Raw genomic sequence first — 72,089 nt, 5'->3', positions numbered from 1 at the left:
ATCTTTGTTCTGTAACATGCCCTTGTTCTCTATGTAGGACAGTATTTTGATTCCCTCAAGCTAAGAGAATGATTGGTTTGTAAATTTTAGTACAGCCTCAGGTAACAGGTAAAGGGGAATTACTCACTTGGAATGACTGACCTGGAGGTGAGATAACCTGACTAATCAGACCAGGCACCAAACTGGGCTAACTGGACTAGACACCAAGGCTGACCAGTGCTGCAGAGGAAAAAGTAAAATTCCTGTATCTGGGGCACACAGCATACCATAAATACTTCAGAGTGTTCAGAGAACATGAGTCTGTTATGAAAAAGAAAGCTGTTTTTTAAATTTATTTATTTGGTCATGAATAGAGGGTCTGACTGTTTCTGTCAGCCAGATATTCTAGTTAAGAACAGAGAGTTAGTACAATTGCTCAGAGTTCCTTTAAGGATCTAACACGGGCTCCTTCATAGCAGTTAGTCAACGCATAGTTCCTCCAAAAAGTCTTCCAGTTTTGTGCTCTTGTCACTCAAGTCAGACGTGATAGCATACAACAGATTGTTGCAAGATCTGTTGTGTAATCCATATAGCTAAACACACATGCGATTCCCCTAAGAGTTGGTTGTGCACTGAACCCACCCCCTTTTTTTTCCTCCTAATTAAATATTTTTTTTCTGCATAGAGTATCTGAACTGATGAAGAATTGTAAAATTTGCTGGAGGCTGGATATGCTATGTTTGCAAATACATTTATTTTTGTCTACCATTTGTTTCCATTGCATCCATTTTTTCTAGCCAGGACTTTGTCGCACCTTTCCTCACTCGTTCACGTGTGTCTGTGTGTGTGTGCGCTGGACGGATTCGGATGGGTGGGGTGGGGTTGCTGACAAGCGATCAATAACTTTATTAATAAGAAATCATAGGAACGGATGGCCTGGGGAAATGGGTGTTCGTTTAACGGCTGGGTGATAAAAAAGCACTCCCCATAGAGCCTGATCACAGAAATCTTTTTTTTTTTTTTTCAGGGGGGCGGGGGGGGGGGCATTTTGTATTTGTGCTTTAATGAACAAGTTTCTGCAAAGCTAGCTGTGTGGACGGGCTCAGCTGAAGGGCATTGCTTTTAGCTTGTGACTCTTTGTGGTTGATCCACAATTTTTGGTGTGAATAGCTGTGGGACTGTTCATACTTAGTTTGTGTTTTTTTGTTTTTTGTGTTTTTTTTTTTGTTTGGTTCTTTGTTTTTTGTTCTTTGTTGTGAATGTCCATTTTTTTTGTACTCAAAAAACTGAGCAAGTTGACTCACCCAGATGGTGCAGAGGATGGCAATATGCGTCATAACTACATTTATTCATTTGATTTGTTGGTATGCCTTACATCAGTAAGGGGGATAAAATCATTTTCATAAGTCAAATGCTCCCCCGACAGGCAGTAATCTTGGGAAATCTTTCACATAGCAGGAACGTGGGCTGTGTCTGGGAAAGGGATGGGGAGATTTGGTGCCGAGCTTTTTTATCTACTAACTGTGTCGACAATAACAGCAGCCTCAGCATCAGAAACGCAGGGGGCCAAAAAAAAAAAAAGCCACTGTTTTTTTTTTTTCTTTATCTCCTAATGATTTGGATGTGAATTCTTAAAGGAAAGAAGAACGAAAGAGAGAAAAAACCTGAATCAAAAATATTTTGGGTTTAATATTAAATTCAACTCATGCACTGGTGGTGGTTTTATGGTCTTACAGTATTTTAGAAATGGCAATGACTGGTATTATCTCTCTGAGAGACCAAATGTGATTCTGGTTGTAGAAGTTTCCGTGGTGATGAGTATTTCACATTGCCCGTTCACCTCAGCTACGGTCGCTTGAAATCGAAGGACAGGCTACCGACAAGACTATCTGATAGAGGAATAAACATCATTTCCCAGTGGCGTGGTAAATGTGTCCTAAGACAGAGCCGTCTTTGTCAGTATTAACTTCTCATTTATGGAGCAACTTTCCTCTTGAGTCAATTGACAGCGGATCTCTGAGCACGGAAATATCATGTCTGATTGATAAGCCATCGCAATTAGTCTCTTTTGTAATGCTTCAAGAGTTCTTTTTAGACTTTCTTTAGAGAAGGCCAGCTGCTGTGTTTGGTATAGACAGAGAACAGTGGGAGTGAGTGGGTGAGTGGGTGTGTGAAATATAGTTTACTGAACAGCCTTTTCTATATGTTATCATACCCTGCAGGGCACTGGTATGGATTCATGCAGCTAGGAAAATTGACAAGCTCGTTGGTATGGAATTGACTATAGATCTGCTGTGAGCTGAGCTAAAGCTGTTGCTGTTGTATGTAGTGGTGGAGAGTCGAAACCCCGGTAGTTCTTAGAGACAATCAGACAAAGACAATACAGCTCTATAGAACCAATCGTGTGCCACTCACATGCTGCCATCGTCATTTTGATAAGACTGCTCTACAGGCAGTGGTTACTCAGCCCTGCAGCACAGCTAGTCTAGCATTTTGATGTTATTGGCAATCAAAGGTCACCCTAATGTACTGTTTGCAATGCAAGAACCGTCCAGCCCTTTTTTTTCCTTTTTTTTTTAAACTTCCAACTCTTTCTCTGACCTATCCAGTCAGTTTGCAAGCTGATGCTGTGATAGGTTTTGTGATTAGGAACACACCATATTGTGCCCTGAAGACTTTTTGTTTTATTTTTTTATTTATTTTTTTATCGTTTATTTATTTATTTATTCTTTTTGGCGTGTGACAAAAGAGGAGTATGTGTATGTGTTTGTGTGATCAGTCAGGCTTTGATGGCTATGCTCTTCTAGTTTATGAGTGGAGGCTTCTGTTTACCAGCGCTGGAAAAATCAACAACAACAACAGCAACAACAACAACAACTGTTTGTTCTTGTCATGAGACAGGCCTCCTCAGGCAAAGTCTGGCTAGCCTCACACTAACTGTGACCCCTCTTTTCTTCTTATCAGTGAAGCACACATGCTCGTTCCACACATGATCAGTCCTGTGAATGTTTAGCATTGTTACTGATTGATTACCTCCGAGTTTACTTTCACTTTTTACCATAGTATAACCCTGTGTCGGGATGAAAAAATATATATTATTATTATATAATTGCAGGATGCAGTAACAGTCATATAAAGAGCAGTTGCCAAAGAATGGTAATGTAATTAGTTCATTCTCATTTATTTTCTAAGCCGCTTATCCTAATTAGGGTTGCAGGGAGAGGTGGGGGGAGTGGGGGGGGCTGGAGCCTATCCCAGCACTCATTGGGCGAAAGGCGGGGAGACACCCTGGACAGTACGCCAGTCCATCGGCAATGCAATTCATGTCATGAATTTGAACTGCCTAAACAAGTTCAAATGACAAAAACTAGTTAAATGGGTTTTGGATTTCAGAACTGGCACAACAAGGTCTTTTGTAACTCTGCATTGTAACAAGCTGATTTTTTTTTCTTGTGCTGTCTTTTTTTTTGTATTCTTTTTTGGGCTAAATTGTTACTGCAGTCCAGACAGGAGTTGTGACAATAATAATAATTATAGATAGTATCCCGTGCTCCCCTGCATACAGATGCTATTTGAGACATCTCGTGTCTGGTCATTCCAGGCAAGTCACTCTCGGCTGGAAACTCTGTTCACTTTTAGCGTATAGCCATAAGTGCACCTGTCTTGGTGCCTGTGTGTTAAAAATAAGTGACCTCCTGTCCTCATAGACCAACTACAAATAATGATCATGATTGTCTAATTGCTACTGTAATTACTTGTGTTTGAACAGAATGCTATAGTTTGAATGTCAACAACAACAACAAAAAAAATTAAATGATAGTGTTTCGCAAAATAAACAAAAATTGTGAGGACAATACATAAGATGTATTGCTTTTTTAGAAATGACAAGCTGGCAATTGTTTTGACAAGCCAGAATGAAATGTGTGATGTTTAAACTATAATATATAACCACAAATAATCTTCTCTCTTTTTATGGAAATGCAATGAAGCTAAGGACTAGCTCAATCTTTTTCTCAGGTCCACCAAAGTAAATAACCAACAAACAAACAAATCCCCAAATTTATTTGTACAGTATATGAATTGATAGAAAGTGGGTAATAAATTAACTTGTGGGTCTGCTGTCCTTTTGTTCAGAACAAGGAGAAATGCGTTTGTCATGTCTCTTTGTGATTCAGGCTTTTGTTCAGTTTTGGTCTTTTTTTGACTTTATTGTTCTGGTGCTTTTAGTTTCATCTGTCTGTGTATGTGAGAAAGGGAGAGAAAAGTGTGTTATTTTCACAGGACTCATCCTATGATTCAAATAAGAGTCACTCTGAAACTGACAAAGGGGCTACATCACGGGATGATTGGTCTCCCATACAGATCTCTATGTTACATGACATGGTAGTTTTTGTAGCTTTGTTGTAGGTGCAATTGCAATCCTAACACAGAGACACCAAAAGATGTAGGTGTGGTAGGATCTATAAATCAGTCTCATAAATCAGTCTCATAAAATTTATTAACCATTAATTTCAATGTTCAATATTTTATTAATTAAACAACTAAGATTAATGGGATAAGCTAGCTGTAACACTGTGCTACAGTCTTAGAGAGTATTGCAGTACTAATGTATTGCAATTACACTACTAAACCCATAACACTCATGAACAACCAGGTTGAAGGTAATTGGGAGTGCTTTGATGGCAGAGGTTGGCATTCAGTAGATACTGCGGCAGAAACAGACAGGACAACAGTTTATTTCAATGATACTATTTATTAACATAATCAATACTACTTGGCAAACCAATACTGATATGGTACAATCAATAATCAGCAGCAAATAGAATGATCAAAGGGTAACAAAATGGTGATGAGTCTATGTACAGGCATTCAGTGTAGAACTGAATGAGTGTTAGACCAGAGATGAGTGAGTGTGTGTGTGTGTGTGTGTGAGAGAGAGAGCGAGAGAGAGAGAGCGCGTGCGTGTATGTGGGCGTGTGCCCAGCTGCGCACTGAAGAGAGAGGGAGGAGTTCTTTGGAGAGAGGCTCTGCGCAGGCGCACAGAAGAGAGGAGGAGGAGCGAGGGAGAGAGGCTGTGCGCATGTGTACAGCAAGAGGTATGCGTGGTATGAGGATTTCGTGCGCAAGCGTGTGTGCTAGCACCAACTAGAGTGGGGGTGGCAACGAGAATCGCATGTGTGCGAGAGACCAAAGAATGTCTAACTTGAGAGCTAGTCTCAAGTAAGTAGGCCCTAAACTCAACAACTCTACCCAACCCTTAAGTCACGCTGCAATCCCAATGTTGGAGGTGTGCAATCAGAAAAAGGGAGTTAGAGAGAGAGAGAACGCATGCCAGATCTATCCTTCACAAGAAAATAATAAACGGCTAAAAAACGCATCGTACATGAAATACAGCGTGTACATTAAAATCATAAAAGAATTCAAATGATAACACTTTCTTCACGTTAACTGCGTATGATCTTAATACTAAAGTATGCCCAGATGCCAGCCTTACTTTGAATAGCTCATTGCGTGGCGACCGAAGGTGCGTCTTTGGTAGTCTGATGAGCAGTGCGATTCGCAGGTCCAGAGAGAAGTTCCTTTCCTTGTCACTTGAAGATCTTCGGGGCTCCGTTACTCGTCCGATGATCTTTAAGGGTTCTTGATTTAGTTCGTCGACATTTAAAGAAGTAGAAAGGGATCCGGTCGCCTTTTCTTCCGTCGATTACTGTGTGCGTTACAGTGTAACTAGCCGGTAGAAGTTAAAGTTGCAACTGCGCGAGAGAAAGTAAATTAAACTTTGGTTGTACAAATATCTCGCTTCTTTGTTACGCTGTCCTTTTCTTCGGCGGAGAAAAGAGACACCCGTTGCTAGCGAGCTGCTACTAGAGCGAGCCGCTGCTAGGGAGTTGCAGAATTGAAGCTGGAAAGGAGCTGGAAAAGAGCTAAAAGAGGGGAAAAAGTTTGGAATTTTCCGCGGTTTTATGGCGAAAATTGCGTCATCACTGTATTCGGTATCTGCTCCAATACCGTTACAGTGAAACCTGAGAAGATGGGTACAGATTACCCATGCGGTCAAACAGGGAATTATGGGTAATATTGTTTACGGACCTGACGACCCCTACAATCCCCCCTTTGGTCTCAGGACTGGGATTTTATCATAGTCCTTGAGAGCAACAGAAGACGGTGTCCAAGTGTCCGTAGTCCATTAGAGTCTATCAGTCCTGATAACATAAACAGTTCATAAAGGCTTTGGCATCTGGACAAACATAAAGGCTTTGAGCATCTGGGCAGATGACATCTCTACTCTTGTGTAAACTAAGCAATGGTTAAAGAAACATTCGAACATTTCAAAATTTCACATTTTCAAGTATACATTTTAACACATTTCAAACGCATTTCAAGTATACATGGAAAGGGAAGAAAGGGTGTTAGTCATATGGTTAACAAGCCTATTCTTTGGAAAGGTAAGTGGCAGTATGTGGTGTAAGAGTACGGCAGAGAGTACAGCACTTGAAACTGTCAGGAACGTTGACTATAGAGTCAAGTTTGGTTTGTCGTGTTTGTATGTGTTGTACAGCATGTATGCAATGTCTGCCATGATGATCCAGTCACTGAAGAGGAGTCTCAAGTGACCAGACTGATGGAGTGTCCTAAATCAAATAACTGCCTGCCTACCGATGTCATTATTGTTACAAAGACTAAGTCTAAACAACAGAATGGCATAATGCAAGCAGCATCAAACAAAAATACCAGTGGGTGTTTATACTTCCAGGTTATGTTAATAAGCCAAATAAACACAATGTCAGATTGTAAGGTTAGACAGTGAGAACCGCTATTCTGTTCCTAGCAACGTGAAAAACGACCCCTGTAGCTCTTAGGCTGAAAGTTTTTCTTTACTCTTGGCTCAGGAAGGTGGTCAGAGATGCTGTCATCATCTGACGAGGCCGTTGAGTAGACACTGTGAGTGTCTGAGAAGTGGCACTGGTTATGGACATAACGGTCACGTTCTGTGTCCCTGTAGGGCAAATTACCATCCCCCTTTGTTCTGTTGTGAGGGCAGTCTTTTAAAACTTGCAAACTACTGGTTCGAGCGGTGTGGCTTTGCATGCTTTCAGGCTTTGGCCTGACAACAGTTTCCCAAGTCACTTGTGTCATTTTACGGATTTCTTGCATAGATGGGTTACGCTGACGGGTCATGAGTGCCACATGAGTGCGTATACATGGATGCAGATTGTGCAAGAATAAGGACTTGAACTTTGGGTCTTCCTCTAAGCCTGGTGCATTCTTGCCCTGAAAATAAGCTTGCCTCAAGCGATTGTAAAACTCTCTGGGATGTTCTAATCGATGATGTTTAACCTGGAGAGCTGCAATCATTGCAGATGTATGATCAACAAAAAGAGAATACTCTTCGGTCAGTTCTTGACAAAGCCGAGCAAAGTTGTCTCTTATACTGGGAGGCTGTGATTGTATGAATCTGCGGACAGACCTTGAGGTAGTCTTCCAAATCAGCTTAATTTTCTCCCGCTGGGTAGCATGGGGCAAGTCAGAGAGACTGAGTTCTATCTGTCTCAGATAATTATCAATGTTACGATCGCAGTTGTCTGGATCAAAATGTTCAATGTCGTTGGCCATCAGCTCTAGCTCTTTAAGGCGAAGACCTTTTGGAGTCTTCTCAGGAGAAGGCGAGACTAAGCCAGAATTGACGTGAGCCTGTTCACCACGTCGCCTTTGTTGTCCTCTCTCTGGTTGAGAGGCTGAAACTGAATAAGATTCATCACTCTCCTGATGGTAAGGGAATGAGTCTAAATATTCAGAAGGCGTTCTAGTCCCCCCTTTGGAGGGATGAGCAGGGATGAAGGTTTCATGTCCCTGTTGCCTAAAAGAAGGGCTGGTACATGTATTAGAGGGATCATTGCAGACTTGTTCACTTCTATGTCCCCTGGTGAAGTACTCTGACCTATCTGAATAATCTTGAGAATCTATGGCTGAACCAGTATATGAGGGTGGATCACAGTAACCAGAATCAGGGCTGGACCCCCCTTTCCCATTTTTGAGGGGAGAATGAGGCATGCCAAGGAAAGACTGAACAGGTGGCACAAGATCAAACGGGGTTCCTGATCTATGACTAGGTGAGGCTTTCCTCTTAACCTGATCATCAGCGTTTTCTTGTGCTAATGGAACATGTTCATCAAGGATGTCAGTCTGCTGAAGCAATGATGAAGCCTTAAACAACTGTGGCTGGGTGAGTTGATTGCTTCTTAGCTGGAATAGCTCCTCCTTGTAGGAGCAGAGATCAGATTCTGCAGAATGCAGATCTTCTAAGTAGCGCATTGCTTTTCTATTTGCAGTCTTGACCTCATGGATGAGACTAGCATTCTGCGCTCTAAGCATTCTTATTTCCTCCATCTGAGCTGAATTGCTCTGGGTGGCAAGGCTAGTTTGCCTGTGGAGGTTCAGAAGTAATTTGGACACGGTGTGTACATCAGACTTCTCTGTAAATAAGGAGTTTATTTCTTCCCTACACTCACTGAAGTTCAAGTTATTAATAAACTCCAGGTAACCAGGCGTTAGGCTTTGTGCTACAGTAGAGATAAACTGTTCTACCATAAGGCTCTCCATTGTTGTGGTACAATTTGAGCGCAATGTAGCTTAAAGGTTTCTCAGTGAGAAAACTACCAGGGTTGGCTATGGTGTTGCAGTGGCAAGCACCTTGCAGTGTAGCTGGGTCAGTACACTAGCCTAACCAAAACAGAGTGGCTTGTTCACACTCTTTGAAGTACAGGGTAGCTACAGCATTACCTTGTGGCCTTAGTTACAACAGTGTTGGTGGTTGTCCACCAAGAATAACGCAAGCTTAACAGTGGGAACAACAACAACTTTGCGGCACATATAGCTTACAAGATCCTGCCACAAGCTAGACTACGTAGTAGAGCTTATAGCTTGGCAGTACACAACTTCTTGGGTTAACGCGAGCTGAAACACAGGGCAGTAACAGCTAAGCGGTACAATGCTTTTCAATTCATTCATTCACTCACTCAAGCTGGAACACGTGGAAGTACCGGCTTGGGGTGCAAAACTCTTCAATGTACTCATTCACTCAAGCTGGAACACATGGAAGAAACAGCTTTGGGTACAAAACTCTATGGCTTCAGTTAGCTTCACAGGGCCGTCAGCACGCTGTGGCTAAGTTAAAGAAGCAGTTGAATTAAGGCGGTTAATTCTAACGGCTAAACTAGTACTGAATATTGTAGTATTCAAGTACTGGACAGAAACTCTTCCAGTTTCTGTAGAGAGGGCTTCTCTGGACTGGCTGACAGCAATAGCAAGCGCTGGATGGCAACACTATCGAGGCTTAATGGGCATTAGTACAAGAGTGATGGTTATCACTAAGTTCTCTCTTAACATGTAAGCTTAACTAGTTGAAATTACTCAAACCACAATCACCAAAATGTACTTGTTTGTAAGCACAACTGGAACGCTACTCCTGTGACAGGCTTTAGGTTATCAAGCGTCAAAACCTAGGGGCAGGTCTAAGAATTTATAAATTCTTTTAATTTCAGAATTGACCAGAAATGTTACCTGGTAGACCTAGGATTGCTAAGCAACTAAATTCTTGTCTGTTATTGCAACAATATCACAGAAGCCAACAATACCATTCCTCACACGGGGCACCAAAAGATGTAGGTGCAATTGCAATCCTAACACAGAGACACCAAAAGATGTAGGTGTGGTAGGATCTATAAATCAGTCTCATAAATCAGTCTCATAAAATTTATTAACCATTAATTTCAATGTTCAATATTTTATTAATTAAACAACTAAGATTAATGGGATAAGCTAGCTGTAACACTGTGCTACAGTCTTAGAGAGTATTGCAGTACTAATGTATTGCAATTACACTACTAAACCCATAACACTCATGAACAACCAGGTTGAAGGTAATTGGGAGTGCTTTGATGGCAGAGGTTGGCATTCAGTAGATACTGCGGCAGAAACAGACAGGACAACAGTTTATTTCAATGATACTATTTATTAACATAATCAATACTACTTGGCAAACCAATACTGATATGGTACAATCAATAATCAGCAGCAAATAGAATGATCAAAGGGTAACAAAATGGTGATGAGTCTATGTACAGGCATTCAGTGTAGAACTGAATGAGTGTTAGACCAGAGATGAGTGAGTGTGTGTGTGTGTGTGTGTGAGAGAGAGAGCGAGAGAGAGAGAGCGCGTGCGTGTATGTGGGCGTGTGCCCAGCTGCGCACTGAAGAGAGAGGGAGGAGTTCTTTGGAGAGAGGCTCTGCGCAGGCGCACAGAAGAGAGGAGGAGGAGCGAGGGAGAGAGGCTGTGCGCATGTGTACAGCAAGAGGTATGCGTGGTATGAGGATTTCGTGCGCAAGCGTGTGTGCTAGCACCAACTAGAGTGGGGGTGGCAACGAGAATCGCATGTGTGCGAGAGACCAAAGAATGTCTAACTTGAGAGCTAGTCTCAAGTAAGTAGGCCCTAAACTCAACAACTCTACCCAACCCTTAAGTCACGCTGCAATCCCAATGTTGGAGGTGTGCAATCAGAAAAAGGGAGTTAGAGAGAGAGAGAACGCATGCCAGATCTATCCTTCACAAGAAAATAATAAACGGCTAAAAAACGCATCGTACATGAAATACAGCGTGTACATTAAAATCATAAAAGAATTCAAATGATAACACTTTCTTCACGTTAACTGCGTATGATCTTAATACTAAAGTATGCCCAGATGCCAGCCTTACTTTGAATAGCTCATTGCGTGGCGACCGAAGGTGCGTCTTTGGTAGTCTGATGAGCAGTGCGATTCGCAGGTCCAGAGAGAAGTTCCTTTCCTTGTCACTTGAAGATCTTCGGGGCTCCGTTACTCGTCCGATGATCTTTAAGGGTTCTTGATTTAGTTCGTCGACATTTAAAGAAGTAGAAAGGGATCCGGTCGCCTTTTCTTCCGTCGATTACTGTGTGCGTTACAGTGTAACTAGCCGGTAGAAGTTAAAGTTGCAACTGCGCGAGAGAAAGTAAATTAAACTTTGGTTGTACAAATATCTCGCTTCTTTGTTACGCTGTCCTTTTCTTCGGCGGAGAAAAGAGACACCCGTTGCTAGCGAGCTGCTACTAGAGCGAGCCGCTGCTAGGGAGTTGCAGAATTGAAGCTGGAAAGGAGCTGGAAAAGAGCTAAAAGAGGGGAAAAAGTTTGGAATTTTCCGCGGTTTTATGGCGAAAATTGCGTCATCACTGTATTCGGTATCTGCTCCAATACCGTTACAGTGAAACCTGAGAAGATGGGTACAGATTACCCATGCGGTCAAACAGGGAATTATGGGTAATATTGTTTACGGACCTGACGACCCCTACATTGTCATAGAAATGAATACTTGAAACACAACATTACTGGCAAGTGTTTAAAACTGTGAAAATGCACAATGTGAATTAAAAAATGTCAGTGAGACATTTTTCTTTTTTTTTTCCATGGAGAAATAAAAACGTGCAAAGCTGAATTGATTTTCTGGCACTGATTCAGAGACAAAGGAGGCCAAATGTACTTTTAAGCACAGAGATTTCGATTGGCTTATTGTATTTACGGAGTACAGAAAAAGAAATTGGCATTCTAATCCCGTAACTTTTAACTGCAATGATCTGATATGTAAGGGTAATATTATAGATAGTATTAATTAACATATCAGAAGAATATCACATTGCTGACTGTTTATGATTGCTGTAACTCCCAATTTGGACAGTGAGGTCAGTGTTTAAGTGTTCAAGGAAAGAATGGAAGAATTGGACTAAGAATGGCATGCTTTCAGACACTGGCGGCAAAGCTAAGACTTTGAGCAGAGACTTAGACTTTTTTATATTGTAGCATACCTTTTAGTTAAACAATTAACCCATTTGAAGAAAATCTAAGCAAAGTGAGATGTGTGGAGGAAGGCCACACTGTTTTCTTGTCACTTATTATAAAGATGGCACATCTCAAGTATCTGGGTTCAAAACATTGAGAGCCATGCTTCCAAAGAAGTTTTTGTTTGTTTTTTTTTGGTCATATTCTTCGGCTTCACTGATATCTTTTTCACTCTGAAAGCATTATACAAGACAAAATGGTCTGAGGGAACTGTCTTAGGGCTCTTATAAGGACAAGCTATCAGTCCACTTTGAGCTGCATCCTTCAGTGCGGTATGTGCAAGGACGACAAGATATACTCATCAACCTGGCCTTCACTGCTGGGTGCGATAACATCTATACAGACAGAGAAAGATAGACTATGGAAATAGAGATAGGAGAAAACAAAGGAGAGAGAGAGAGAGAGTGCGTGAGAGAGAAAGAGAAAGAGAGAGTGTGTGTGTGTGTGTGTGTGTGTGTGTGTGTGTGTGTGTATGAGAGAGAGTGAGAGTGTGTGTGAGAGAGAGAGAGAGAGAGAGAGAGAGTGTCTATGTGTGTGTGTGTGTGTTGGGTGAGGGATATTAAGACGCCCCCTCCACCTCACATCACAAGTGCATGACAGATTATTAATGATGGTGCTTGTGAATTCAGCGTGGTAAGCTTGCTCCTCTCTGCCATGAGGGACCAGTGAATCAATAGCCTACTGTACATGCTTTGAGCAGCAGGTCTCTGGAACATTCTTTTCCTCACCGATAAAGATACAAATCGGGTCCTTTTTTTCTTTTTCTTTCTTTCTTCCTCGCTTTTTTTTTTTTTAGGACTGCCAAGAGGTATCTACTGCTACGCTGACATACTTTTGACATCAGCATCGGGACAAAACTGAAAAGACGCACATAGGCAATCAAGGAAAAACTCCCATTAACGATTTCTGGCATTGCTTTCCAGAGTCTAGGGCGGAACAAAAGAGACATATTCATTTTTTGCATCATTCAAGAACCCTCAAGCAGATAGTTAAAGGATCATTATGTTTGAGGGGGAAAAAGGCAAAATATTTTTGGGAACAGCAGGTTGCTGAAAACAGCGGGTTGCTGACTTGGAAAGGAGATTTAGAAGAAATACACCATTTAGCAGACATAAAAATGATCTTTTATTTCATATTTTGCTCTTGTGTAAGTGATGGGCCAACAGCTGAAGTATCAGGAGAGCACAGGGAGACATGAGTTAAGCCTCAAATACTTGCTTTAGGCAATAGAATGTATACAGTTTTCACAAGGAAACTCCAGGAACTGTAGTTACCCCGTATTCCGAAAATAAATAAATGAATTGATTAATAAAATATAAAAATGAGTTTAGCCTCTGAAGATTGTTTATAAATCAAAATTGTGATCATTAGATTGCTCTGTCTTCACACAGACTGGAGTTTAGATTCCCTTAGATTCCTGCTTTCCCACTGATGATCAAAATGGTAAACACCAAAATAAAACACAACATGAATTCATTTATAGTTCATGCTGTTCGCTTCAAATACACAGAGCAGAGAATAATTATTAGAAAGTGAGATTTGTGAAGATGAAAAATAAATTTTTGTAGTGTATAATGAGAGAAACTATATCATTAGGCACTAACGTATAGTACTATACTTTATGTTAAATTATCTGTGACTCTTTGAAATTTGTTTCTGACTACATAAACTGCCAGGGAAAAATCTTTTGGGAATTTGGAGTGATACAGAAATATCCATTCTTGAATTTTCAGACTCATTGTCAGTCAAAATTCTGAATAATTTGTCTTCTTTTTTTCTTTTCTTATTTTCTTTTAATAAAGAAGTCGCTTGTATTCCCATTATGTGTGTGATACTTCATGGTTCTGGTCCTGGATGTAGATCGATTCAACATCTCTATTCATGAGGTATTCATGAGATATTGTGACTGAAGTTGTGCTGTGTTCTGTATGATTGCCTGTTGATAAGTTACTTAGTCCTTGGCTGAATGGTATCTTTTCTGATCACCATGGAGACATGTCATGTAAGAGCTGACATTTTTGATTGGATTATAATGGATGAGTGCATGGATAAAGTGTTTTCAGAAGCACTTAATAACCTACAAGAAGTTTTTATAAAAAATGACCTGTCAAGTTCACAGTGTTTGAAATCAGCTTTGACCTTTATTCCAGCATGACTGTAGATCAATGGTCTAAATGAAGTTTGGAAAGTTTGGTCAAATTGGCAGGTGCCATTCTTCACAGCTGAAGACCAATATATTTTGACAGCAGTGCAATGAAAAACAAAATTATAAAAACAAACAGTACTGTTTCACCGACTGTTGCAATAGAAAGTCCATTAGCATTGATTTACAATCAGTTATGAAAAAAGCAACAACAACAACAAAAAAAACCATAATGCCTTTTTCATTACACCATTTTTTCAGTAAGATTTACTAACTCTCTGGGGGTTCTTATGCAATGGCAAAGTCAGAGTGTGCTAATGAGCTAATACCTAAACATTTCAGCCTGATTCTCTCTGACAGGAATTCTGGTACTGGTGCGTTAGGCACACCTTGATATCAATCAAGAAGGTTAATTCATCTAAGTAATTGTTTTCTACAGGCTTCATTCTCCAGACCTGAGCTTCACGGTTGATTTGGGAAGGACAGACTTCAGCCAAGATCTAAAATGAATTAAAACTGATGGTTAATTCCATCTCAATTTGGGGAATTGAACTAGAATGAACCAGTGCAGTTGAAGTTGAAGCTGGAACTGCTATGATGCTGAATAATTGCTGCTGGACTGAAATTTCAGAAACCAATACCACCATATGCACCCCCCCCCCCCAAAAAAAAAAAAAAATCGAAGCTCTGATCACTGCATAGAAGAAACTGAGGGAGTGCATCATGTATCAACAATAATTTTCAAAAGCACTGGCTCATGTAGCCAGAAGGATTCATCAACCTACCATGTTTAATACACAACTGCCCCCAGCTGCAGAATCTGTGATTATTACCTTTAAATTTAAGTCTCATCTGCCTCATCAATGGCCAGAGTATGAAAGTCCTCTTACACTTGTCATAAGAATCTCTCAGAGACACCCCAAATCACATGTGAGATAGATCAAGGGCCTTTGTGAAAAGAGAAGAAGAAAAGCAAGGTGAGAGAAAAGTATCTTTTTCCTTTGTGGCTTCTTTGAAGGTCTTTCACCTTTTTGGCAGAGGACAGACAACACACTGTCATTTTTCTGCCAGCACCATTCAGTCTGAGTAGTCGCTCGGAACGTGGCACGCTGTGTGTGTCAATCAAGGCCATTCCACACTTCCCATGGGCTGTATGGGCAGTGGGATGGAACAGGCCTCGAGGGACAGCCAATGAAATTGTGTTTCCCAAAGAGTAATCAGACCCTCTCACTTTAAGTGTTAAAATACAAACAATGTTTCCCACAAATAGCAAAACAGACAGGAATAAACAGTTGTATTACGCTTACACTTACGCTTAAACTTACCCTTACATGCACCTTACACATACAAACACACACACACACAAACAAATTTGCTATGAACAAAGTGGCATGAAACTGAAAAACTGACATAGTTTTTTGTTTGTTTGTGCGTTTGCTCAAGGTCCGCAAGTGGTTTCAAACAAAAGACAAGAATGAGAAACGGTGGCATTTGAGCAGTTCTTCAGGTTAAGTCCTCAGAAGCATTAACCGTAACACTTATCAGTATTTACCCTCAGAGAGCTCAGCAATCAGACTTACTCTGTGCAGAGTCTTTCACAGAACCACATCCTGTTTAATGCCATTGATCAGGGCGCATGTCATTGTATTATGCATGGGTGCAGAAGAGGCTTTACCAAAGTTTCCCAAGAGTCTGGTTTGGGAGTTTGTGGCACTTGTTTACTGTTCTCTATACTTTTGAAAATCAAAAAATGGATATTTTGCAGCTTTATCCTCATGACGTTTTTTAAGCCATCATCGAGCCATCTTTGATCTCATTATACAGCGACAAAAAACTTCCAGTGATTATACCTCACTAGGCCACAGAACTCAAACAGGGCTGTTCTTACAACAGTGACTGTAATATTTCTGATTCAGCCATTCAGTACTGCTGGGCAAGATACCAGAGCACATCAGGTTGGACCTCCAGATTGGAAGATGAAGTCAGAGTTAGGGTTAGAAAATGAAATGAAATCAACCATATTGAACCAAAGTACACTTGCCAAGGAGTCTATAAGAGACAATATAACAGCTTTGAGAACTTGTTACTACTTCACTCATTTTGAACACCTTTGCACTGATTCGTAACCAATAGGTAGTCCACGAAAATTGTTTCTTCTTTCAAAGCTTATCCCATTAGTCATAAATGTCACTGACTTCACAGTTTCTATTGTATTCATTCCTTCTTTCACTGTATTTATTTATTTAATTTTCTAAAATGGTATTCTCCCAAGCAGGTAACCATGTATGTTTACACAGACCAAATGCCTCTGGCCCCAGTAACATTCCAGAGCAGCATGCTCAGAGCTATATTTGCATAGAGCTCTTGTACTTTGGTGTTACTGCTCTGCCTAGCCAGCAAGAACAGCAGCGGGACACCTGTCCCCTTGTCTCATTGTGCCTGCTCATGTCCCCATAGACCACCACTATTAATATCAGCATGCGCTAGTATTACACTGTAAATAGCAGACGGAAGACCGTCTAATCCCAGAACAAAACCGTAAGGCATCCAGAGCTTTATGGTCAAATCCTGGTTTAGAAGTTGCCTGAAATTTAGCATCTGCTCAGGTTTAAAATGCAAGGCAGATGTAATAAAAGTGGTATTTTGAAATGCAGTTTTAAAAAAATAAAAATCAGCTGTTGAATATGAGTGACAAGCAAATACTAATTAGCTGCTGCTGAAACATCTCTGAATGTAAACTACAAATTTCTTGGTCGAAAGCACAAAAAACAAGTTTTAATTGAGACCCTCTGAGGACATCCACAGTAAGAGGTCATGACTGCAATGCCTGTGTGGAGCTCAGAGAATCTCATTTTTAGCTGAAATATTGGAGTTTTGTTTGTTTGTTTGTTTATTTGTTTTTGTTGTTCTTTGGTTTTTTAACTGTCTGACATACAGGTCAAAACTACAATGGTGAAAAAACATTTGTAGAGTGTTAAAATGCAGTCTTCCATTTTTTCTGCATTTCAGACTTTTACCTCTGTATGACGGACTTTATGTGTAAGCTCCGACTGAAAACGCATCCCAAGAAGACCTTTAAAAATGTTGATAGAAACATCCTGCACAGAGAAACACCTTACTTTTGCAATTCACAGTTCAAAATCCAGCCGTGCTGCACCTTCCCCTTGGGAGTCCTTAAGAACAGAACTAGACACACAGCCACAGGCGGGTAAAACAGCATGGGTGTCTTTCCTTGCTAGAAGCTATCAATGTCAATGTATAACTTTATTAGGGGAATCAGGGAATAGGGCACTCTTTGAAGTTCTTTTTATCACTAGACAAAACTATGTGTTTCACTGCGTGAAAAGAATGCTGATTGATGTTAGGGGACAAAAGCATTGGCGTCTGCTCTATAAGATTGACGTGGGCTCTGTGCAAGAGAGAGGCACTAGCAGACGGGCATTAAGCCGTGACATATTGGGCAAATGGGGAAAAATGGGAAAGATTATTCCTGTGAAGACTTAAATTAAGTTTTTTTTTTGTTTTTTTTTTTGGAGGAGTTTTGTTTTTTTGTTGTTGTTTTTTTTTTTGGTTGGTTGGAGGTTACCTTTAAACTGTGAGTATGTGAACACAGCATGTGTTGAATCTGATGTTGAATCTCCACGGATTGATTCAAGAACGCCAGACTAAGGAAAGGGTGAAAGTGCTTACAGACAGAGACTGTGCTTACAGACAGAAATTGATAACAGGCTGGACCTTTAGGCTGGGAGTTGAAGATAATGACATGAAATTAACTAGAAGGCAACAAAGCACACAAACAAAGCAAAACCGCCTGAAAGAGATGACAAAAGTAGCTTTAAGAACTTCAATTTTTTTCGTTGTTGTTTGAGCAACCGGGCATTGATAAACCAGTGGGTAAACTACTTAAAAAGGGCTCCTCTTTCATAGCTTGTGCTTTAGAGATGTAAGCTAATGACTAAAACAGATGATGCTGCCTGTGGCCAGGGAAGACACAACTTGTTTTTGTTACTCTTCGATGTTTGTAGGCTACTCATCAAAAAATGACTAATTCATCTTTCAAACCACATTCCTTATGCGCTCTAAGGAAGTAAAATATGCTTTCAGAATCATTTTAAAAATCTATGAGGCTTTTTTTTTTTTTTTTTGACCCAGAGGCCATGATGTTCCTTTCCTATTAAGCTAGCTCCTGTCAGGAACAATTCAAAACATTTCGAAATGCCTGTGAGGGTATGCGGATTCACAACAACAAAGATAGCGGGAAAAAAACCCCCAAAAAAACAAATGCAGAAAATGCTTTCTTTTCCACACACATGCTTGTTGCTGCAGCGTATTTTCATATTTTCATTTTCATATTTTATATGCTCCACTAGTAGTAGTTTGCTCCCAGTGATGTATCTAACTTTATGTCAGTTGTTTATGAAAAAAAAAAGACTGAGAGGTAATCCTGGATTACAGGATGTGTACTGAGAGAAACTGATAAGTAGCTTAATCACTAAAGCAGCTTTGAAAGATACTGATCTCCACCCAGTACTGCTCTTTGAGTTAATCAAACATCGCTTAAAGACACCACAAGTTACTGAAATGTTACTCCCTATTTCTGTTTACTGTAAACTTTTTTGTTACTGAACCCAATGCAGTCACTGAAATTCTTTCTACATCTATCCACCGTATCCACTGTTAGTCACTTTCTTGTGTGTACACCAAACATAGTCAGACATAGTCAGAAATATTTTAGGTTCAATCCCAAACCTGTAACATTAAGTTGAGACAGAGAAACCGAAGACAGACCCAGGTATGCGTAATCATTTTAATTAAAAATGGGAATGAGCATAGAATGAATGCCCCTATGATGAATTACAGTCATTCTGAGGCTGATTTTCTTCCAGTCGGTCTGAGATCCATTAATAGCATGACACCATAAGACCCGCTTTGGAGAAATGTTACACTAGACTGTGTGGCACACGTTAAAAAACACTTACTCCCCAATGAGCACATACCAGCACTGACAGTACCACAATACCACCCCCCTAATCCCCCCGCCACCTTATTCCACTTCACAGCTAATCTCTGATAAGATGCTGGAGACTGTAAGATGCCTGGAAAACGAGATTGAGCAGTTTTCATGTTTTATTAATGACAGGGAAGGCAGACGGGGTCAGATAGAATCTCTAAATGACGGCACCGGCCTGATGCAGGCCTGTGCACGGTCGTCAATAACACTAGCTGTAAAATTGCTCAGAACTGAAATAAAACTGGTGTAGGCTGTGTTCCCAGCCCAAAGAAATCCACCCCTAAACTAACATTCAGATAAACCCTTGTTGTCCCAGAATTTCCCAGAACCTCCTTTGTTTGAATGACTCAACGGCAAATGCACAACGGCAGAAAAGGAAGGTTTGCACTGAAAAACCAGCTATCTTTTGGTTCCAGCTGGGAACCAACTTTTCAGGTTCTGAACCAATTTATTTTTGGTCGAAATGCTCTGAATGGTTCAAAATTTGGTGCGCAAGCCAGAAGGGAACCTGTTCGCCATTGGTGGAGAAGGGGTATCTGTGGAACTTGAAGGGGTTTCAAAGTCTTTGGCACATGTCATAGACATACATTCCTGATCTTTGAAGCTCTCCTAGAGGATGGCCCTAATTTTTTTTCTTTATTTCTAATTGCTATATCAAATGTCCTGAAAGAAAGACTTTGAATGGTATTGTTGTTTTATTTATCAGTGTATCCTGATCTAACTGCTCTGCACTTTATACCATTATTACATTTTTGGATGTATTTAATTACAAAATGTTCTGTGAAAGGCCAAAAAAAAAGTTCTTTTACATTTGAATGACATCTGTCCACTGAGGTGAAGCACCTTCTGCAGCTTAATGTTGTATGACATCCAAAAGCCCAATTTATGGTCTCACTGAAATATTTTCAATGTTTCCCATTGCAAAGAGCAAGAAAAAGGTCCATATTTCACCCACAGCCTGACTGTTGATTTTAATTACATTAATTACTCATGCAAATTTCACACAAGAGGCCATAGTTAAGAGTGTGAACAGGTTGTTTACTAAATGATTTTACCCTACCTAGACATACCTCCTCTGTCTCCTTCTTATGGTTCTGATAGTGTAGTCTGTGTGTGGAGGGCAAGACACTCTAATGGTACACTTATACCATCAGTAGCTGGGTCAGCCCCCTCCACCCGAATTGTGCTAGTCTAAGCAATGACTGGGATCAAACAACTGATTCTAGATCAATAATGATGACACAGAGCATTCAGTCTCTAGAACAGATGTCTTTTCAACCAGAACATTGCATTCTGTCTGTGCTATACAAATCACATGGCGCACAATCTATTTATCTATGGCTATCAGTCTGTTAGCAAACACAAACACATCAAAGACCACATAATCTCTATGTCACAGATATAGGGTTCTGATAAATTCTGAAAGGAAACAGAAAACCTACAAGTGTCAGATACTAAACACTTACACATATTCACTTGCATATGAGAACAATGTTTTTTAAGACATGCACACCATGATAAGATTCCTCTCCCTCTAGCTGGCACTGTCATATCAGATCCTGAGTTGGGACACAGTCGATAAATCTGAACACAACAATTAAATTAGAACACTACTCATCCACCAACATATCACACCGTAGTGACTCACTGTGGAGATGATTACATCTGAGTTCTGATCCTACAAACACTCTGCTGACAGCTGGCATGTCATATATTATTAGCTGGCTGAAAATGATTCGCTTCCTGTCATTAAATCGTATTGTTACCACAGTCATCATAAGCACTCACCTAACTGTGGTACCAGTACACAGCAGAGAGACTCACTACTCAGGAAACAGACTTGCCTTAAATATATTTTTCATAATCACCTCAACATTTCTTGGGTTAAACACAAATGGCATTAAAGCAAAAACTAATGAGAGATTTTTTTTTATGTGGAGAAGAAGGTATGCGAGGAGCGAGTGAGACCTCAGAAGCTGAGAATGTGACCGGACCATGTCGGGTAGGAGACGTGGCCGCTTCTTTTCTGGAATGTGGAGGTTTCTGGTCACGCGGTGTAACCCGAACGTTTCCATCACCCCTGCCGGCTGACATTCGTCACTCTCGTCTGCAGTGAGCGTCAGATAAGAGAAACCAGGCGACGCTGACATTCTCCATCCGTACAGGCGATGGCATTTGGGAAAAACACGCCGTGTCACACAGATGCCAGTGCTCAAAGCCCCCGTACCAAATTTGACCTTAACAGTGTCTAGTACTGAGTGTTTGGAAGTTTCAAGCAAACACCATCCAGTTGCAAAGGTCCATGTCAGTATCTTAACCATTATGGACCATTAATTACTGTATAACCCAAAAAAACAGAAACTAGACCTTCTCAGTACAATGAATCAAATTCCCAAGTGTCATTCACAAGATTATTAGAGGAAAAAAAATTCTCAAAACATGAATGAAGAGACCACAGAAGTGTGTTTACTATAGAAGACTTTATTTTCCATGTCTATGTTTAAAATATATTGCTTCAATATCAATTCTTCAGAAGGATATTTAAAAAAAATAGAACACAACACATTTTTTAAAAACAATCATAACTTTAAATGAAAAGATGTTTTCTCTCATGATATAACTGGTATGTTCAGTGTGCAGGAATTAGGCTGTTTTCAATAGGAACTTCTTTTCACCACCAATCTTCAGATTAGACAAAAGATCCTCACAGATTCATCCTCCACATCTGTGAAGGTCACATAGTCCTCAAGTGTAAGCATAAATCTAGAGCAATCCTAATGGAACACTCTGTAGTCTTTCTTGCATATAATTCAGTTGACACACACAACAAGCCAAAAGTAACTAAGTTTATCTGTAAACAAGTGTCATGCTTTCTGGAGCTGTCAGCAGATCACATAATAGCTGAGGCACACGGTAAAACCCCACAGAAAAGAAACTATTTCATGTTTTATAAAGCGATCATTCAAAGGAAAATACCTAACACATAAGATGAAAACTGGGTTAAAAACAAACAAAACAACTTGGCTTGTTTTGGTTTTTCAGTGAGATAACTATGTATTTTTTTTTTTGTATGTCAGCATTAAAAATGACCATTCAGCTTCAGAACTGCCCTGTTGCTTTATTTCCTTTTTTTTGTTCTTTTAAAAGAAACAGACAGTTTGGGAGGTATTGTAAAGTTTGTGTTAATTAGATGATCTGTTGAAAAATAAACCAAACTGAATTCACGTTAATGTGTCCATTCTTGGCCTCATTCTCCTCTGATCATCCCAGTTGACCACAAAGGCAAGGCTCAAAGCGTGATTCCTGGTCTCAGGATGAGCTGGGCTTTGCCTCTTACAAACGTGTTGATGAGAAATGTTACCACCGTCAGTCCGTTGGTCAGTGAAACACTAAATAAACTCTTTTGCTTTCCATCCAAACCCCATCCTTTCTTTCAGCTGGGCATGTCAGAGGTATCTTCCATAATTAGCTTCTCCACCCACCAAAATTTGAGGAATTTCTAGATAAAACAAAGAACACGCACACAAAAGGAGTCAAACCAAACATTCACCTTCTGCTGAAAAGCAGAGTGAAGCCCTTGCATATCTAATTCTGATGCTAATGTGGGGATGATGGAGACTTAAAGGTTGATAATTAAATCAGAACAGCGTCTATAATGCTGCTCAGAAATTCAGGTAAGTTACAGAACATGTGCCAAACTCTCACCAGTACAGTAGTAGAGGTTTTCTGCATATGCCACAGAAAACACCTGGATTTACACTGGTTTTATTAGCATGCCGAGCATTATCTGGGATTTCACTCTCATTATCATGACTGGGTTTCACTTCTGCTACTTAGCCAGCAATCCTTAAACTCTGAAAACACTGCTCGAAGAGCAAAAGGGAAAGAAAAACCTGGGACCAATGAAAATTAAGCCCAGTGGATTTTTCAAACTTGTTATCCACTGGAGCTTGAAATTATCGTTACAGCTTGGCCGTCTGGTAGAGAAAAACCTTATCGATGATCAAAAAGCTAGTGAGATTAAACCATGTCAGATCTGGTCGGGACAGGAACGCTTCTGAATCTGACTAGCTTTTTGTTTCATATAAGAGGCATACGCAAAATTAGAGGCTGAGTTCTGTGCAGTCAGATGTTTGGGAGAAAGACTAAAGAGAGGGAAACTCTGGGAGTTAATCAAAGTGAAGAGAGAAGTGGCAGTGATGTGTTTGCAGGGTGGACATGCAGGGCGGAGACAAAGGTGTTATCATGTGGACTGACAGAACCACAGAGCTCAGTCCTCTTGAGTCTCCGAGCCTCCGTGGAACACATTCCAGAACAGTCACGGGAGTGGAGTGGAGGCGGGTGGAGCTGAGTGGAGTGGAGTGGGTGTGGAGTGAGGGAGGTAGTGAGTGCGGCTATGCGCTGTGCCGTAGATGCAGACTGCACTCAGACTGTCTGATGTGAGTCAAGGTCACAGATTTCTCTTCCTCTCTTCAGAAGTGACTGACAGTTTAAGGCTTGTTACGCCAGCCACACACACACACACCACACACACACACACACACACACACACAGGCACAGACACAGGGACAGGGACAGGGACAGAGAGTGAGAAAAGACAAGATAAATACTTACTGATTGGTATTCCCAAAGCCACCGGAGAAAGCTTGAGGGGGAACAAAACAAAAGAAGAAGAGGAAGAAAACAAGATTTAAAACAGGGTATTTTCTCCTAATGTAAACTGATAATGCAGCTGCTGATCTCATTTGAAAGCGTGTAGGGGTTAAAGAGACGCTCTGGCTGGGTTTTATTTCTGTCACAGCAGGGGTTTCTAGAGCGTGTCGTTTCAAGAATGGTAAGATAATTAATTACAGTACACACAGTAAAAATCACCACTCTTGTTCCACTTTTTTACGATGATTTAACAGCAGTCGACACGTGTGGTAACATCTCCCCTGGCGACGGAGGGAGGGGGGAGGGACAGAAAGGAAGAGTGAAACATACTTAAAGAAAAAACAAGTGAGAAAGAGAGAGAAAGAAAGAACGAGAGCAAGTTGTTCATGTATGAGAAAGGAACAGATCTCTATTATGTAAATACTGATAGTGCAGTAGGAAGCTACACAGCTCCACACTGATGTGTGGTTTTCTTTGTCTAGTGATCCGCAGCAGACTTAAGTGTGCCGAGCTGGTTTATTCCAGGAGACTGCAGCTTGCCGACAGCAGCAGGCCAGTACAAAATGTGGGTTAACGAGTAAGGTACTGCTGGGATTCCACTGTCCCTGCAGTAGACGCGCCACCTCAAATCTACAGCCGCGGCCATAGACAAGACAGCAGAGGAGTTGTCTGTCTTTCCTCCTCCTTAATACTGGGACACGTGAAGTTTGACCTGATGCTCTAAGTTGTTGTCCTGGCAGGCCATCAAAGCGGGCATTGCCGCTTGGTAATTTTCCTCATTAGACACAATCTGGGGCCAAACTGGGATCAATATTTTCTCTATTATAAATTGTTTGCTGTATAAAGGTGCTGTCTGCCAGTAGATGCATCAACCTAGAGTCTGCTATCAGTGGGAGATCTTCATAGTCAGTTTCAGTAGTTATTCATCTTAACAATGTAGTTCTTCAACAACCATACTATTGATTATCATACTAATAAAAAAAAAGTAAATTTCATGTAGCCTTCCAGAATTGCAAGGTTTATATTGAAAGTTCATCTTCACTTTTTTGAATTTCACTGCTTCAGCGCTCAGATTTTTTTCCTTTTTAGCAGTGGCAAAAGTTCGTAGCTTTTAAACAGTCCTTGTTCTGATTTAAATCGTGTTATAAACTTCCTTCTGGCCCAGTGATTAAACACAAGGAACCCACCGGCTGGGACATTATCATATGTAATACTATATCAGGTCACACACTGTAAAATTCACTGTTATTTTCCCTTTGGTTTTATGGTCTAAGTGATCCATACGACACTTCAGTTTTTTGATTTTGCAATTTTCTTGTTCTCTCGTCATCTAAAGAACAGAGGGACTGCCAGTTGTGTTTGAATGGCTTGCTAACCTCAGAAAAGAAAACACTTTTATGAATTTGTAAACCATTTGCAACAATAAAATAATTTTTAACCTGCACAAGACAAATCCTTGCATGTGTTATTGTGCTCATCAACTCTGAAGTATCTGACATCCCAACCTCCCCCCTTCCCTATGGTCTGTTTTCAGGAGCAGCACAGAGAGTTGTGAGTAACTGAGTGGTCACTTGTGAGTGTCAGGTATGTGGCGTGTTGATGGGAACTCACCAGAAGAGGTGCCAAAGCCAGAGAAACCACTGTTCTGGGCCCCAAATCCTGTCGGCTGCTGGGCAGGGTTCCCAAAACTTGGCGTGGCGCTCTGATTGGCTATGCTGCCAAAACTGGGCACGTTAGAAGCAGAGGAAAATCTGAAATGAAGGATCAAATAAAAGATCGATCTAGAGATTCTAGTTAGAAACATTTTAGCAGGGACATAATAGAAAAATAAATCAGCAACGATAGTTTAATACCGACATATTTATATATACCCATCAAAACAATTCTCTTGGTTTGGCAAAGCCATCAACTAACAGTAAACACAAGTAACAGTGTCCTTTTTTTGTTATCTGTTTGTTACTTCAAAGAGAGCTGTGGATGGAACTGAAAATGAGGTGTGATGCTCCACCCAAAGAAATGTTCACTACATGAAGGAGTGAAGAGTAACAGAGCTCAGTACTGCATGGTTTTAATGGTGTAAACTCAACCACTTGTCTTTGCAACATTTGGGCATAACTCTACATTTGTCTTATTCAGTGTGACAAACAAAAGCACTCAAATTCAGACGCCAACAGATAAAACCAGCGCTAGTCGGACAAACGACATTTCTGAGCATTCCCAGAGGGTCTCTCCCAATCCTAAAGTTAGGTTATCTGGTCTGGTAAAACAAAAAAGGGACAAAAATATGGAGATAAAAAAATGAAAGAGCCTTGAAGACAAACATTTGTGTCCTAATATAAGTGATTGGTAATTAAATAAATATTAATAAATAGCAAAATGGATTGTAGTTGCATGCAAGACAATATCTACAGCATACAAATATCTGTCAATCCCCCCCATACACACACACACACAAACAAGTGTCAGACTAAAAGAGTCAAAAACGCTAAGCTCACAGGCCTGGTGCCATTTGACAGGCTCTTCACTGGATTAAACTCTTAAGCATAAAACACAGGAAAACAGAGACGAACAGAGGGGTATGAAGAGTGTACAAAATCAGTCAGGGTGGGGAATGTGAGGAAGCAGAGGGAGTCCTAATTTAACCCCGTTCACACCAGTCTTCAGGCCTGAGGTAATAATCCCATTCTGGAGCCTAGAGAGAGGTAGACCTCTAAAGCTGAAAGGGCTCAGGGACCAGCGTAATCTGATGGATGGGAAGCACATGACCTCAGGATAATCTCTACATAATCTAGCACACAATCACTGCATCATTTTTGATTCGGCAGAGGCTGTTCTAAATGCCTTTACGTGGCCTGGGTTTAAAGAGAGAAGATAAAAATGGGAATACGAACACACACATAAAAAGTAATTATAACCCAAAGCTTTAATATCTCAGGTTGGAGGGTCCTCCTGAGGTCAGACTGACAATCAGTCCTAACTAAACACAGAGGCAGCAATAATATTGGTATACTGGAGGAATTTCTGTGGAAATTTTGTAATAATCAAATAAAGACTATATCAATTAAATTTACTTTAAGGGCATCTAGACTGCTTACTTATTTAGCTACTTTTTTCTGTATTTCTTTCTGTTCCTTATTTGGGCAAACACACACACAAATACACACAACAGACATTCACTCTACGATGAAGCACATTAAGTCATCTTCAGCTGAAATCGTTTCTTTTTTTGGAGGCGGGGGGGTTCAGGGGATCATAATCATCCATCATTTTCACAGAGAAAACATTTGTCCTTAGAGGGAACGGTAACCTCACTGGTCGGGAATCCCTCAGAACAGAAATTTTTTAATATGGTATTAGGCTGGGACAAAATACCCTGAGTATGGATTATGTACAAACACGACAGAAACGAAATCACAAACAAATGAGATTGTGTTGAATGCTTGTAAGACAAACATAACCCTGTGTCAAACTACTTTAATGTGAGGTTCTGTATGAATAAATTTCCTACCCGAATCCCCCGACGTTGGCTGCTGCTGTCCCCTCCCCAAAGACCTTCCCCCCAGAGGATCCCATGGGGTTACTGAAAGACGGGGAAGAGCCAAAAAAAGCAGTCCCTCCAAAAGCTGGGGAACCCCCAAAGGCAGGTGGACTTCCAAAGACCGGAGCACTCCCAAAACCACCTGTGGGAAACCAAGAATGAGAGAAATAAACAAACTAACAAACTAATGAATGGAAAGAGAATGTGAACATGCTTACATTAAGATTTGAGAATCCAGCGCTCTCCTCTAATTTCTCTCAGACTGCACTGTGTGTATTAGCTGTACCAATTAAATAATAATCTGTGGGATGAAAATTAGACTGAAAATTGTATTCTGAATGACGAACAGGTTACGTGGTCTTCTGACCTGAGGAGCACGTGTTGTCTTGGCTTCTTCCTAATTTAAGACTCCTGTGGAGGCTTGGGCATGCAGCTATAGCCCAGTGTTTTTTTACACACTGTTGTTTTGTTACTTCAATTCTTAAATAAACTCCAACACAAGGTCTCTGACCTCAGACAAAACAGAGGGAGCCTGGTTCACATGTAACACAGCTATACACATTATGAGTATAAAAGTAATCAAAGCTAACGAATACCAGGGCTCTTATGTGATCACGGCACGCACACTACATGTACTCTTCATGATACAAACAAACAAACAAATAAATAAACAAACAGCCATGTAGGGCCTGCTGCATGACCAAATGCTGCCCTTCACACAGCAGTCTTGGTCTGCTCACACACACCCTCACGGACCCACACACACACACAAACACACACACACAGAAGATTGGTTAATGCTGTTCACACTGATGGGGGGAAGGTGCCCCCGCTGCAGCTGTGCACTGACGGCAAACCATCCTCATTCTCTCAGGCTAGTAGAGAGAGCAGATTACAGAGTGGCCTCTGAAATTACAGCCAGACTCAGTGTACACCCTGGTGAATAATTGATTGCGCTAATGTAATTGGATTAGATTCCCCTGGATCTGTGCCATTAATGGGTGCATGCTCATTCAGAGGGACTCGGTGAAACAGTCACTTTAGGAAAATATGAATTTTATAGTGCAATGCACAAAAGGAAAACAGATCGATTCATCTGAGGATTCAAACATAATGGTATGTCACAAGCGAACAGGTATCACTGTGGTTAAACATCAATGACATCTATGCAACTGAAAATTAAATGAAAAGGTATGGAATGACAACATACAGCTAAATAATATCTAATAAAAATCAGAGTTGGGGCCAGAGTTGGTTTTCAGCTGAACGAAATTTGGGATTTGAATACAAATTCTATAACAGAGCTCTGGAGTAGTTCAGCTCCATGGAGCTCTAAAGGAGTTAAGCTGGTGAAGAGAGTAATGGTATGAACCTATGGAGGAGAGATGAGGAGCTGTGTAAGGCACAGGGGAGAACAGCACAAAGGCAGAGAGGAAGCTGCAGTGAGCTGAGCTCTGTTGATCTCCATAGAGACAGTGCCACTAGGGTCAGCTGAGCTGGGGGAACTGAGGCATGTGCAGATGCTTCATTGATCGTTAGCAGACCCTCCGACATCAGTGGGATACCTTCAGCACCCAGAATCCACTGGAGGAAACTTCAAAGCAACACTGCAGTAAACCTGCATGACCTGCTTCCAGGTAAAGGTATTGATAGTGTCGTTTGTTAAGATCTTCACAATGATCGTATGTATAAGTTGTGTTTAAGTCAAGCTTTATTTTCACAGGGGCTACAGCTTCAACTCAACATAATGGTCTGGTTTCCAAAACGGACTTTCTTATTTTCTACATTCAGAATTTGTTTTTTGTTGTTGTTCTTGTTGTTTTCCTCTTTTTCCTCCTCAGATCTCAGTTCAGTTATTGATTAAATGTACTGAAGTTACACAAGAGAGAAAAACTCAGGCTTGCAACTGAAAGTAAACAAGGCATTACTAAGCACACATTCAATAGCACTGTGGGATTTTTGTGGCAGACACCAATACACACACTCTGGCTAACTGTATTCCTGACAACTAATTAACAGACTATCATCTGTCAACTAGAGAAGGGGCTCAAAAACATAATACTGAAAAAGCATTTTACAGTATAAACGAACATTATAGCCTGGAAGCAAACACAGAAAACACTGTTTCTTTGGAACAGGTCCAGTTTTGTGAGAATGGTATTTACCTGTTTTGACTGGTGTGGAGAAGGATCCAAAGCCTTGTGCTGCAACGCTGCCTCCTCCACTGCTGAAGGTTCCGGATGGCTTCTGCTCCACAAACGAAGGGCCCCCGAACCCAAAAGTCTTGGCACCCCGGCTGTTCCCAAAAAGGGTGGAGGACCCTGTTCCAACAGATATATGCCAGTGAAAGAGATGTCATTTGGATTTATGTTCAGAGAATTTTCACATGTGTGTGTTTCTCAGGGTGTTAAATTATGTTAACTGCAATTCATACAATAGCAGTGCTTGGTGACGTTCTCCAGGGCATCACATAGACTGCTTTGAAAAACTAAAGCTGATTCTCTGGAAGCAATAACATTACAATAATCAGTTAAACAGCCTTTGCTTTGACATGGCTCAGTCTGTAATCTGAAAGCAGCTTACCGAATGGCTCCTCTAATCGGAGGAATATCATGTTTACAATCAAAGGAGAAAAATAAGGGTCAGAAGTCAGTCATCGTGGCTCTCACTCACTCCTGTACTGTTTAAAATGCTTTCCACGCGTTAACAAGGATGCAAATACATTTCTTATGGGGAAACAGCTTATGGCCAAGACCACAGAGAGTAAGGGAAGACATCTGTTCTCTGTTCGATTTATGAGACGATGCCGTGGGAAGTACGAATATTTAATAATCTGTCAAGGGCCAGTGTTGTCGGAATCTATTGTTGAGTACGGCTCAAGAGACTCCTGACATTTTGTTCAAGAACCCTCTTCTCCTTTACTGGGTGCTATCAGAGCACTGGAGCCTCTCCAGCATTCACTCGATTTTATTTTATGTTGGGTTGAAAGATGCAGAAATTACTTTGGCATTCTACAGAGTAGTGCTACAGGGTCAGGGTCAGTTCTGAATTTATCTGTGAATGCATGCTTGACAGAAATTCAGCTCTGAAAAGCTGAACAGGGGTTGGAGTTGACACCTTTGGGAAGCAGACTTGGAACTGAATCGGAATTACATTGGAATCAATGGGAGGGATCAAACTGATGTAGTTCTATAAAATATCACAACCAAGAGATGTTATGTTACAAACATTTAAAGTCTTTAAAATAAAAATGATTTAATTTCAATTTATTTCATTACTTCCAAATATTACTTTATTGCTCAAACATTCAATATACGCAGAATTGTGTTAAAAATGTGGTATCACTTCCTGTAGAGAGGAATTACGCTTTATTTCTTGAAATGCAACTCCTCGCAATTCCAATACAGCTCCATTCCCCAAATGTTTTTCCGATTCAAATTCAAATTTGTCCACTGAATTGGAAGCTCATTTCCCCACTGACATAAATGAAGCATTACTATCATTCTGTATATCCACTCTCCAAAGCGCTGTTTGTTCAGTTATGCAGAAAGCAGGTCTTTCCCACTGTAAGACTACTCTGTGGTTTCACAGCCTACACTATTTGCACATTCATAATTTTCACAACCATGATTATATAGTTGCACTCTTGGGCTTTGTGATCTAAAATGAAGTTTAAATGCAATTGTATCATTTTAAAAGTAGATTATGAACAGTGGAAAAACAAAACGAAAAAAAAAAATTCTGAAGTCCATTTTCAGCTGAGCTGGTTTTTATAAATAAGGTCTTATCAAAGCCCTCTCTTTTGTTTGTGTGTGAGCATTCAGCAGTGACAGCACAGAGCCAGATCAAATTTCACTGACACAGAACAAGAGCCCTGTTATGAATTTTGACGTCTAAATCTCTGTATTTCACATCATTTTGTGTGTGTGAACTATCAGTATGACTGTCTAAGAACTGGAGACTCCAGTGTCTCTTCCATGAAGGGGTCTCCATAGCGTGGTTATGCTTACACGGCTCTCTTTACGAAGAAAGACGATAAACTCTGAGAGTTGAATGCAAATCATGTTTTTTTTCTGTCACCAAGTCACTGGCATTAGACATCTTTTTCTTGCTTGCTCCTTTCTTTTCCTTTCCTCCTACTCTTTCTCCCCACTAAGAAAAACGATGGTGCTGTTAATTGTGGGTCGTCTAGAAAACAACAGGAGATTAGGAAGAAAAATATACCAATAGACTGAACGCTACAGTGAGTTCATCTCCAAGTGCTGGCAGTGCTGTCAGGCTCAGGAGTTCAAGAGTGTCACAAAGTACTAACTAAAACTTGGTTATGGGTTCTATTTAAAGTAATGGAACGGTGGTGAGAGAGTTTATTTAGTTACCAAAGGGTTGTTGGTTCAAACCCCATGTACGGTAACTTGGAACTAACACGCCCTGGAGTAAGGCACTGAGGCCCACAGGTATGTGAAATGAACGGTGATAACAATGCGTTGTCATAACCGTAAGGCATCGGTTTAACAAATTAGATCCTATTACTTGTAGAGATGCAAGCTCTCTGTAAAGCTATTTCCATAACGCATTAACTGTATAAGAGTTCTGTCATCCAGTGTGAAGTCCTTAAACAAGGCATCTAGAGATGAACTGTGCTGGGGAGTTGAAATAGGCAAAGGAGGCATGTCTGTCTTTGTAACGGGTTTAAGATGAAGGGGTCATGTTTCACCACGGGGAGGAGGGGATATCTGCTGCCCGTTTCAGACATGTAAAGAGGAGATACCTGAAGTCACAGAGAGGAACCTGATCCTGACCACACAGCCCTATAAGGTTCTTTTTGAATGCCGCTGTCGTGCGGCTTCATCTCTCTGCCTTTGTTATACATGACATCGTTTCCACCTCCAGACGTCTGTTCTACTGTGTCAGAAATGGTGACTTCGTCCTTTGAGTGGTTTTAAAGGGGAACTTTAAACATATGGGCGTACTGTAACACTTTATTTTTCTTCAGAAATGCTCATTTTTTCTGTAATGACCTATTATGCAAGGTGAAATAAATTTATTGAGCCATTGCCAGCAGTGGATGCCTTTGTACATAAACCCAAAACAGATGTTTTTTAAATGGCGGTAGTATTTGTGTCAGATAATTTAAATAACAACCACTGCCCTAATTATGATTAATCATCAGAATTTGGTCAAATCTAGCCTGAGCTAAAGGCATTTCCATTAAATAAATGCTCTATTGGGTTGCAGGTATTATACACTGTAATTAAGAAGGAAAGGAATTTTTAATGTCCATTGATCTTGGCGGTCAACAGAGCAACTTCTCTTCAGTTTCAAGTTTTGCTCTTCAGTAGTTTTCTACTTTAAACTTAAAGTGTTTAAGAAAAAAAAACAGCTAGAAAATGAGACTAAGCAGTTGGCTGTGTGCCTGTATTTCACCGTCGTTATCTGATCAGAAGATGATGGGTTGTGTTGCTGTAAACAATGCTACACGGCAATTGATTGGGATAGTCTGCTGTAGCTTCTCTCACTGTATGATTGACACGGATAACACTCACACAGAGTCACCTGGACACTGCTCTGGCTCACAAGAATTAATACATCATTTTGATACCCCTGGTCAGACCCATTAAAAAAAGACAAAGGCCTATTGCTTGTCAGTGTAAGGTCTTCCACACTCTGGGAGATCTCGTTGATACTGCTCTTATCTGTTTTCACAAGATGTGGGAGGAACAGGCACCTGTTACAGTTGGTTACCTCGACAGTTAAGCTGTGCACATTATACTTGTTTTCAAAATCTAAACTCAATCACAAGGGGAAAATAATGGATTTGAAAGCAACAAACAAAAGATGGACTTCCTCACTAAGACAGTATTTGGTTAAGGTGTTTCTGGGTGAAAACAATCAAGCTCTTTCTCAAATGTCTATCAGTGGGCAGATGCTCCAAGTCAGGCAAAAAGCGAAAGCACCACGGAGCAATTTTCTAAAGGTTAGAGAAGGTCTAACGCTATCACGAGCAAACACAAAACAGCCTCTTCACTGGATAATTAATTCTGATCTGTTGACAAACTCAACGTCTAAGGAAAACAGATAGAGTCTAATACAACTGTAGCTATAGCTTAACCCTGAGATAAAGTCTCATGGCATATTTCACTTAATTTAATGAGGAGTGTTTAGTCACTACAGCGTTATGGTATTCTGGGTTTGTGACTGCCAACAACAAGCACACAGTCACATCTACAAGTCAAAGGACTGTGTAACTGAGGTACCAAGGGAAAAAAAACCCCAAAAACCTCTACTGCATGAAATCTCACTCTCTTATCCCCGGGAGCTTATGTGAGTTTAACAGGAAGCCTTCAGGGTGACTGAAGATTGTTATGTAAACACCAGAGACCAGATTCTTATACACACATCTATTTTCAGTCTCAGAAAGCAGTGCATTATATTAGAACTGTCCTGAATGTGAGATTTCACAACTAGTGGGCAGAAATAGCCACTACCTAATAAGCAGACTATATTTTCCACATTACAAAAAGCCATGTGCTACATATGAGCAAATGATGAAAGATGAGTTTTATCACATACACTTTTGAAATAGCACATGCCTCGGTAAAGTTGTCAAATAAAGACTTTATAAACTGGTGATGATTTTGCGGTCCTGTGATGGCAGGATTATGGAAAAATTCAGGCAGTGTAAGAGTAAGGGTGGGATACACACCTGGTTGGTTGGGCTGGTCAAAGCCCCCGGTGTTTGCCGTCCCAAATGGGTTTTTATTGGCAGCATCCTCGCTGGGCTTCCCACCTAGACCACTGAAAAAGCCTCCGCCACCTGACGAGGCCGACGTATTAGTGGCTCTAGAACCAAAAAGACTTCCACCAGACGAGGCCTGTGGAAAACAAAAACACACCAGAAAAAAACACCCCATACTGAGATGCACACATTTACACACAATCACACTGTAACAGTTACAAAGAGGATATGACTATTTACATGACTATGGAAGGACACTGCCATTCCCAAAGGAATTACTGAAAAATCCATTTCATATCTAGCAGTCTTTTTATTTGTGAAGTACAATAAAAATATCAGTATCGGTAAGGAGTATCATTCAGAGGACAAGCTACAATGAACCAACACACATCAAACTTTACGCACAAATGAAGAAATACAATATTTTTTCATGTGGGGAAGACTTCCAGGGATACATCCATTGCATCTTTTGAATCATCTTAAAATCAGACTTTTCAATCAAATCAAAGTTTTGGTTGAGATTTGCTTTTAGAGCCTTGGGCACAGATATTTTTTTTAACTTTTATGAACTTTTATAAATTTTTTTCATAAAGGTTTAAATGACAAATCAGTGCAGTGTGGCAGAATGTGATGGTAAAAATGGTGTTCATTTTCCAAGCCTGCATTTTAAAAGTTTTATGTTTGTACAAAGAAGTAGCAAAAGGAAGTCAGGATAGATGTAGACAGAGGGGAGGGCAAAACTGTTTTTTTTAAACATTTTTGAAAGCTGTGCTTACCACTGGTTTCATAATATTCTTTTAATTGTGTTTACAGGCCTGACAAAAGAGAATCTACAAAGTGACCTTGGCGTGACCTTGGCTGCATGCCAAAAGTTACACTGCCTCAATCTAAATAATCTGACAAACTTGGGGTGTGAAGAGCTGTTGGCATGAGAGAAAATGAAATGGCCAAGAGGAAAAGGAATTTGGCACTGTGCACTCAGTGACTTGAACAGAGAGGGGAGAGAGAAGCGCCTGATGTGACACTCTCTAAGAGGACGACAGAAGCTGCACCCCCCTAAAATGAGCATGAATCTACAGTGTGCAGACAGTCAGTCTCTAGAGACAGATGTCTGGACAACACCGTGTTCTGCTCTAGTCACAGCCACCCCAGCTAAGCCACTGTCTGTTCTTTACTATGGAGACTTCAAGGAGCAGAGGTGATCTCAAAAAGTTAGGACTGGAATGATATGCAGACAGCTATGGCTGTTGATTTAAAGCTTTTGTCCTTGCACTAAAGAGCCATGGTTGAGCCTTACATTTCCAGTAGCTCACAGAGGAGAGCCTGAATGAGAAGAGTATGAATGAAAGGTACCAAAATTTACATTAGTTTGGATTAGTACATCAAGCATGTTACCTGTCCAAAAACATTACCACTGCTGGGCTGCTGGCCGAACACAGGAGAGGTCGGTGTGCTGCCAAAAGCTGTTGAAAAAAAAAAAAAAGAGATTAGACAGTAACGTAGGACAAGATATGCAGTATCCTCTGTCTATAATTTGCCAGGAACTATCTTAGTAAATGCTTCAAACAAATGAGGGTCTAACTCACTGTCCACGGTACTCAGAGTTACAGCCAGCAACTGAAGCAGGATACTTTGCTAGTGCACTGATACTGTGTTGATTAACTATGTAATTATCAGTGTGTTACAGAAAATTAAACCAGCTTTTGAAATAATTTACACAGTTTGTGGTGTAGGTTTATATTTCACTTGCTGTGTTAAGACCACTAAAGACAAAAGGGCCCTCTGTTTTTCCTGTACCTGAATCAACAAACAAGAGTAGAACAATTTGCGAAATTGTAAGATACAGCTTTCAGGTCACGAAGGCAACACAAAGTTTTCCAAGCTACCATAAAGATGTGTACAAATAGTGTCCAACACAATAAGGTTCATGTTTTAGTGCTTGGTCTGCAGCTGCATCTCCACTATCTGAACTCTTGACTCTATAGGCTACTGTTTCTTACAGCAGTGCTGAACACAATCTCATCTAATTGGGTTGTTCTGCAGGCTAGACACTCTCAACTAAAAGCATGCCCACTCTAATCAATTTCACCAACTGTTGTCAGAAACCCAGAGACATTTTTTTTTAGACAACAATTCAGGGAATTTCAGGGTTACTGTAAAACCTTTACACTACATATTACAGACTTCAAGACATTATCTTATGTAATTTGAAATTAATAGAAAGCAACCAATTTAAACATGAGCAAGCCTAATAAATCTAGGTAATTGTAAGGGTTTTTTTTTTTGCTTATACATGTCATGTACAGTGAACTGAATCAATTGGTTCCGACCAGAAAAGATGTCCTATACAGGATCTTTGTTTTCGAAAGTAGAAAGTGATGGGCCCTTATTTAATACTGGCTAAATTAATACTGCCCTCAGAAAAAGATAATTCATGTTATATCTGCTAGTGAACAACCCAGGAAATTACTGGCTAGCCAAAGGGAACATTTTCAAGATCTCATCCATTTTCTTTCATTAGTCTGATGTAATGTAGTTAAAGCAAAGACAGAACAGACCTATTCACGTCCATTAGTTCATAACTTCCAATGAGATATGAGCTTCCATTACATGGCCTACATAAATACTCATGTTGAGGATGTCATTAAATCGAAAACAAAGTAAAAGGATATGATGCCATATCGTCTCACAATGTAATTAAAAATTTAAATTACCACTGGCTACGTCATTAGCAGTTACGGCATAGAGAATTACATGGTAAAATTTCCAGCTGTTAAATTGTAGTAAAGACCAACTTCCTGTCTGTTTATTTCACTTTCTTATGTTAAAAATATACTGAACGTAACCTCAATGTAAGTAATGCAGATGCACTCAGCCTCCACTTTAGTGTTTGAAAATTTTTTGCAGTAAGCTAATCATTTCAACGAGACTGGCAAATTCTCATCTGGCTGAAACGCTGAGCCGTAACGGAAGTGAACAGACTTGGAATGACCTTGTATCTTGTCATACCGAGTTCCTGAACAGTGGTATGGCTGGAATTAGCGGAGCTTTAACTGCTGTAGGGCCTTGGTCAGGATCCCATGCGAATAAAGCCCTAACCACAGATCAGCTGTTTAGCTTGGCCCACCCATTCCCCTGTGGGCTGCCATGAGAATTCTGGGAATCCGTGGGAATGGGGCAGTGTCTAACTCCCTGGTCCACACCCCTAGATTAGACTGTTCCTGCCGGTCCCCAGAAGTCAGGGAGGGCAACCAGCTGCCACCAAACCAGAATATATTTCACACCTGTTGACCTGTGGTAAATTCCAAGGCTAATCCAAAATTATTAGGAGCACACTTTGACTGAATGCTGTCTCTTTCATTGATTTTGAGTTGGAAGGACAATTAAAATATAGCCTTTTGTGAACTATCCTAAATAAAAATTGAATCAATGCTTAGCTGTTGAGACAGCTGTGTACAGTCTATGTTGAATTTCAAGTGAACAGTAAACGTCACAGAAGGCAGCTAAGTAAAATTAATGAAATGAATGAGGGCAGTACAGGTAAAATGTATGCAAAGCAAATTGACACAATTTCCTTTACGTCAGTAATTTAGGTAATTAGGCCATTCAGTGTTCCTTCATGCAGCAGAACCTCAGCTCTGTACAATACTTTGTGTACTACGCAGATCATATTCTCTACTTTCTCCAAATGAAACAATTATGGAAAAAACATTTTCATACAGACCGTTTCATTTAAACAATTTCATTGGAACCTACAGCCACCAGTCACAGCTGAGCCACACATATTAGCGTGCATATGCTGAATTCTCATGATACTGTGGCACTGAGAGTCCAGCTGACTTGTCATATTTAAAATAAGCAGGAAGGTGAAAGGAAGAGTTCTTATGATTCCAAATTAATTAATAACTGTATAGCCTTTTGTCCATGTGACAGCTATTTCAAAATAGTGCCTTGCAGCAGAAAAAAAAGTGGTAGGCCAGCTTCCCTGAACCACATGACCATTTGTGTCACAGCATCTAAAGAAAATGCAGTATGCCTTTTACCACAATTACACTACTAATAAAGCAGAGCTTAAGCTAAATTATGCACCCTTCATTTAAAAAAGGCAGAGCCAACAAGAGAATTCTGAGCCCACAAGTTAAAACAAAATTGGACCTAAATCAACTTTATCTGCAGATCTCTCCAAAGCCACCTGTGCATCATCCTCTGTTACACATACAAGTTTTTTTTTCTACTTGTTTTTTTATGTAATGATCCAGAGTACAGACAGGAGCATAGAAATCAGTTGATAGTTCCAACCTAAACAAGTTATCTTTGAAGTTGCCCCTTTGCCATCCAATGATGGATGACTTCGCTTCTGTCCTTCAGTTTTATCTGACACACGGTTTAGTCTCCTGTGCAAGCACAGTGACAGTTTGTGTGATTGGGAAAGGACCTGTATCAATAATGCATATCTTGAACACTGTGCAGTTTGGGCCTTCTCAGAGTGCAGAGGTTCATCCTATATTTGGTTCAGGGTCAAAGGGAATGTCAAACTGGCTCGAGAAATGCATTTTCAAATGGTCTAGGTGTATATAGCTTTATGGATGTATATTCTAATCTGTTCTTTTATTCTGGTTTATGTTAAAGGTTGATGTACCTGGCCTCTGTAAAAAAATATCTGAATATTGTCCAACCTATTTGCAAAACGTCAATTGTACACAACAGGACATAAATGAAACTGAAGTTTGAAACCGACACTCACTCTTCAGAGTTGAGTTGCCAACAGCTAGACAAGAGCAAAGAAGGCATGCCTTAACAACAGGATGAACTCACCAGATTGCTGTCCGAAGCTGAAACCAGAGGACGATGTGGTTGTAGTGTTACTGCCGAACACAGACCCCTGTCCAAAGCCAGTGTTCGACTGGCCGAAGGCAGGCGTGCTGGTCTGACCAAACAGCCCTGTACCGGTGCTGGCTGCGGAACTGCTGCTGCTGGTCGCAAGTTGACCGAAGGAAAAAGAGCTGGCGCTGCTGGTACTGGATGAACCAAACAGACTCCCTCCACTGCTGGAGGCTGGAGTGGAGGTTGCTGCAGCAGGCTGCCCAAAACCAGAGTTTGCACCAAAGGCTGACTGACCGAAAGTGAAACCGCTAGTAATACCTGTTGCTGCGGGCTGGCCGAAACTGTCAACCTGTCCAAAAATTGGTTTGCCGAAGCCAGAGGAGGTGGAGCTGGCTCCAAAGGCTGTAGATCCAAAAGCCGGAGCTGGAGCACTTGAGGGTGGCATGCCAAACAAAGATGGTGGAGCTGTGGTGCTAGGTACAGGTGGTGCAGAAGAGGTGGGGGAGGGCATAGTGGTAATGACTGTAGTGATACTCCTCAACCCTGTAATAGTGCTTTTTGTGCTGGGAGGTGGCTGGGTAAAGATGGACCCTGGTTTGTACAAAGGTGGGACCACACTGGCAGCAGGGGGTTCCTGAGGAGCAGATACGGGTGGAGGAGCAGTGGAAGCCTCAGGGGCAGTTGCTGGAGCTGCTGGAACTGCAGGGGCTGCAGGCTCAGGCCCAGGGACTGTCTCTGCTAGTGGTGTGACTGAAGCAGGTGCAGGTGTAGGTGACACTTCAGGTGCTGGCACTGGTGGAGTTGGGGCTTTATCACTAGCCACAATTGCTGTCGTCTCTATGCCGACTGGTTGTGGTTTTGCAGGTTCAATAACAGGAACAGGAGACTGGGTTGGTTGGGTGGAGCTTTCGGTACTTGGCTCTGCTGGAGTCTCGTCAACATCTGGAACTGGGGAGGGTTCAGGTGAGGAAACGGATGGTTCTGTGGGCTCCTCGCTCACCTCTGTTGTCTCAGATGAAATAGGTGCTGCGAGAAGATCACTGAACGAGGTGGCTGTTCCAGGGATGGATGAACTTGGCACTTGTGAGAAATCTGGCCTCGTGGCTGACGAAGCCCCCAGTCCTTGTGTTTTAAAAATGTCACTTGCTGCTGCAGGAAGAGTTAGCGGTGCAGCAGTGCTCACAGCTTGAGCATGCTTATTACTTTGCATAACTCCAAAACTAAAACTTGATGCATTACTGGTCTGTCCAAATGCAAAGGTCTTTGGGGCTTCCTTAGCCTCCTGATCCCCCTGCCCTACCCGCAGGCCGGAGAAAATGCCAAGAGTATCCCCTGTAGAGCCTACTTTGGCAGCTTGTGGTTCCGAACGGAGAGAGGGCACAGAGGATGTCAACTTGACAGGTTCAGTCATGCCCGGTGGAGGGTTGGATGAGCTGGTGTCCAGAGCAGGAGATGGGGATTTGAAAGCGAAAGAAAAAGGTTCTTCAACACTGGTTGAGGCAAACGCCATCTTTGTTCCAAAGCTATATTTACTCTGCTGGCCCAGGTCTATGGCTAAAAAATTACAAGAAGAAACAAATTAAAAAATGGAAAAACACACATTTTGCCACTGAGAAGTAAGCACTGTTATCCAACAGAACAAGAGCAAGGCAATGCTTAATAATGCATTGTTAATGCTCGTGTGGGCAGCATGGTGGCGCAGTGGGTAGCGCTGTTGCCTCACAGCAAGGACTCGGGTTCGATTCCCGGTCGGACGGCCAGGGTCTTTTCTGTGTGGAGTTTGCATGTTCTCCCCGTGTTTGCGTGGTTTTCCTCCGGGAGCTCCAGTTTCCTCCCACAGTCCAAAGACATGCAGGTTAGGCGAATTGGAGACACTAAATTGCCCCTAGGTATGACTGTGTGTGTGAGTGTGTTTGTCTGTGTGTCTGCCCTGCGATGGACTAGTGACCTGTCCAGGGTGTTTCCCTGCCTTTTTCCCTATGAACGCTGGGATAGGCTCCAGCACCCCCTGCGACCCTAATTAGGATAAGTGGCTTAGATAATGAGTGAGAGAGTGAGTAATGCTCATGTCAAGCAAAGTGTGTAAGTAACTCATGAACTGTACCCTGCGTTGACCCAGCTGCTTGAGGTTGAGAAGTGGTACCCAGAGCAGAGAAAGAGAAACTTGGTGTGGACCTATCAAAAGCAAAACAAAATAACTGACAAAACCTATAATGATACAACTCAGTTAATTAAACAAGCAAACAAAAAAAAAAACTAATCCTTGAATAAAAGGAGAATAATGAGATGAACAAAAAGATATCACAAATATCTGATCATAGGACAGAGAAGATTTCTGATGTAATAACCCAAAAAGATTTGATTCCTCCCAACAGCACAGAAAAAAGGAGGTAAAAATTCCAGCATTCTTGAAAACTGGTCTGCTTTTGCTTTGACTAACACCATAGGTAAATTTCAGCTTGGTCATGATAGCTGGTAATAGTGGAAAATATAAAAACATTGTCAATTTTTTGCTTGTGTAATAGCAGTGACATGGTTTGGAACATGTCCAGTAAACAGTAGCTCAGGGATCATCCACTTTACATGTGGAAATCTCTTCCAAAATATGGGAATCCCCCCCCCCCCTCGCCAAAAAAAAAACCCAAAACAACATATCCTTAAAGGAGAAACACATGAATGTGGAGGACCCTTACCCAGCTGAGAGAGTGAAGGGCTTGTTGCTTGGCTCTCCAGGGCCTGAGGCCGAAGCACAGGCTGCTGGAGCTGCTGATGGTTCCATTTTGAGGGTATCAAACCACGCCCCCCCCCCCCCCCCCCCCCCCCCACCCCCCGCCAAAAAAACAAAGGAAAAAAAGAAAAAAGAAAAACAAAAGAGTTGAAAGCGACAACAAATGAGGAGCTGATGAGAAACAAGTCCATTTGTATCTGAGACATTTTTGTCTATGTCACACATATCCCTGCCCTGTACCCGTCATAAGTTTGAGTGAACATGTTAAAATATTTTAAACTTGTGAAATTAAGTGGCACAACATTGTGTCAGTAAGAGTGGAATCACAGACACAGTGAATGTTCTTACCGAATGAGAAACTCGGTGCAGAGGCAGGTGTGTTCTCTGTGTTTGGTGCAGACACCTTTAAAGGACCTAGGGAGGAACTCTGAGAGTGGGAAATGAAAAGGGAAAAAACAGCTTTTGAGAGTGTAAAGGTAACTATGAAATCAGATTAACAAATGATGTTGCTAAAATAAATACCACAGACCCCTTCAGATGAAGAATTATTCCAAGGAAAGTAACTAATTTAACCACAAAGCAAGGACATAAAAAATAACTGGTCCTGAGAAAGCTAATCTTTTACGGATACAGCAAGAAACCACAGGATTTCTGCATGTTCATGATAATACTGTTGTTTTCTCTAGTCTGACAAAACTGTATAAGAGAGCAGTAAGAAGTCTAACATCACTGAAAGCATTCCAGAGGGCTTTACATATACTCCACAATCCATAGGCCTTCAGTGAAACTGAAGTTTCACACAGAGATATCCTACACTGATGCCATACTGATAAAGGTCTCAGGCAACTATTTTACCACAAACAAGTGTATTTCAAATGGGAGTTTTCTGTCTTACAGGGAAGGCAAGGTTTTGGCTTTTGGCTTTTCTATGTTGAATCACTGGTAAACAATGCATCACATGCAATGATTCACTCTGTCACAAACCACTGAATTTTTACAGAACAAATATTTTATACAGTTATTACATTAAGAAACATGTACTGGCCCGCTCTCCCCAAGGCATCAATGCAAAGTCCCAAAAACAGCATCCCCATTCAGAGGACTGATTAAGGCAACAGGCCAAAACATGCTCACAAGGTCTAGACAGGGGATGTAAAAATACAGATGTGGGAAATAATGTCTAGTGTCTTAAGTCTGACACCATTAAACTCATGAAAAGGTCACATTGCATTATAACCTTGCTTGAGATGTCAGGAAATGAGGGGTTTCGCAAATAAGTTAATAATCTGGACTGCTGGCAACTTCAGCTGATCAACTCTGAACACTCGTTCAAAACTACTGTTCAATAAATAGGCTCGGTTACACTGACCTAATCATCATCATTAAATTCAGCAGTTACTTACTCTCTTGGAATTCTCTACAGTAGCCAGCATCTGCTGCACCACTTGAGCAGCAGGCGCAGGTACAGACGAACTGTAAAAGAAAAGAGGATGGAGGAGTTTAATCTTTCCTACTATGTGTTGGCCTCTCACACATACATATAGTTCCGCATGGGCACATTCATAATCTTTTTTGAAAACAGGAGTGTAGGTGCTTCATAGCTATTACTGGCTGCCAAATTGCCAGTGAGAATGGCATAAAATCATTTGTGCTTTTAAGGTTGACCAATTCATCAAGCATGCCTCTGTAATCAAAAAATAAATTGTGAAGGTCTGATTAAGAGTAAAATTGTGTAGGTCTGATGAATAGTAAATAATGACCAGCCATTCAAGACATGGGAAGTGAACAGAAGGTCAGCTGATACAGCTTATAGTTGAAATAGAATTTTAGAGGGTCTACTCACAGTGGTACAAAATCTGCATGGCGGTGGGGGGGGGGGGGGGGCGGTTGGTACTATAGACCTACATAAATGCTCATAACGATAGGCTCTGAATCTGACACAACGCTTGACAATGTGCTGTGAAACAGAGCCGCAAAAGCCCAGAGACAGCATACTAGCTCCAACAAATTTTCTTTTAAACAAATAAAGAAAAAAACTACCTTCCCATAGAACACCGCTACTCCATCAACACAAACATAACAAAAGGCAATGAGTTCTGGGCACACCAAAAGAAAAAAAAAAACAGTCACTCTCAACCACAATTCTCCATCTGCCCTACTGAAGAACTTTATCAGAGACTAAAAAACTGAAAGACAAAACAGAAGACAGAAAACTGTCAGTGAACACTGAGGCATCCTATGACATAAAAATGGTTTTAAAAAAAAACACAGATAAGCAACACAAGCTTGGATGCTGGGGTGCACTTATTGAGAGTAATGTTAATTTGGAAACTGCCCCCAGGGGTGTACTATCCAAATATTCTGTTGCGCGTTCAGCTAGCCAAGCAGAAAGGCCATGTGATAGATAGAAAAGATGCCCGTCTGTTACGTCATCGGGCGAGAAACTGATGGAATGAGAGAGGACGAAAGATGAGGAGAAGGGGCGAGATGAATTGCGGATCAGTTGCTTCTGCCCGCATGGAATCGGATGCAATAGAGCCACTGACCTGACAAAGACAGAGATCTGGAATCTATTTTCTCTGCACAGCAAAACAAAACAAACAGAGGCACATGTATATAAGGTAAAGGAGAGCCTTACCAGGGAGAACACACATAATGAAAAAGGATGAACGGATGCCTAGACACAGAAACAGACACAGAGACACCCACACTCACTCACACACAAACACACACATCGGGACTGAAGGTTCTTATGGCGGTGTAATGGTTCCCTAGAGCTTTGTATTTCCTGGGCATGTGCTATGGTTGAGGAAGCACAGAGAAGGTGGGAGAGCTGAAAGCACAACATTTCTCTTCAGCATCGCTCTGTACGCTGGCTGGAACTCCATCGGTACTGGCCGCACATCAGCCGGCCCTGATCAATATGTGCTGGGTGGTGATGGTGGTGGTGATGGGAACAGTGGAGGGACAGTGAGGACACCACACACACACACACACGCACACACACACACACACACACACACACACACACACACACACAGTTATTTCATCCTTGACCTTTCCAATGAGAACGGAAAAACAATGACCAGTGAACTAGACAGCTTTACGTTGTGTGTTTTGGAAGAGAGCCAGGGAGGTAAAGCCCGAACAGCAAAAGCAATTATTTCAGAACCGGAATTCAAGTTCACACTACGGCACGCGGCAATCTCAAAGAAAAATGCAAACCGAGCTTTCACCATCAGATTTAAGCGAGGGGGCAAAGATTGCCCACAAATTTTTGATGGAGCCATTAGCTTTATTTAAAGAGCTGTAAAACACATACACTCTTGTAAAATGCTTTGAAATAAAATATTGTGGCACTCCATTCTGGTCCAGCAGCACTCCTAGAGGGTGCTCTGATCATTCAGATACTGGTACCTGTGGGTGAACGGTGCCTCAGGTTCACCTGCCCAGTGGTAAATAATTCAGTCATTTGCATGAAATCTGAATGGGCCAAATCCTCTGTGACTCCACGGAGTCACAAACTAGACAGTGGCCTCTGGGTCACTTGGATTTCCCTATGTAAGGCACCACATGAGATACTGTGCATGACAGCTATAACAGCCAATCAGATTTTATCCCAGTGATATCATTTATTTTGACAAAAACACAGCAGATGTTGCACTGACAGCATAATAAAATAAAACAAAACAACTCATAACGAAATAACCAGGACAGCAGAAACCATTTGAGGTGGTCTGTGTGAGTAGCTTAATATAACAGTAGGATAAATTACAAAGAATTCTAATTTTGTCAGCTACCTTGAAATAAAACCAAAACAGAATATGACTAACTAACTAACTAACTAACTAACTATATACATATATATATATATATATATATATATATATATATATATATATATATATATATATATATATATATATATATGTGTGTGTGTGTGTGTGTGTGTGTGTGTGTGTGTGTGTGTGTGTGTGTGTATAAACACACACACACACACTATATAATATATATATATATATATATATATATATATATATATATATATACACTGCCTGGCCAAAATAATATATATATATATATATATATATATATATATATATACACACTGCCTGGCCACTGCCTGGAGCCTCTGGAGGCAGTGTTATGATCTGGAGTTGCTTCAGCTGGTCAGGTCTAGGCTCAGCAATGTTATGTGGCAACAAAATGAAGTCAGCTGAGTACCTGAATGTACTGAATTACCAGGTTATCCAATTAATGGATTTTTTCTTCGGGCATATTCCAGAACGACAATGCCAAGATTCAGCAGGGTCAAAATGTGAAAGAGGGGTTCAGGGAGGATGAGGAATCATTTTCACACACATGAACTGGCCACCACAGAGTCCTGACCTTAACCCCATACATATATATATATATATATATATATATATATAAACAATATTAAAGGTTTGTTTTCTCAGTGGACACATCGTTCCATGTTTAAAAAAGGAAGTCTTAGCAGGTAAAAATGCATGTTTGGTCAAAAGCAGACTTGATTCATACTCATATAGCTATTTGCTATAGAGCACAGTTAAGTAATATTTGTGCTTCTTCTTCTTCTTTCTTCTTCTTCTTCTTCTTCTTCTTCTCTCTCTCTCTCTCTGAGGGCCAGACATTCAGCTTAATACTGAAACAAATAACAGTCAGCAAGGTCAAGACATAGACCATGATCCTCTCTCATTTAATGGGTGTGCCATATGCAGCCCAACCCGCTCACACCTGCAGCATGGAAACAAAATCTCCACAGCAGTCCCACATAAAACAAATCTATATACATTTACACTCACATAAACATATAAATCACTTAAACAATCTGGTTTCCCTCCTTTCTCCTTTTTTTATGGCAAGTAAATACTAATAAAAACAAACCTTTGTTCTTGAATGAAAAGGTCCGAGGGGTTTTGCTCAAAGGGGGTGAGGACCTTTAAGTGTAGAAAATATTAAAGCATAAGGATGGGATGCGGGGACAAACAAACAAAAACACAAAAACTCAAAACCAAGCTAACATGCTGCATGCTTGTGGCTGGCTTTATGACTGAATGCTGACATTGACCTAGCACTGTCCTTGATATGGCCAGGATAACATCTCCTGGTTGTACCAGATTCCATCACTGACTGTAAAACCCGGCCGCTCCTGACCGGCCCTGACACACGACATGTGCAGCTGTTTATTCCACCCCCCCCCCCCCCCCAACTGCCCCTTCGTTTTACAGCTGGCATTACTGAAACGCTCGTATAGGAGCAGGACACTGCTTTAATAAATGTGTTTAAAAGAATAATTCAATGGCCATCAGTGATTTTTTTTTTTTGTATACACACATGTAGCATTATCAAATGACTGATATTTGTTGGGCTAGGAGGACATAAGACCACCTGACCCGATTTTGGTGCAAACATTTCCACAGAATTACTGAATGTGAAGAAAGGGCACATATTTGCATAAAATGGAGGAGTCTCTCCTTTCAGCAGGCACTAGTGAAAATACCCTATGTTTATCTTCTATATAATGAGAAATCATGCATAGACAGGGCTCCCCAGTTAACAGGGCAATTACCATCCCAGCATATTCACAGGGTCATGTATCGCAATACTGAATCAGCTATAATATATATGCTTATGACGATCATAACTGAGACGACAAGGCATGTGTTTGATTAGTCTGCTGATGTGTCATAAATAATCATGTCCAGTGTCCTAATGTCGGTATTGAATTGAAGGTATGTTGGTATTGAGTTAAAACATGATCGTTAAGTCTACAGACTGGTTTATGATGCCAACCATCAAATCTATATCTACTGTTTGCAAATTTTACGTTGGGATATGAGATTTGGTCTGAGAGTACAATGGAGCAAAGTTCCACAGACCGGTTGCACTGCACAACTGACCACTCACACCTAGCAAGTATATTGGTCCTCAGCGCACAGGTAACTAACCATCAAGTAATGGAGACATATTATGATCATCAGAAAAATTGTTTTCATCATGTCTTCAGCAAACCATGAGGTGCATGTGTGGTAGTCATCTAAAGAACCCTGAAAGTTTAAAAGGATGGTTCCAGCACTGAGGGGCGCTGGTGGTACCATCACAGTACAAGGTCCAAGTTGCTTTAGATGCATTCACCTCTAAGAAGACTAGGTCAATGCTCACTGACTCACACTAATCTCATTTGATGCACGTCCTGGCATTTCCTTCCTGCCGAGAGCCGTGTGCTCCAGGATAACAAAGCTATCATCCTCAGAGCCTGTACAGTCATCCTATGGTTTAATGGGTGTCACTACTACTATAATTATTCACATGTTGTCCACCCTGAAATCCACCAGGTCTGAAATCAGTCGAGCTCTTAGAGAAGATTCTGAAATGTTGTCTGAGACAGTCATTTCTGCCTTCAATAAATGAGGCATGAGCATGACTTACTTCCTCAGAGAAGGATACTGTTGTACTCCTCAGACTGACTGAACGTGAGATTCTACGTCACTGCACATACAAGCTGCTCTGGCAGCACGTGGTGGGCTCACATCCTAGGAAATGAATCTGTCTTGGTATTTTTGCCCGTAAACGGTCTTGCTCCTATTGTTGCACAAGGTAATGAGATCAGGGAGCTCAGGGAAGATGGTGTAGAAAGTTTACTAAGCCAAATTGCATAAAATAGAAAGACTGAATACTCCAGTTATTTGAGCATATACAGGGAAATCAAGGGCCAGTTTTGACTTGGTGAAAATTTGAGAATGATTCATTACAAAACAGTGGGGTTGACCAATCAGTTCATCAATGCACTGATGGTTTATATCACACAAGCTCTGATGTTAGCATGCCTGAGGACAAGAACAATCTGACATTTATCTCTCATAAGCTGCACTGAACCTAGACTTTTTTTTTTCATTAAAATGAAACCGGTCTTTCTGTTCCCCTGCATTTGTTCCCTTGCTCTCATGTCCTGGATGTTGTTGTCATTTTGTAAGAGGCCTGGGTTTTAGTAAAGAAAGTAAAATGTCAGATCTGACGGGCATGAGCAGTATACATGGCATCACTGTGTCCCCTAGCAATGGATAAGAGGCTTGAAACATGCCAGCTGTGATGGGACCCCCCCCCCCCCCAACGCTATACACCATGCTTCAGTGCCCACATGCACTGCCCTTCCCCCCACGGGCAATAAAACACAACACATTCACTGCGTACGCTGGGCCTAGCCAGACAGAGAGCAAGGGACCACAATGTTAAAATGGAACAAAACCTTTACAGATTTACACACTGAAAATAAATAAATAAATAAATAAACAAACATTTGGGGGCCCTCTTATGTGAACTGGACACAAAACAATCCACCAGAGACTCATTATAAGTAATCTACCTCAAGTAGCCGTGCACTCAGCCCCTTCGATCCACAGTAGGCTGTGCCCCACTGCCCCCAACCCCCCACTTTAGAGACTAATCTGGCCTTCGGCATGACCTTGTTTGAAAAGCTTAGCTTCAAAAGCTGTGTTTCATGTAGTTTCCAAATACAGTGGGATTGTTTATTAAAATATATGTAGAGCAAATCTACAGTCAACTGGGTCATTGTGTGACCAAAAAAAAAAAAAGAGGAAGTGCTGCTGAAAATTCATTTCAGTAAAACCTTGTGACAGTTTTCAGTCATAATAAAGTAAAAAAAAGGCAAACATCATTCTTTACGTAAGAAGTTTTGTTGCGAGTCTGTGAGTAACGTAAAAGCGGATATCAGTCAGTAATTCTTCTTCTTACGTGTGCAGATTGATTTAGCTCATGTAAAACTAGTAATATGACTGCAATGTGAGTGTACTCCCTGGTTTTTCAGATGTAATATTAACATGTGGTAAGTGAGGAAGGCATATATATATATATATATATATATATATATATATATATATATATATATATATATACACACACACACAGAGAGAGAGAGAGAAAGAGAGAGCGCTATATCTGATGGGTTTCTTTTTTAATATCTCCCTGTATCCATCTTTTAATGGGCTGATATACTACTGCAATGATTCAATCAAATGTTGAATATGAAGCTTAAAGGACAACCCAAAGAACATTTTTAAAATCTTGGATTATTTGAACACTACACTCCATGAATTCATTATAAAAGACAGAGCCTTAAGTCAAATACCATGATTCATTCCAGTCCTCCTCTATCCCTATTCTGCATTTACTTGACTCTGTGTCCCTGACTTAATGTATGCCCGTTACTCTCAAGTCTCAGCCAAAGCAAAGCAAAGCTTCTGTCTGTGTTACGTAATTGCCATTGCACTTCGTCCTTAGAAGCGTACACAGCACAAACATGAATGCCAGACAAATAAATAAATAAATGGATAAATAAATAAGTAAATAAATGACAAAGCCTTATTTTGCCTCAGATCTCTGTTCTGATCCTCGAGAAGAGTGTATCGTAATGAGCTGTACCAAAGTAAACATTCTCTAAATGGTTTGTTAAAAGCATGTTTCACAGATGCGTCTGCTGGAGCACTAAAGTAACAAACTGGACTGTCTGTAGCCTTCACTCTTTGCCGCTGTGTTAAGTAAGAGTCTGAGTGAGGGAACGTGTATAATGACTGTAGAGTAAAGTGGCGGGGGAGAGTGAGAGAGAGAAAGAGGGAGAGTGAGAGAGAGAAAGAGGGAGAGAGAGATGGTTTGTGGAAAGGGCGTAACGCTAGGGGGAAAAGAGTCTGACCTGATGACCGTCGACACTGGTATGGGAGGGCCTTTATCTTTCAGCTCCTGAACGTTGACCACCTGAGGTACAGTGTTCAGAGTGAACTCTGTCAGAGCGGCTCCACCTGCAGGAGTAAAAACACAGACACAGATGTCACAGTTAGCTTCTTTGAACTAACACTAAAGTATGAACACCTTTGTGGTAACACTCTTAATTTTATGCAAAACTGATCACTACTCATGTTAAATCAGTGTCGTGTGAAATTCAGCAGCTTTCCCAAAAAATATATGGAATAAAGCTGTATTTTGATTTTTGAATTTTTAAAACTAAAAACCATTGCATTAAACATCATTTTAAAGCATCCTACTTTATCTGTCCTTATTATGACACCACAATCAGACAATGTGAAAGTGAAAGCTGTTGTGGTAAAGAGGCCAGACATGGCAAAGCTCAGCACTAACTAGTGATCTCTGTCTCCCCCTGGTGTCTAGATATGTTATAACATTATTGTCTCAAAGCCATTGAACAGATGCTCTTAAAGAAACACAGTATCACAGCTTACAAAAATAACCGTCAAATTACTGAATCAACAAACAAATTTTGGTCATCTGTCTGTTTAAGGCAGCCCGCCCTGCTGTTTAGAGGCGGGGAGAGACGTGGTGGGGGCCTTCTCTGTGGGTGGGGCACCATGCTTCACTGTCTTTGTGGCCAGGGCAGTGCTGTCTGCTCCCACAATATTAATCTTGGTTGTGGGAACTGGGAGAGATCAGAGAGACATGGGGCTACGTTACACAGGACAAGGAGAAATTACAGAAGTCTTCAACAACTGGGTTTGTCGTTTCCAGCATCACACTTAGAAAGTTAAGAAAGAAATTACTAATTTACTAAAGAGCACATGCCCGTTTCACTTTGCTACACCGAAATTTTAAGCAGTTGCACCTGTTAAAAAAAAATTCCATATGTTCACAAACGGATCGCAATAAAGCAGAATTAAATATTGTTGATAGATTTAACTGGTCAAAGTCTAATGTGCCTGGCTCAATAATATACCTAATGAGTTTAATATTATAACCTTCTGACAAGTCAGAGAATAAAGTGGTTTTACAGTTTTGCGGGTATGTGTGTGTTATTTCAAGCATTGGATGGGAAACAAAGTGTGTTTCAGACTTACCAGGGTTGATCATGGTGCCCAGATTTGAAGTGACTCTACTAAAGGGAGTGGATGGTGTACTAAAGCCCAGCTGAATGGAAGGGGTGCGCACCACGGCCGGGTGGCGATTGGTGGAGGGAGCCAGCGCGGGGACATGGGCTGGCTCTTCCACCCCCTCCTCCTCCTCCTCTTCCTCTTCCTCCTCCTCTACCACTTGTTGATCGTCTTCTGCCTCCAGAGCTTGGGACAGAGATGAAGTGGAGCTGATGTCATCCTGGTCTTCGTTATATTTGGGCGAGAGGAAGGCAGACCGTGACAGGTTTGCTGAAATGGAAAAGCACGATTGGTTTTATGAATTTGATTTCATGGAGTAAGAAAACCACCTAGTGTCTTGCTGAAATGCTTTATGGGTTTGACTTAAAAAAAAAAAGAAAACTCACAAAATTATTAGGAAGAATGCTCCTCTATGAAAAAGGATTGCTGGTGTGAAAATGACAATTGGGCAATCTGAGTTTCCCTAAACAAGTAGTTAAATCTTGGAAATACCTGGGGCAGTGGAACGGACTGGAGGTGTCTGTCTCTTTGACAGAAAGTTTCTAAGCTGGGACTGCTTCACTGGAGTCATTTTAACTGCAAGATAAACGTCATATCACACAATGTGCTGAAACTGGTCACTCAGCTAACGCTTAGCTAATAAAGACCCAACCAACCCAGAGAAATACATTTGTCATAATTTACTGCTTTTAAATAAATTTACCTGGAGACAACATCGAATATGTAGAAACATGTAAAACAACGAGAAAGAAGTTGAAGGAAGATATAAGAGAGTATAATATCAGAAAAAAGCAGTAAGAGAGAACAAATGTTTGGAGAAAGTTATAAGTAATCAGATGGGACTACAACAACTGACAGAGAAAGGATCGCAGAAAGATGTACAGAATTTTACCACTGTTTATACTCAAGTGAAAGAACAAATGTCATGGCATTTAACCCACAACAAAATGAAGACATACCACCAATACTGGAGAGCAAAACTGAAGTAGCTTTAAGTCAAATGAAACATGAAAAAGTACCAGGCGAAGGTGGTACAGTAATTGAATTAGGAGAAAATTAGGAGAAATAAGCATGAGACGTAAGCTGAAAGAGCTTTTTAAGTTAGAACAAGAAACCATCCCAGAGAAATGGAGAAATGCCATCATTGTTCTCATGTTTAAGAAAGGAGATAAAAAGGACCTTATAAAATACAGACCCATCTGCCTACTCTCTCACATCTTCAAACTATATATAAAAGTACTCAAGAACAAAATTAACAGCAGGACGAACGAAAATCAGCCACCATCTACATTGAATCAACCAAGTCCTAAAGAAGTGTGACGCATACTAGATACTGCTACTCATAGTATTTGTCAATCATGACAAAGCCTTTGATTCAGTCATGAAGCAGTACTAAAAGCACTAATAAACCAGGGTGTGACAACGAAATATATAAACATACTGAATAACACCTACAATACACAGATAAGGACAAGCTGTGCGGCAAGATTAAAATTGAAAAAGGAGTGAGACAGGTAGATGTCCTGTCGCCCATTCTTTTCCCAGCAGCATTAGAGGAAATTTTCAAAACAGTGGACTTTGGTAATGGGGGAATAAACATCAACAGAGAAAGACTAATCAATCTTAGATTTGCTAATGATATTCTCTTCTCTCAGAGGATGAAGCAGAGCTTGGAAGAATGCTCTTGAATGTAGAAGGTAAGAGGGATGGTATGAAGATAAATAATAAGAAGACCAGGGTTATGTGCAACAAATCTGGCAAACAAACACCGAAAACAGAGATACAGATAGAAAACAAAATCATTGGGCATGTAGAAGAACCTCTATCTAGGATAGCTGATCACACCGGATAAGGATATAAGCAAAGAAATTAACCGTAGAATCACGGTGAGATGGACAAGGTTTGGACGGTACAAATCATTCTTCAAGGAGAAGTCAATACCTATCTGCTTGAAGAGGAAAATAATGGATGAAGTCATACTACCAGTAATGGTAAATGGTAGAACTTAGGATGGAGCAAGAACCTGGACACTGACCAAAAGACATCAACAGAAACTGGCAGCAGCACAGAGAAGCATGGAGAGGTCAATGCTTAATATCACTAGAAGGAAAAGATGGAAGAATGAAGGAGTCAGAGAAATTATCAAAATATATGACGTAGAAATAAAGGTTAGCAAACTGAAATGGACATGGGCAGGACACATAGACATGAATGAGTAATGAAAAATGGGCAAAGATCTCAACAGAATGGGCCCCAAGAGGTAGAAACAGAAGAAAAGGAAAACCAAAGAAGTGCGGGAGAGATTTTATTGAAGCTACAGCAGGGGTCGCTTGGATCCATGAGGCAAAAGACAGAAAAAGATGGAAACAGTTGTGGAGGCCATCTGCCAGCAGCAGCAAGAAAGGCTGTTGATGATAATGATGATGACCTGGAGATTTAGAAGGAGCTTTGGGTGATGTCTCTAGGTTAGCTTTGAGTAGGGCATCTTTCAGATTCTCCAACTCACTGTCAAGTCTACAACACGCACAAAGATTCCGTTAACAACACAGACACATTATAATAAAGCAGACAGGGTATCACTGGATCAGTATTTGTGCCTATGGTGAAAGCATCTGTTTGCATACCCCTGCTGTGAGGGCACTGGTGCACGCTGGCTGAGTTTGGTCCAGGGCGAAGTTTTCTTGTAGAGCCTGAGGCTTTGTAGGTCTGCCATCAGCTGATCCAGTTTCTGTCTCTGCTGGTTAATGATGTCTTGGTGGTTGGCCAAAGTTGTAAACAGCGTCTCTCTCTCAGGAACAATCACGTGTCTGCAGTCATCAGAGATCAGTTATAAAAGACTTGTATTAAGTGAATTAAATATGTGTATGTTTTCCCATGTTTGGCTCTGTGTGTGAAGGCAACAAGTCTAAGCACAGGAAATTTAAAGAAATTTAAAACAGTCAATGGAGAGGAGGGTTTTCCCACCGGTAGTTATTTATGTCCCCAATAACTAAAATGATCTAGTATAGAATGAGCTATATTTGTCATGTAGGGTAACCTGTCATCAGTGTTAATTTCGTCGACGAAAACTGTGAAGAAAAATGTTCATCAACTTTTTTCCATGACGGAAACGAGACGATAACTAAATAAAAATGCACCTTTGAAAATAAAAACTGACAAAATATATTACCATTTTCGTTGATGAATATGATAATGTCAGAAACAGATGAATGGACACACAATTTCACTACTGCTGCCTCGCCAATATCCTCCCTGCTCTGGAAATCGGACATTAAACGTTTTAAGTAATGTTAACTTGGCAACTCAAATCATGGCGACTCTCGGAAGAAGAAATAGAACGGATTCGTGGACACATTTTAGCTGCAATACAAGTAAAAATAAAACGCACTGCAAACAATGTTGGGGCAAAATTGCTGGGAAAAATACCTATACCTCTGACTAAATTACTAAAATATGACAGAAATGACTATGTATTTTAGTCAAAAGACTAAATCTAAGACTAAATCAAAATCACCTGTCAAAAATTAACATTTCCTGTCATGAGTTTTATGTATGAAAAGCATAGAAAACATTGATGAAGTATTTCAGCTTGAAAGAGCAAGTACAATGTAATATTTTTCATAGTTTGAAAGCAGGCTGTCACATCTAGCAGAACACTCAGACTGTGGTCTGTCAACTGAACAGACACACTTCTCTATCGGTACATGACATCTTACAAAGCTGTCAGCAACAAAAAAAGCTTCATCGGTTGTTAGGATACATTTTTTCAGCTTGTCTTTGAATGACAATGACAGCACTCACTTGTCAAAAGCAGGGAGAAATTCCTAATAATAGGCGCTTTCGCACCGGAGGAACTTTTCATAGTTCTTAGAACTGTTGGAGAAAGTACCCCCTTTTTGGCGTGTTCGCACCGCAGGAACTTAGAACGATTTTAGTTCTAAGAACGCCGTTTTGAGGGGCTTTTTTAGCCCCTACTCCAGGGTAGGTACTTTTGCAGCACAATAGGAACCTTGTGACGTAGGTGTACAGCCATTGGTCCAGACGCAGGTATACGATGATTGCAACCGCCATTTTTAAAGATCCGTGCAAAATATAAAGTCTTAGAACGTATTTCATTTAGCTTTTGATATTCATGTCTCAAAATGTCTGGAATTGTAGGAGGGGGCACATAGGTTTTATGTTTTATTTTACCGGTATTTTATATCCCCCAACAATGACCATTTTGCAACGTCCAATGTATATTTGTACATTGAAGAGGTAGCGTACACTCCGCTTCGGTAGGTGCTTGTGTGTCCGCTTGTGTGGCTGTGATCCGCATTTTAACCTAAAATAAGAATGTGTTTATCCAGATTATGATTTTAGGGCTGCGGCAGGGGAAAAAAACACGATGCCGCGAGCAAGGGTCAGGCACAAGCGCTATGCTAGCACTCGAAAAGTACTATGCCCATCAAGTCATTCACTGCTACGGCGGTGGTAAATGCATAAATGCATTGGGAAATTATTTTCTCCATTGGACTGGGTCTATCGCCATACAGTTTTATTTTCGTTAATGAGAAGGCAGTTATAGGTTATCTAATGTGCAATCAATATTTCTGTCATTCAAATTCAATAAAACTCATTGCGTATACTGTAGTCTAGTTTGTCGATTTCTTTTGCCGCAGTAATGGTTCTTTTTTTCCTTTTGGAGGTATTTAAAAGGTCTTAAAAGTCATTAAATTTGTACTTCAAAATGTGCAGCTATCCTGGTTAGTCGTAAACAACAGCTCTTAGCTGCTATACCGTCGGCCGGCTTACGTCACTTCAGCGTTCCTACTGGCGGTGCGAAAGCAAACAGAAAAAAGGCCCTAGAACGAATGTAGTTCTAGGGGAAGCTCCACAGGGGGTAGTTCCTATCGAATTAGACCCTAGAACTGTTCGGTGCGAAAGCGCCTAATGTGTGGAAGGCCAATTTAATATGGAAAATTGTTCAGCCCATTCTCACCTCTGTTTCTTCTTCTTCTCAAGATGTTTTTTCCACTCACGGTCCAGAACGTCGTTCACATCTTCCACCGCAAACTTCACATACTGGTAGAGCCTGCAGATCTCCTGTTAAAACACAAAAGCAAACTACACTGTAAATTTGTGCGGTTAGGGCTTCAATAGAGAATCTAATTATCTCCCAATTAATCTTAACATGGGGTGTAAACGGTCTACAACAAACCATACACAATGCATAAAAAACATTTTTCTACTGCTAAAGAGATGATGACATAGCCGTCTTAACAAATATGAATACCTTATGAATATATTTATTGTCATTGTACATGTGCAATGAGATTAAGGGGAGAGCGCATACACAGTCCCCCACTACCACAAATTATGCAGTAGGGATTCCTGCATTTGGGGAATTTGCAGAGGTCAGCATAGCCCAAGTGCAATGGCTAAGCCTCACCCTGGGTGAACCACATTCCTGATCAAGGTGTCTCCCCTGCCAGGTAAGTAAGCCATCCCATGATGCCCATTATACTGGTTTTAAGCATTGCTGTGTCTAACCTTCAGTTGCTCCTCACTGCGTGGATCCAGAGGTTTCTTATAGAGCAGCTCCAGGTAGCCTTTATCTCTGTTCAGTTCACTCTGAGCTTTGGCATGCTCGGCTCCCGCAAAGCCCTCCAGTATGGCTGTCATCAACATGCTTATATCTTCGTTCAGAGACTATATAGACAAAAAAAAATTAAGAACCAGTGAAACAGATCTCTCTCCAAAACACTCATTTATTTATTCAAATTTTGGCTGTAAAACCTGCTGTAAGTTAGGATGCATGTACAGTACCTCTGTGGTCTCTTTGATCTCTAATGTGAAGACGTGAAGATCCTCAGACTCCTTCTGCAGTTCTCTCATCTCATCGTTGGTTCCTATAGTAAAATCGGCTTTGCTGCTGCGTGCCTTCAGGTCGTCCAGTTCCTTCTGGAAGTGAGCAATCTAATTGGAGCAAAAAAAGTGTTAGTCAGGAGGCTAAACTTAAAACTATAAAATCACTGGCAACACTTTATTTAATCCTAGTCATTACACTGATTATTTGGTAAAAAGATGTTTGTATCTGTAACAACCTCGCCTCCTCCCTCGCCGGTTTCAGCCATTCCGTGCTCAGTGTCGCTGATTTACTAATGACCGGTCTGATCACTCTCCTTCTGTACACCTGCCCTCACTTTAGTTCCCGATTATACATCTCACAATTTAAACCCCTCCGTCAGATCAGTCAGTGCGAAGTCTACACCTTTCCTGTGTCTACTGAGCCGTCTTGTGTTTCGTGTTCCAAAGTTTACTTGCCTGTCTGTTAACCCTTTTGCACTCTTTCTTTGGTCCCCTGTTAACCCTGTTTGAGTTGAGCCTCTTTCTGTTTGTTTCATTTATCATTAAAAACCTTCAGTTCTCCGAACTTGTGTCCAGCACCGTTGTCCTTCCTGACAGTATCATTTTTAGTCAGGTGGTGGTTAAAAAAAACTGTCTGTGTCATTTTTGATCAGATGCAGTTTGAAAAAAAGGTCTGTGTCATTTTATCATCAGATGGAGGTTAAAAAAATGGTTGTTTAATTTTTAACCAGATGGTGGTTTACCTCCACACATATCCCAATCCCAGCAAGATCCAAGTCTTCCCTCTGCTGAAGATGCTTCTCCAGGGCTTTCACAGAGACACCAGCCTGTGGGTGAAAAAAACACAAAACTTTATAGCCAAGGACTTACTAACATCAATATTTTTCTTTTTGAGTGGTTACTTTCAAAAGACATGTCATGAAAGTACACAAATGTATGATGACACTTCTAAGTACTACTGTTGCATATTAAATTTACTGTGCTCATGCCGCCTTCTTCTGCAATTTCACAAAAGACATGTGATATCACACATCAGTGATAACTCTAAAGAGAAAATCTGACCTGTGAGGCTGGGGTACTGGCTGGAACCAGGGCTGTTTTCTGGGCTGGAACAGCAGGAGTGCTACCCTGCACTGATCGAGCTGGAGCTGAGACAAAAACACAAAACGGTGAAAACAGAAACCAGTCAAACCTCTGGCCTCTGATCAGAGCTGTGTCTCCTTGCTTGTGTTGCTTGACCTCAGTGCAGCCTTTGACACCATTGATCATACTATTCTCCTTGATAGACTAGAAAATGTTGTTGGAGTTAAGGGAACGGCCCTCTTATGGCTTAGGTCCTACTTGACTGATCGTTATCAGTTTGTCGACGTAAATGGTGACCTCTCTGCACATACTGAGGTAAAGTTTGGAGTCCCGCAAGGTTCTGTTTTAGACCCACTGCTTTTTTCTTTATATATGCTACCTCTAGGTAATATTATTCATAAACACAGCATTAGCTTCCACTGCTATGCTGATGACACACAGTTGTATGTCTCAGCGAAGCCAGACAAGAGACACCAGCTTAACAAAATTGAGGAATGTCTAAAGGATATTAGGCACTGGATGCTTACTAACTTCCTCTCACTTAACTCTGAAAAAACAGAAGTACTTGTACTAGGATCACATGGAGCTAGGAGTAAGCTTCCCGATCACATAGTAACTCTGGATGGTCTTTCTCTTTCATCAGGTGCGGCAGTAAAAGACCTTGGTGTAATTATTGACTCCGGTCTTTCATTTGAAGCTCATGTAGATAATATTACCAGGATAGCCTTCTTTCATCTTAGAAATGTTAACAGGATAAGAAATGTATTGTCAATTCAAGATGCTGAAAAATTGGTTCATGCTTTCATTACTTCTAGGTTAGACTATTGTAATGCCTTACTGTCTGGATGTTCTAATAGGTGTATAAATAAGCTACAGTTAGTTCAGAATGCAGCAGCCAGAGTTCTTACTAGAACCAAAAGATATGACCTATCTTATCCACACAGCACTGGCTCCCACTGGCCTACTTAGATCAAAAGGTGCAGGCTATTTGTTGGTACCTCGAATTGTGATGGCTACAGCAGGGGGCAGAGCCTTCTCTTACAGAGCCCCACAGTTATGGAACAGCCTCCCAATTAATGTTCGAGACACAGACACAGTCTCTATGTTTAAGTCAAGGCTGAAAACTTATCTGTTTAGCCAAGCCTTTTGCTAACAGCTCTTTACTAGGCAAAGGAGCAGATCTGGAGGGTTCTCGGGCATAGAATGTTTGGTGAACTGGGATGTTTGGATGCTGTCACCCCCACTCTAACATGTTCACTCAGGTTTGTTGACGGTGGAGTGGGTGGCTGCCTTGTGTCCCAGAGTGCCCTCATGTCTGTATTACCTTCTAGCTCTCCCTTTTAACTATGCTGTAATAGCTAGTCTTGCTGGAGTCTCTGCCTGCACTCGGCACACGATGTATATTTTCCCTCAACCATTAGGCCTATGTGGAAATGAACATCTAACAATGTGTGTGTGTGTCTCTCTCTCTCTCTCTCTCTCTTTCTTTCTCTCTCTCTCTCTCTCTGTTGAGCCACACATGCTACTCCTGAGATACCAGTGATCCTGATTCCTCCCGCCCTGTGGACCGATCCATCCTGGTGTTATCATCTTTCATCCCCCTGTCAGCCTCCTGTCAGCATCGCCATCCCCTTTGTTCATGCTCCAATTTACTTGCAATTGTAATTGCCCACTGGGTCAGCACCTATTGCACACCTGTCTGGACAAGGAGGGGTCTCCTCTCTCTGTGGTCCTTCTCAAGATTTCTCCCATTTTCCCATTTCCCTTTTGGGTTTTTGGGGAGTTTTTTCTTGCCCGCCATGAGGATTAAGTCAGGGGGTGCCGTCCTGTTTTGATTTGACTGTTGTGGCCTGTAAAGCCCTTTGAGACTGTGAACAGTGATATTGGGCTCTAAATAAACTTGAAACTTGAAACTTAAATTATATTTTACTACAGCATCACATACTGTCACAGCAATGCAACTTCCCCAGTAAATCATTTGTTTTCAGCTGAAACCTGCAGGCTATGTCCTTCTACTGATATCCTCTTGCTTGAAAACTCAGGAGCCCCCAGAGTCCCGTTGAAATGGAGTGGCTTAGACCAGCTAAAGGATTACATTTACAACCCCAAACAAATCAGGAGACAGTGACAGTGCACTTTACCTTTTGTTTGTTTTGCACAATTTGCTATTGTTTGTTGTATTTTGTATTTATTGTTGTTGTTTGTATCAGGTAATAAACACTCTCCTTTTCAATTAATTAATTTATTTCGTGAACTCCCTTTCCCTCCATTCTTTCTCGTAACCCCTGAACACATTTCAGGCACAAAAATTTCCCTTGCTTTAAGCCCTGTCATCCACAGTGAACTGTGAAGGGCAGTCCAGAACTGCTTGTCCCCACACATTACATGAACTGCAGGGCCTTGGTGAGTTGGTACGGAATGACCCACATGCTTTTGAGAAGATGCCTGGCTCCTTAAAAGCAAAAACAAGAAGCAATTCAGTTTTAAACCAGAGAAATACAGGTATTAGGTCCCTACTATTTTTCATTCGGGGGGGGGGGGGGCTCAATTAATATATTATGCATTTATCAAAAAATATAAAAATATATTTTGAGGCTGAATTTGAATTGAGTCAGACAGGAAGAAACCAAATTTAAAGGACGCTGAATTTTAACGCAACAAAGTCAAAGCACCTCAGCACATTTGATCTAAGTAATCTTCAAACAATGCTTCCACCAACTCAAGATGAGCTGTGCACGCAGGAAATACTATGAAAAATCCAAAATTTACACTTTGGCAGTGGGGATGAGTAAGACTTTGGCATGGTTATCTCTGTGGACTCAAGTGCTGTAATTTTCTCCACCATCAGCCTCCTCACTCTGTTCTTCTCCTTGCTACTGATTATATCAATCCAGTTTGAAACGAGAATTAAGCCACCTGAAAGCACTCTATATCTTCAGATCTGGCCAGATGCAACTGAATGCTTGCTCTCAGTGTTTGAATAAAACTAGTGTTCCTTGTCACTTGCTTATCTGCTACTGAATGGCGAAGTCCACTAAAAGTTCCACAAGTCTGAAGTCATGCCCAAAGTATGTAGGGCAGTCCAGCTCCCGAAGTGAGAGTGAAAGGAGTGAAAAACACTGCTTATTCCCACCCCCCCAGTGTGTTTCATAATGCACATGGATAAAGTATTGCTTGTGCAAGCAGCAATCAAGTGGATTGTCACTGAATGTGGACTTTCAGTGGATCTTATTTGACTTGATTGATATAACCAAAACTGCCATCTGTCAAAAACAAGTCAAGCTCTTTTAAGTAAATAATTACAACAATTCTAAGTAAATATGTCAATAACTTCACATATCTATAATTTATTCATCTTTACATTTGTTCAGTGGACAAAGTTTGCACTGGCAGTCTAATTAAATAGGCAACATTCCGTGACTTCACCCTGTAATATTTGTTTTGCCAGCAATATAATGTTCATTAGACCAGCAACGCTAACTATATGAAGTCCAAATAATATTTTGCCCAATATAATGCCCAGGGTTCATCAAGCTGAAAATATTCATCCAGGGACCCAAGTGGCATTAACAGGGGACCCAAGTGGCAGTAACAGGGGGGTTGAGCTATACATGATCTTTTTAAAATTTCAGTACTAAGCAATCCAGTGTTAACCGCAAGTAAAGACTGTAGTCTGCACTTAACAGAGGTAAATCTGCACCATCAATAAACAACAGAGGTGAAAATGTCAGACAAAATTCATATGTCGCAACTGAGACATGATAATCCAAAAAAAACAAAAAACAAAACAAAAAAAAACAATCACTCTACTGTAACTGTTAATAATTTACAGAACTTGGAGAGGTGAAGAGGTAGTTAAAGTTTGTCCCTTGAGGTAAAACACAATGATAACTTAAGATTTTGCACTGGGCTTCCATAGGTATTGCACTTCAGTTGTGATAGTAGAATGAACTGGATTGTGACATTTATCATATCAGAATATACTTGCTTTAACAGGCGAGACTGTAACAGGGTTCAGAGGAATTATTCAGCAAATGTTCTGGAGACTTACTTGCTGCTGGTGGTCTCTCGCCCTCCAGGGGCAGGCTGAGAGGAGCTATGGCCAGCTGCTTGACTCCTGGATTCATATTGAGCAGAGAGAAGGGGCAGAGCACTCCGTCTGTGGACAGGATCATGAGGGTGGGCGCCGGGGGCAGCTTCTTGTCCTCAGCTGTGCGGCAGGAGGGTGTGGAGGGTTAAATCAACTGAGTGCCAGTGCATTAAAAGTTCTGCTAAGCAAGGAATTTCTATAATTCCTCAGCAGGAAAATGAAGTGAAAAATAAAACTGCTCAAAAGGGTGTAAAAAAATTTAAATTAGGCTAAATGACCAGAAAGTGACCCAAGTTTGACAACCACGAAATAGTGCCTCCAGACCATCCCAGTTCACAAACGTGACTGTCAACAATCAGGCTTTGTCTTCAGTCTAACTGCTGTACAGGAGCAGAGCATTGTTTCATGGTTAAGCATTTAAGCTCTATTGAAATGCATCCTAACCCACAGTCATGGAAGAAAGGTGCTGGGAAAACCATTAGTTACAGAGAGAAAAAGTGTGATGCCTGGTTCCTGATTAGAGAGATGACAGTTTAGGATGCACAGGGAATGTTTACCTATAATGATTCAAAATGACTGTATTGATAGTCATTCACAGCTGACATGAACATCAGGGATGCTTTGCTACAAGCAGAAACTGCAGGAGCTACTTAAGATATGGTGTTGCAAGTTATTCCTCTTGATGGTATTCCTTGGTGGCAGAGTGGTCAGAGCATTTGCATCACTGGGAACCCTTCTGCATCTTCAGCAGGTATCTCAGGGGCACAAGCATTTCGCCCCTTAGCCAGTATGCCTCACCGGATAGGGGCAGCGAAGACCGAATTAGCCTTCACCTGCAGAAGGGTTCCAAATGTGGGCACTCATCAACCACAACCATCTTGAGCTGGTCTCAGCTGCCATGGCTATCTCCCCAGTGTCTTTCTTCAGTTGTTTGGGTTCCAAACCCATGCTCTGTAAGAAATAGTGCACTGATGTAGCTGGGGAACCACAGCAGCTGACTTTGATTGGAAATAAGGTTGCGTGCCATCCTTTGATAAGAGCCTTGTTGATCAAATCCTGGTACTTGGCTTTCTTCTGTTGGTGAGAGATGGCTAGCCTGTCCTCCCAGGGCACTCTGAGTTCAGCTACTAAGATAGTTTTTGTGCTCTTGGATAGAAGAACCATGTCTGGTTGGAGTGAGGTTACTGCCACCTGTTCGGGAAAAACAAGTCTCCTCTCCAGGTCCACTTGCATCTCCTAGTCAGAAGCTCGATGCAACATGGAGGGCGGATCTTTGGCAGTTGTTCTTGCCCACGGAGCCTCATCTCCTTCCCTTTGGAAATTGACAACTTTGGGTGCCAGTGCCTTATGTTTGCTGGCTTTGACGCCCTGCAGGTCTGGCCTCTTGGCAATTTCTGCAAGGACCTTGTGCTTCCATCCATATTGGCACTCTGCCAGTGCCTTGGGACATCCAGTCAAGATGTGATTCAGGGTGCAAAGGGTTACTCCACCCTGCTAGCAGGATGGGTCATCCGCTTTGCCCATGATCTTTAGGTTATTTGGAGTTGACAAGAGGTCAGCTACAGCATGCAGGAGGAGGGTCAGTTTGCCCTCGTAGGTACCCCAGAGTTCCTTCCAGGACAGTGACTGGTTCAGTGCCTGGTCCCACTATATCCACTGTTCCTGGCAAGTGAGGCCCGCTGCTTTTATGTGGCATAATTTACTAACCTTATTCCAGCAAAAAATTTCAAAATTATCTAACTGAGAAATCTTCTCTTTTCCAGAGCTGATTTCTATTCGGAGGAGTAGGTTTGACACGTTTCAGGTTAATATCAGGAACTTTTCTGTACTTACAGATCTGAATCTCCTCCTGGCTTGTGAAGTCAATGGCCACACCCACAGGCAAGGTGTCATCGTTACTAAGAGTGACGGGAAGTTCAGCTCTACTAGCGTCTTCCAAAAGCCAAAGCTCCCAGTTTATCTAACCAGAACGAGACACAGGAGCACATCCAGCGTTTTATATATATCATTAAGTTCAACTGGATGTTATATTCACCTACTTCTACACCTTTTAGGGTGGCCATAATATTATAGATATAACAATCTCGGATATAATGTAGCATCACATCAAAGCAAGAGAGCCACACAGAAAAATCTGATTATTTATCACTGCCTGTGTGGCTTGTTACTCAAACAAAGTCATCAAATCAGCTGAGTACTCTTCAAAAGCCAGGTATGGCTGACCTTTCCACCTGCTACAATGCAACAGAGTATACATGTAGAGAGGAGTTTTGAGAGTGCTGTGTTACCTTGTCCTCCTGCTTGGCAATAATGCTGACTTCAATAGAAGCAGCCGATGCAGCTAAGACCAGGTCCCTGTCAGAGCGATGAAGGGCATGGCACAGTTTGAAACCATAAGAATAATAACTTTTTTATTTTATTTTTTTGTTTGGCAATAGTGAGAATCCAGTGAAGTGTTTCATTTGAAAGCTCTCTGCCCACTAAAAATACACCGACAGTCAGACAGAAAAGACTCTTTGAAATATGATGAAGATATTGATTTTGACATTGTGTGAAGTTACAGAATCTCCAGAAAAACACCAACTTGTGGTCTCTTCTCCCTTGCAAACACTTTAAACACAACAATAACAACAGTGAGCTAATGAAAGGGAGTCTTACCAGTCTTCGATGTGGCAGAGGAAGTAGTGGTGCTGTCTCTCTGTACAAGTGCCATAGACCAGGTCATTAAAGTTCAGGTATTTCTCATTTTTCTTCTCATCCCTTTTCTGTGTAGCAAAAGAAGAAAAAGCCACCACCTTTTCCGTCCCAGACCAAAAACCTTAAATGATGAATAGCTTTGGCTGTCATGCCACCAAGATGTGTCATTTCGATCAGAATTGGGTTTGTGTCAACTTAATATATGAGAACAATCTGATGCAGTTTGGTAATTAGGCTTATTTAAGGTTTTATTAATTATCAAGCAAATTGATTTAACTGATTATCAATCAGTTCTGTTGACTATCAAACAGTAGGTTTAGGAATTCTTGACCTCAGGTGAGAATACTGCTTCTATGCTAAGATGACTCACAGGCACTGACACCACAACGAGTCCGGGGGGAGTCTCTGGAGAGCCATCCGCAGCCGCGTATGCCACAGCAAAGTTGTAGGTGCTGAGCCAAAGTACATCTAGGACTGGAACAGGAAAAGACAGACACACAGAGTCAATAGTACACTGGGTTAATAAGCACAGGTCTATGCACAATAGAGCCGGACAATTATCAAATTTTTAGCTGACATCACTATTAATCAATTTGTTTCTGGAAATTTTTCACAAATATATAGCTACTGCTTTCCTCTGTTGTAAAATTGTTCAACACAATAAGCAGGAAAAGTGGGATTACATACTAAAATACGTTTTTTTTTAACAAAAGCAAATAAACAATCAGTCGTCCTTTTCACAGAGCATAACTTCATCTTCTTCCTCATCTAAATGAACCATGAGAACAGAAGGAACAATGACCGCAGGGATTAAAAGCAAAATCAAGTAAATTTGCAACAGAGGAACTGTGCAGCATCAGTAGTCTGAGCTCACTTGCTTTAGAAACTGATAATGTTCGGCAACAAAAGATAATAAAGCTCTACATAGCACTGTTTAAAGAAAATCCTTTTGAATCAAGCCCCACAGGTTACTGGATTCTACTCCATAAACTATATGCATGACTGGAAAAGTCAGGTGAATCCTAAGGAATGAAAGTCAGCTCAGCATTCCAATCATGAGGTAATTCCTGGTCTCTGAGAGACTCACCTCTGACAGGGTTGTCTGAGCTGTAGAAGCTTGGACAGGGAATCACACTTTTCACCTGCAGATTCTGTTCACACAAACACAGTGTCAATGCTGTCACACAAGAGCCACTTTTTTTTTTATAACCCAGACGAGATGATTTATAGAGAGAATAAAACACTTACAGGGGTGTACTGAACGACAGTGGCGTTAAGTTTCCCCGCAGCGACTTGTTTTCCCTTTGGACTCCAGCAGACTACCAGACAATGGGCAGAAGAAAAATGAAAGTGAAAGAAAACCAAGCTGTGGGCTGTCTTTTCACTAACTACATCAAATCATATTACTGTGGATACATGCATGTTTACTTCAGTGAGAAGCTTAACGCATTGAATTAAGTTTTTCTTTTAAAAAACTGCAGGGCAGCCATGCATAAACGGAAAGCACTGTGAGAGAAAGTTCAGAGTTGAATTTCATTCAGTGAATAACGTGGAGCACAAAGAGATACTCACCAGAGGTAATTCCGTCTGCACTGGGAAGCTGAGAGAATACTGTAACTTTATCTTTCACCTCCAGGACCATCATACTCCCATCAGAGAGACAGACAGCCAACAGGGGTACCTCTACAGGGTTCCATTTAAGGTCTTGCACTGACGTGCCTACCTCAGAACTGGGACTCATTGAGGCAAACGGAGCCTTCTCCTGTTTGGCCTACATCAGGAACAAATTACACATCACAGACTTGTCATAATATCTCTCTTTGAAATCCAGTGTTTTCTGTTTTGAAAAGAGAAACTCGATGTCTGTGTGTAAGTCCTGTCTTGTGTAGTCTCAAGACTGTATTTTTTAGATTAAGCATTTATGCCAATGGTACCACAAAATACAAGTAATCCAATCAAGAAAAACTGGTAGAGATACCGATGAACAAAGCCTGAACGGATTAAATTTATTGACACTGACTTAATTCTTAATTATCCATTCATTCACTCATTTTCAAAGCCCCTTATCCTGATTAGAGTCACAGGGTGCTGGAGCCTATCCCAGCGTAATCACCTCTGAGATTTTTACAGCATGGCCTGATGTGACATCAACTCTCTTAACAATCGGTGAAAAGTCACAAGAGTACACAAAGAACAAAACACATCTTACGACTTGACCATCAATTCAAATTACTTACCTTGTTGAGGAAGGTTCGAACATCGTAGAAGTCCAGTGAGAGTCCAGCCTCTTCAGACATGCCACAGATGGAGAGGGTGAGCTCATCGCAACTCAGGGCCAGATGGTGCATGGGCAGATCGACAGTCACCGTCACAGCTTCCACTCCCTCCACTGACAGACAAACAGAATGGTATGATGCAAGTATGCGCAACACTAATTTCCTCTGCTGAAATTTCATACCATATCCTGAACTGAAATGAAAACTGCCTCAAATATCAATACTAACAGGTCACCTGAGAAACTCACCAATTTCATTTGGATTTCCATCGATCTTGCCAGCTGCAATGATGTCCCGCGTAAAAAATACTTTGAGAGTTTTGTCATGGCCGACAAAAGTCAGCCCGTACTTGTTGGAGATTGTAAGCAGACTGGAGCGATCTTTAGGTAAATCATCAGGAGAATCAAATACTCGGATTTTCTTCATCTGACGGAACTGAAAATCCTGCAGAAAATGAAGATGACAGAAATGAAAATGACAGAGAGGCAAAGTGAAAGATTCAAAAGCAGATACAGTTTCACAATGCTAAAACAGAAGACGTCATCAACACACTATTGGACCCACGAATGGCAAACAGTGCGTCCTTTGAACAATGTTATATTGAGATTAGTCAAGTAGAGCTCACAGGTCTGCCTGCCTCAAGCTACTCACTAAGTTACAAAGTCTCTCCACAAAAATGTTCTCCACATTTTGGATAATCGTGGACGACTGGTGAAAACTGTACCAATAATGACAGTGAATTTTACAATGGTAATGCCCAGAGGTTAGGTATCGAACACGAAATTGTCTCCGATATTAATCATCATCATAAGAAAGGCAACTTATTGCTAAATGTGTCCGCTGTTAGCATTTTGACCTACACAGTTTACGTCTTATACCATTAAATATCTAAACCTGAAGATCTGGTGTTTATGAAAGCTAAAAGTACCAAAACAATTTAGAATATCAGCAAGTACCGTACACGAGACCACTATTACTCAAAACCTAACCTAAAGGCAAAATTAAATGACAGCACTTGGGACATGGCAACAATAGGGCTGTTAGAAATTTCCTCACTGCGGTATTCGAAGAATGCCACCTTTGCGCTTTGCAGTAACACCATAATCAAACCCCCCTGTGTTTAATTACTCATTCATTTGACTTTACGTGTCCCACATTACGCTTCCATCGCAGCGAATTTTGCTTTGCACTCATTCAGGTTGTACGGGCGTGAAATGCACCCTGATTGGGTGAAATCAGAGCAAATCCGGCGAGGCAAGCGAAATTGAGATGGCGAATCCCTAACTGTATGCAATAAAAAACATGTGAGAACCAATCAGTTCAGAGTGTGATGTTTGCTACGTGACGCTCTTTAGAGAGGCAGGAGTAACAATGACGGTAATGGCGATGACACGCTCAACACCGCCATACTGCAGTATTAGGTACACTTCCTCATACAGCAGTATGGCGGTGATGTGGATATTGTTGCAGCCCTAGGCAGCAATGTATAATTAATTCAAAACGTTTTTGAAAATCCAGTGTGAGGGTAACAGACATTACAAAGGTAATGGTAAGTTTTATCAGTGATAAGCACATGAAGTTCCACCCTAAATCATATCCAGTGTTTATGACAGATGATGACTCGTCATACTGCTATGCTACTATCATTAATTCGCCGCTAATATTTAATGCTAGAATGCATATATAACACACAGCAATTTGCTCTGTTGTAATATCTTCACGAAGCTATGCTAACATAACTGACTACTTACTCGCAAGTGTGTATGTGTGTAAAATAATACCTGCTAGCTAGCAGAGCTATTAAGAATAGCTATCGTGTTTGATGTGAGTATAAATACGTTTTACCTTGCCCTTTAGGTTCTCTCAATTCAAACTGGCTTTTTAATTATAAAACAAAGCCATTAAATGTAGCACAGCTATTTAACAGCGTAGCTAACCTAACATTTAACCCGTGAAGAATGTCATGTGCGAAACTTACCTTCATCTTCCTCTCGGTTATGGAGTCTGGGTCGTCACTCATCTTTAGTTTGTTCACTGTAGGATGGGTTAAATGCAGAGGATGAAATTCGCTCTGGCAATCAATCAAAAAAGAAGTCTGATTCAGCCTTGTCTGACCTGCTGCTGCAGTCCAAGCTTTCATCTGGTTGTTACCAACACATTTCATCTTCCCCTGGTGGATTCGCAGGCCCTGGTAGGTTGTCACATTGGACCACCCACAGGCGCATGTTCTCAGGATCCATTGATCGTTCATCATTGCCACGTCAGTCGTTACCATGTTTGCAAGGGTGGAATCAGTAGCACTATGGTGCTCAACCTGGCTCCCCGTGCGCTGCGGCTGCCCACTGCTCCTTGTATGTGTGCTCACTGCTCCTAATGTGTTTGTGTTCACTTTAGGATGGGTTAAATGCAGAGGATGAAATTCGCTAAGGCGATCAATAAAAGAGGAGGTCTGATTGCTCCTTGTCTGACTTGTTGCTGCAGCACAAGCTTGCACCTGGCTGTTGCCAATGCATTTTGTTATCCCCTGGTGGATTCGCAGGCCCCGGTAGGTTGTCACATTGGACCACCCACAGGGGCATACTCTCAGGATCTTTTGATCATTTGACATTGCCACGCCAGTCGTTACCATGTTTGCAAGGATGGAATCAGTAGCACTGTGGTGCTCAACCTGGCTCCCCGTGCGCTGCGGCTGCCCACCGCTCCTTGTATGTGTGCTCACTGCTCCTAATGTGTTTGTGTTCACTTTAGGATGGGTTAAATGCAGAGGATGAAATTCGCTAAGGCGATCAATAAAAGAGGAGGTCTGATTGCTCCTTGTCTGACTTGTTGCTGCAGCACAAGCTTGCACCTGGCTGTTGCCAATGCATTTTGTTATCCCCTGGTGGATTCGCAGGCCCCGGTAGGTTGTCACATTGGACCACCCACAGGGGCATACTCTCAGGATCTTTTGATCATTTGACATTGCCACGCCAGTCGTTACCATGTTTGCAAGGATGGAATCAGTAGCACTGTGGTGCTCAACCTGGCTCCCCGTGCGCTGCGGCTGCCCACCGCTCCTTGTATGTGTGCTCACTGCTCCTAATGTGTTTGTGTTCACTTTAGGATGGGTTAAATGCAGAGGATGAAATTCGCTAAGGCGATCAATAAAAGAGGAGGTCTGATTGCTCCTTGTCTGACTTGTTGCTGCAGCACAAGCTTGCACCTGGCTGTTGCCAATGCATTTTGTTATCCCCTGGTGGATTCGCAGGCCCCGGTAGGTTGTCACATTGGACCACCCACAGGGGCATACTCTCAGGATCTTTTGATCATTTGACATTGCCACGCCAGTCGTTACCATGTTTGCAATGATGGGATCAGTAGCACTGTGGTGCTCAACATGGCTCCCCGTGCGCTGCGGCTGCCCACTGCTCTTAGTGTGCGTGTTCACTGTAGGATGGGTTAAATGCAGAGGATGAAATTCGCTAAGGTGATCAATGAATAAAGAAGTCTGATTCCTCCTTGTCTGACCTACTGCTGCCGTGCAAGCTTTCATCTGGTTGTTGCCGATGCAGTTTTTCTTCCCCTGGTGGATTCGCAAGCCGCGGTAGGTTGTCACATTGGACCACCCACAGGGGCATACTCTCCAGATCTTTGAATCATTTGACATTGCCACGTCAGTCGTTACCACATTTGAAAAATATTTGGAGGGTTAAACTGCCGGCTGGTTCAGGTATGTTTGGAGCCACCACATGGCGACGGGTCAGGATGCTTCTATACTGTTTTCCCAAAGATCTACCACCAACTTGAGCCCAATAATGTTTGAGAATTTAATGTGTAAATGTGTGGTTCTAGAACAAAAACAAATATATACAAAGTAAATACATAAGAATACAAGGAATATGGCATGAAACAAGGAACAACAATGTAAACATAATGCTTTATACTGTAGGATCACCATTATCAGATCTTAAGGTGATCACCAAAGAGACTACACTGTCAAAAATGATGTGCTAAATAACAACACATTTTTTTGATATCAGTGTTTTAAAACATTGTTTCATTTTGTGCTGATGATGTGTTAAATTGCTGGAGAAAAAGAATGTACATTTTTCATCACAATATGTGTTAAATTACTGTCCAATCACATCGCTGCTGCCCTGGATGAGTTGTTACTTGCCCTCAAATGGAGATTAATTTGTTCGAGTTTCCCAGTCCTGAAGACGAAGTTGGACATGTGCTATATAAAAGTCAGGACTTTTTTTGCTTACTTCTGGTCAATATTTTAAAATTTAAATGTTCAGGAACATTTTGAGAAGGTTTAGGCCATTTGGTACGATGTGCCTCAGATGGTCAGCCCTTTGGAGTTGCCGATCTCACCGGCAACAGCCAACAGATGTCCACCAATGAGTTTTAGCCAAGTTAGCTAATCTTACCTACTTTTGAAAGAAACAGCTAGAATGTTCTAACCTCATGGTTGTAGATAGTGGTGATGTTAGATAGTAAGCTCAGTAGTAAAAGATGCAGTTTTGCTAGACAGCTGATACCTTAACATTACCTGTTAACTGATGGCATGTTTGGCCAACATCAGCTAATATTAAGGTTAGCTCCTTATAACTAGGTAAGGTGATGGTTGGCAAACGCTAATGTGAACCTAGCTGAAAGTTAAGTTGAGGCATTT

At 41.2% G+C, this 72,089-nt stretch overlaps 1 protein-coding gene and 1 non-coding gene across 2 annotated transcripts; both read right to left on the bottom strand.

The window, feature by feature from the left end:
* Nucleotides 1–22,333: 22,333 nt before the first annotated feature.
* Nucleotides 22,334–69,461, bottom strand: LOC115821477 (nuclear pore complex protein Nup214-like). The gene is given in 36 exon segments (XM_030785300.1): nt 22,334–22,539; nt 23,655–23,685; nt 25,305–25,444; nt 27,202–27,373; nt 29,397–29,552; nt 33,935–34,103; nt 35,363–35,430; nt 37,220–37,222; nt 38,783–40,345; nt 40,896–40,966; nt 41,485–41,557; nt 41,868–41,946; nt 42,923–42,992; nt 50,251–50,356; nt 50,828–50,869; nt 50,872–50,988; nt 51,404–51,706; nt 51,929–52,012; nt 53,865–53,950; nt 54,061–54,243; nt 56,418–56,521; nt 56,969–57,127; nt 57,245–57,394; nt 58,030–58,113; nt 58,349–58,434; nt 62,421–62,579; nt 64,293–64,419; nt 64,748–64,814; nt 65,118–65,224; nt 65,527–65,630; nt 66,244–66,307; nt 66,405–66,475; nt 66,729–66,927; nt 67,394–67,545; nt 67,681–67,876; nt 69,411–69,461. Coding segments are annotated over 36 exon segments (5,421 nt in total). The 5' UTR covers nt 69,453–69,461; the 3' UTR covers nt 22,334–22,505.
* Nucleotides 56,755–56,918, bottom strand: LOC115821899 (U1 spliceosomal RNA). The gene has a single exon (XR_004025591.1). It is a non-coding gene; the product is annotated as a U1 spliceosomal RNA (small nuclear RNA).
* Nucleotides 69,462–72,089: the final 2,628 nt, after the last annotated feature.

The sequence above is a fragment of the Chanos chanos genome, chromosome 9, assembly GCF_902362185.1.
Source record: "Chanos chanos chromosome 9, fChaCha1.1, whole genome shotgun sequence".
Lineage (NCBI taxonomy): Eukaryota > Metazoa > Chordata > Actinopteri > Gonorynchiformes > Chanidae > Chanos > Chanos chanos.
The sequence above is the reverse complement of the archived record's forward strand: the minus strand, read 5'-3'. Positions and strand labels throughout refer to the sequence as shown.